At 34.1% G+C, this 72,089-nt stretch overlaps 3 protein-coding genes and 1 non-coding gene across 6 annotated transcripts; 2 read left to right on the forward strand and 2 right to left on the reverse strand.

Moving 5' to 3' along the window:
- Positions 1 to 6,946: 6,946 nt before the first annotated feature.
- Positions 6,947 to 10,943, forward strand: LOC107620438 (pentatricopeptide repeat-containing protein At5g14820, mitochondrial). Of its 3 annotated transcripts, XM_088506857.1 has the most exons (4): positions 6,950 to 7,602; positions 8,390 to 8,566; positions 8,693 to 9,020; positions 9,250 to 10,943. In XM_088506857.1, exons 3-4 carry the CDS (start codon positions 8,986 to 8,988, stop codon positions 10,757 to 10,759), a joined length of 1,545 nt encoding a protein of 514 aa, XP_088362983.1. In that variant the 5' UTR covers positions 6,950 to 7,602; positions 8,390 to 8,566; positions 8,693 to 8,985; the 3' UTR covers positions 10,760 to 10,943. The 3 variants fall into 3 exon arrangements, with proteins under 3 accessions (XP_088362977.1, XP_088362980.1, XP_088362983.1); XM_088506851.1 differs by having other exon boundaries at positions 6,947 to 7,602; positions 8,693 to 10,943; XM_088506854.1 differs by having other exon boundaries at positions 6,947 to 7,602; positions 8,465 to 8,566; positions 8,693 to 10,943.
- Positions 10,944 to 11,208: 265 nt separating this feature from the next.
- Positions 11,209 to 12,690, reverse strand: LOC107621831 (uncharacterized). Its single transcript, XM_016323820.3, has one exon. It carries the CDS (start codon positions 12,407 to 12,409, stop codon positions 11,636 to 11,638), a length of 774 nt encoding a protein of 257 aa, XP_016179306.1. The 5' UTR covers positions 12,410 to 12,690; the 3' UTR covers positions 11,209 to 11,635.
- A 13,209-nt stretch (positions 12,691 to 25,899) lies between these two features.
- On the forward strand, positions 25,900 to 37,107 carry LOC107620437 (early nodulin-70-like). Its single transcript, XM_088508946.1, has 12 exons — positions 25,900 to 26,253; positions 28,629 to 28,677; positions 29,074 to 29,281; positions 31,998 to 32,175; positions 32,285 to 32,356; positions 32,758 to 33,006; positions 33,462 to 33,588; positions 33,678 to 33,964; positions 35,243 to 35,436; positions 35,958 to 36,040; positions 36,205 to 36,281; positions 36,955 to 37,107. Exons 1-12 carry the CDS (start codon positions 25,900 to 25,902, stop codon positions 37,105 to 37,107), a joined length of 2,031 nt encoding a protein of 676 aa, XP_088365072.1.
- A 28,673-nt stretch (positions 37,108 to 65,780) lies between these two features.
- LOC148579400 (small nucleolar RNA R71) lies at positions 65,781 to 65,887 on the reverse strand. Its single transcript, XR_015896095.1, has one exon. It is a non-coding gene; the product is annotated as a small nucleolar RNA R71 (small nucleolar RNA).
- Between the last annotated feature and the right edge of the window lie 6,202 nt (positions 65,888 to 72,089).

The following is a 72,089-nucleotide window of genomic DNA, read 5'->3' on the forward strand; positions in this document are numbered from 1 at the left end:
GTTTCTGAAGAGGATGATTCGGATGCTTGAAACGATCTCATGATGCTGTAGTCTTCTGTTTACTTTTGTCTCATAAAAACTCTTGTTTTACTTTTGGACTTTCTTGTATTATGTCTCAGATGACTGTAAACCGTTTAACAACTGTTGCTTTTAATTTCAGTTATTTAAATATTTGAACTTTGCATTAATAATTTGTTGCAGGTTTTAAGTTGTAGATTTGCATTTGATTAGATTTCCTCCCTTGATGACAAAAGGAGGATGAGGAGTAGTAGTAGTAATAGTAGCAGATTGCATGTGTTGTGTATATGGTGTGTATCTGTTGCATAAATCTCTATTTTGCTCTACTTTGCTTTTGATCTTCTTGATAATGCTGCTCTGTTTTGTTCAGCTTCTGCCATGTTTTGTTTGGTATTGGGCTAGATTTTAGTTGCTGTATGTGTACAATCCCTCAGTTAAGTTGAGATGTTAAATTGTTTGAAAATCTTGAGGATTGCATCATCCATGGACAACATATAGTATGTAGTATATTATTGTGTTCTCTATAAGAATATGTAAACAGGAAAGAAGAAAAGAGCACAAATCTAGGGGAGCAACTCTTGAAAAGAAAAAGAGGTGAAACTCAAAAGCAAGTGACATCACTTAGAGGGAAGTACCTTAACTTTATTAAAATTCAACTCCTTTGATCAATGTCACAATTATATTTGTCATCAAGGGGGAGATTGTTGAGTTATGTTTAACTAATTTAATTTGATGATGACAAACATTATTTCATTGGGTTAAACACCTAATTAGTTTTGATTGTGTTTGGTTAAGTGATGCAGGCCAAAAATCAAAGAAGCAGCAGCCCATTTAGAAGAAAACAAAAATGAGATTATTGGTGAATCTCTAGCCAACAAAGCCCAAAGTAATTGAGCAAAGAAATCAAACGGGCTGAGAGGTAAAGAAAGCAAATCCAAGCCCAAGTTGATCCCACCAAGCTGATACACTCCAAAGCCAACGTTCACTTGTTGCTTCGGTCATACTCGAGAAAGAGAGAGAGAGAAAGCTTCGCTCTTCTTCTTGTTCATTTCACCAGAGAAGAAAGAAAGAGAAAGCTAAATAAAAAAGGACAAATGTCTAATCACCCAAATCAAACCATTTTAAGCTAAGTCGGAAGTTAAAGGTGATTTATTTCCATTTATATGCAATTTACTTTCTTCACTCCTTCTCCAAATTTCTGCTACTCTAATTTGGGATAAATGAAAAAGTGTTCTCTGATAATCACTGTTGTGAATCAAAGGCTAAAACTGTTTCTTGGGGACAAAGCTCTTAATCAAGGGTTTAGATTTAAGTTTACCTTTGAAACTTTTATTTTTGCAGATCTGAGGCATTCGGTCAAGCAAAAGGGGTCTGTCCCCAAATTTCTAATTTGGGAATTAAGGGAAGAAAGTGAAATGTCACTTCTGGGAAGCACACAGCTCGAAGAGTTGACTTGGAAGAAAGCAACTCAGCAACTGGAAAAGAGATACAAAAAGAAAAAATTTTCATCTTTCGAAGGACAAGGAGAAAGAACCAGTTTTTGGGTATTGTTCTAAAGAGCTTCTCTGTGAAGAGTTCATCAACTTTGGACAGTGTTTTCTAAGTTAAAGAAGTATTCTACCAAGATGAGGAACTCAATCAGAGTCAGCTGAATCCGGTTCAACTTATAGCATCAGAGGGTATTGAAGCATTAATCGCCTTCATGTTTTACAATTTGTAATTTATTTTCAATGTATATCTTTCTATAATTTCTTAAGAGGTAAAAGGAAGAAAGAGAGAAATCAAGAAAAAGCCTATGAGTGATAAAAGGCTGAGTGAAACACATGAGAGAAAAGCCTAGAGTGATTTCAGATTTCTTTAGGTTGTTTCAGATGTCTTATGTCTTGTACCTGTGAGGTACTCCTTTCTAAGTTGGGTTAGCACTTAGAGTGAGGGTTAGATATTAGTATAACCAAGTCAAGTTAGGTTAAAGCTTGAGAGAGAAAGGATTGAGTGAATCCTATGAATTAGTGTATGTAATACTTTAACTATAGTGGAAATTCCACCACAATTGTGGTGGAGACTAGATATAGGTTGCATTGCACAAGGCAACTGAACCATGATACATGCCTGTGTTATTCTTCTTCTCTTTCTATGAGATCTGTTTTCTGTTATTTATGAGATAAAATGAAATTGTCTCATAAAATTTCTGTAGCACAGTACAAACAGATTCCAAGAAAAAGTCTGCAAGTAAAGGCTTAATTCATTAAAGCAAAGAAGGTCATAGATTCGACCCCCTTCTCTAAGCCTTTTACAACCTTCGCAAACAACTAAAAGAAAAGCTCAAAATTAAGACATAGAATACTATTTTCTAAAATGTATAAGTAAATAAATAGATAATTCAATTTATAAATAATACAACACTTTTAAATTTATACCATATTAGTATAATTAATTTAGTTCTCTGCATATCACATTGATCTTAATCTAGTTACACTATAAGAAAAATGTTGAATGCTGTCAGATTTAGCGTCACACATTAGTGTCGGCTTTACCCACATATTTAGCGATGGTTTTGTTGTGGGATTCATCATGCCAAATAATTACCGACGAATAGCCTCTTCCGACGGTAAAGTCGCTGATAATCTTTGGCGGGAAAATAAGCCAGATAGGCACCAAACTTAGCGTCAAAGTTACCGTCAGAAAAATCCGATGGTAGACACTTTTAATGGAATGCTGTGTTTTGGTGATCCGCATCGCCTTATCATCGGAAATATCCGCCGGTAAATCCGACAGTAACTGTTCCCTAAAAGTGAACCATGAATCCCCTCCTTTCATTTTGAATTTGCTTTCTCTCTCTAACTTCTCACCTTCCTCTCTCTCTCTCTCTCTCTCTCTCTCTCTCTCTCTCTCTCTCTCTCTCTCTCTCTCTCTCTCTCTCTCTCTCTCTAACCACTCACCCTCCCACTCTCTCTTTAACTTTCTCATCTCTCATCTCCATCAACCTCTTCCGCTGCTGCTGCTGTAAATCCCTTGCCACTTTCGCTTCTGCCGCCACTGCAGCTCCACCTCTGTTCTCCGTTTTCACTTGTTCTGCATTCAAGGTTTTTTGTTTAAATTTTGTTTCTTTCAAATTTTATTACTTCAAGTTAATTAATTAGTTAGTAGAGTTTAGTTAGTTTAATTTTCTGATTTAGTGGATTTAGGTAGTTAGGATATGTTAGAATAAGTTAGATTAGGCTCTGAGATTGCTGGAAAGTGTTACTTATTGAGCTGTTTGCTTATTCACCATGCTGAATTGTTTGAAAAATGCTTGACTGTATTGATGAGTCGCTATTTTACTGTTGATTTTGATGAATTTTGATACTGGAATTGTTTAGATAATTTTAATTGCATTCATTCACTACGCTAAGGTTGTTTTTGCTAAAAATTTGCTGCTGGACCTTTCTGCATTATATTTCATTGTTGCTTGTTGTGACTGGCCATAACTTGATTAATCCTTGTTTTGAAATTGTCGCTTGTCAATTTCTAATTGAGTGCATCAATTTTGCATTAATTTTGCATAGAATTTTCCATCTTCATCACATTCGTGAGTGATTTTTGCTTCCGATGTTTGTTGAAATGTGGAAGATTAAATAATGATGTGATTTATAAGATAGAGTTATAGATGATTAAGGTCTTTGATTTTTGAAGAAAGTTAATAATAAGTTTGATTTAATTTCATATATTTGGTGCCTTAAACGATGGTTGAGATATCCGAACGACTCTCAATAGAAAATTAACTACAATATTTTATTTTTATCCTTTTATTAACTTTTATCAAAACGCAAGGTAGAATAGTATTGAAAATAATCAAACTAATTAAGGTCATTTATATGTACATCTTCGAATTTTATGGGAGACTAAGTCAAATTTTTTATACGATTTTGAGTGAAATTTGAATTATTTGTTTAATTGTGTGTTGATTGATGCTGTGGATTGAGATAAGTTTGATTTGTTTTAATAATAATATATGCTGATTACTGTTAGTAATATATTCACTGTGCAGATATGACGACAGGTAGAGGAGGTAGGTTGAGTAAGTCACGTGGTCGTGGTAGAGGACAGGCTTCCACCGAATCCCCAATGACTGCTTAGTCATCGCCCTCTACCCTGACTACCATGTCGATCCCTGTGATGTCACAGGAGGATCAAGCGGACTAGCAATTCATCATAGTCCCAAACCCGAACTACGTGCCTCCTTCTGCTACACCTCCCCTGTAGATCCAACGACGACAGAGCCCGCAGTGGATGATACCTTCAGTGCCCTCCAGCAGGATTCTCCTCCGCCACTGCCCGTTATTCGGCTAAAGATTTGACCCAATGGCATGTAATTGTGAGTATATACAATTTTTTTTAAGTTTATTATGCGTTTCTATGTGTTTATTATGCGTTTCTATGTGTTTGTTAATCTTAAGTTTAGTATGCATTTCTATGTGTTTGTTAATCTTAAATTTAGTATGCGTTTCTATATGTTTTACTGTTTCTGAATGTTATGTTTTTTTCTCTACCAAGTTTGCACCAAACCCCAACACTTGCACACAGGAGATCACCGACATCATTAAGTCGATGTAAGACCACTCGTGGCCGACCTACACGTAGATCCCAACTGAGACTAGAGATCGATGGTTTCAGAAGTGGGTGGTAATAGCCCAATAATGTTGAATTAATTAACTGTATTTAATTGTATCTTATTCCGACTAACTTTTGTAATGGTGAATCACTTTGTGCAATTAAAATTCGTATGGGATGCAGAGCATAATCTCATGATCCAGAAGATATACGACTACTGGACAGTCAAACGACTTCAGCAGATGATGAGCGACGTTCGTTGGAGGCGTGACCACCTAACATCGTGGATCCGTCTAGCCATCAAGAAGGAACTAGAGGCCTATTTTGCTAATGATGAAGGGTTCAAGCATTGCCATTTGACGAGCATCGCTAACAGGGCTTCGCCCAGGTTGTCGAAGTATACGAATAGATTGGCGACCTTCAAGAGCAGACTAGTAGGTTTTTTGTCATCATTTATTTTATTAGTTACTTGAATTAGTTGTTTAATTTGTTCATTTATTTTATTGGTTGATATATTAATTCGTAGTCTAAGTCATTGGACCGTGAGGTGATACTGGCGAAAACCTTCAAGTATACCCATACTTTGAAGGCCAACAAGGAGAGATTTGCTGACGAGCGGTCAGCAACCTATTATGTGAGTTTAAATTAATTCTAATTTTCAAATTTATTTGGTTTTAAGTCATTTATTTAACTTTTATCCTAAGCATGACGTGTGTGACACATGAGAAGTACACGCAGAGGTTAGAGGCTGCGACCCAGCAATCTCAGCCGCCTAGTGGGGATGACGATGCCGACTCTGAGACCTCAGTGTTAGATCCTAATAGAGTTTGGCGCCAGACTGCCTTTGAACCCCACAAGAATTGCCTCTTCGGGTTGGAGTCGTTCTTCGCTAGTGGCCTCCGCTTCTCCACATTGGCGGCTTCCTCTGTCTCTACCTCTGCCACCAGCCCTGCCGATCCCCAGGAAGTTGTCACTTGAGGGAAGAGGTGCAAAAGTTGATGCAGGAGCCTCACCAGCAAGCGAAGAAGTCTGAACAAAGGTACAACGACATTCTTGCATGCGTGGGAGGAGCCGTTGCCATCAGTTCAGACCGGACGAAAAAGATGGGGCAGTTCGATCAGTTGCGAGAGCAAATGGAGTAGTACAACCAGTAGATGCGCGTTGGAGCCAGTGGCAATGCTGCTGGTGGGGCTCCGACCTTAGCACCTACACCGCCGCCTCAGTAGGGGAACCACGACGACGACAACGACGATTATCGAGATCTGTAAAGGTTAAGGTTTTTTTTTGTCTACTTCGTTGTATTCTACTTCTGTGATATTTTATTATATTCAGACAATTTATTTTTAATAAAATAATTTATTAATTTCTATTAATTTTAGATTTTTGCTAACAATTTTGTTAACAATAGTTCTAATTCGAACTTAACTGTGCCAAAAAAAATATAAAAATACTATCGTCGGATTTACTGTCTGATTAATCCGACGGTAACTTGGTGCCTAAACACATGAAATAGCGCCAAATTTACCGTTGGATTAATCTGATGGTAGTCATCAGCTCGGTCTCGACAAATTCATTAAAAATACCGACAGAAAATTCGCCGCTAATTAGTGTCGGACAAAAAAAATTAGCCAGTAAACAGTTTCTGACACCATTTATACCGTCAACTCTAGAACAACAGTAAATTCGACGATAAACTAATTACCAGCAAATTTATTTGATGAATCCAAGATAAATCTGACAGTATTCAAAATATTTTTTTTGTAATGTTAATTATAAATTGTAGCCATTTAAAATAATGCTACTTTTAAATGATTAATGGTTTAAACACAACACAATTATTCTTTCAAAATAATAATTATTTAAAAAAATTGACCTAAATGTTTTGTGTGTGCACTTATAAATGAAAAATGTTCTATTGTATAAAATTTTATTATGGTTGAGTTAAATTTAAAAAAATAAATTTAAAACTTAATAATATATTTGACTCTTCCAAAAAAAAATAGATAGAGAGTGACAAAAATGAAACATGGAGAAGAGACATTTTACTCAACGGAGAGAAAGAATGAGAAAAAATTCTGTTCCATGGAAATCAATTGCCATCTCCATTGAAAATATTAGAATACGTTTAGTTTGCGTTTTTATTTTGTGTTTTTTTAAATTTTATGAAGAAAAAACTAAAAAAAAGTGAAATAATAAAATCTTGTTTTTTTTTTTAATTTTCACATCTTATTTTCACTTTTTTTTATAAAATTAAAAAAATAAAAAACACTAAAAATAAAATAAAAACAAACACACCTTTATATATCACAATTTTTTGGATTCGGGTCGGACCAGATGCCTCACCCGCCGAATAATCAGACCTGCCTAGTGCCTAGACACTCCAATTACCCAAATTCATCCAAGACTCGAGCTACCCTGAGACCCGCCCCACCAAGACAGATCCACGAACTCAACCCTCGCCTATGCTAATTGCTAACCCATCTCCCTTTCCTCTTCTTCGTCGAGATCGCTGATGCAGGCGCCGTCGTCGTCGGAAACCATCCCTGAAGCACGTTGAGAAGGGCCAAGCCCTGGCCTGAATCCCACACACAAGGCCGGTTTTTTAAGATTTCCGGTAAGCTACCTTCCCTTAAAACGGCGCCATTTTGATCTATTTAAAAAAAATCCAAACAGAAAACACAACCTCTCACAAACGAAACCCTACCCTAAACCCTATCAGAGCTGCTGAGCTGCAGCCACCTTCAAACTTCAGAACGCGTGCCAGCCCCCACCGCTATCGCCGCCGGCGGTGACAGCCCACGGTGGCCGTCCTCGCCTCTCGAAGGTCAGCTCGGAGCTGTTGGCGTCGCCGTCCCTGTCCTCGTCTTCAGGCCAGTCTCCTCCGTCGTCGTTGTCAGCCCTGAACTCGTCGTCTTTGTCGTCGTCGTCGTCAAGGCTCTACCTTCGATCCCCCTCTCTCTGTCCGAGCTCACTTCCCTTCCTCCCTCACCGCCGGTAAGCAAAGCTGCTTCAATTTATGTTTGCTTATTTTGTTAATTTTACTGATTCTGAGTTGCTGATTTTTCTGTTTTTGTTAATTTTTGCTTTTTTTTTTTAAAAATTTTGATGGACGATGGTTGATGGTGTTTTGTTAAATTTTCTGAAATAATTTTGTTATTCTGAGTTGCTGATATTCTGAAACAATGTTGTTGCTGATTTTCTGTAATAATGGTTGTTGATGATTTTCTGAAATTATGTTGTTGCTGTTAGTGTTAAAATTTGTTAAATTTTCTAAAATAATGTTGCTGATTCTCTGAAATAACGGTTAATGGTTGATTGGAATGATTCTGTTGAATTTTTTTTGCTGAGTTAATTTGTTTGGAGTTAATTTTGTCAATGGATAATTTTTTTTTGGCTGTATGTTGAAGATGGAACAACCATAAAGTGATCAAAGATGGATAATTAGTTTATAAATTTTGATATTTGAAGTTGTTTGTGAACTTTTAATGATAGATTATGAACAATTTATTATGTGAAATTGTAAAATTTTAAATTTTGTTAGTTTAAACATCATTGAATTTAAATATTTGAAATTTTATATTAAATTTTTAATAATTTTATTTTATATTTAATTAAACCTTTTGAACTCCAATTGAACCATTGAACCGGTCACTTCACTGGTTCATTAATCGGTTTGGTTTTTGCAATCTTGGTTGAAACTGAAACCAAGTTGATGTGTGTCTGCATGTTGTGTGCTTGCTAAATTGTTCTCATGACTTGAATTGGTGGATTGAGAATCCAGTGCCTCTGAAGACCATTCCCCGCAGCCATTGCTGCCAATTGGTGAGCTAACATATTGGCATCTCTTGGAGTCCAGGTAGCTCCCACTTCCGGAGCTTCATCCAGCACTTGGGAATATCTCTGATGATTGCATCTGCTTCTGCCAATGGTGGTTTTGCTTTAATTGCTTGAACCAGTGGTAAGCAATCTGTTTCAATTATGCATTTCCTTAACTGAAGATTTGTAATAAGAATGAGCGCCTCTCTGTATGCTTGTGCTTCTGCTACTAATGCTGATGTTGTCTTGAACTTTGTTGTTATCCCAGTGATAATCCTCCCCTGCCAGTCCCTTACTTGAGCTACCTCACCTGCCGCTTGCTTCATTGCCACACTACACTTTACTAGTTACCACCTTTTACTTCCACACCCAACTCCTCTTCCTTCATTTTGCTTTCTTCACTGTAAATGGCACTTCAATGACTACCTCCCTTTGCAATAAAACATCCACCAGCTCAAAGTTTCGATTTTTAAATTCATTCTTTCGTGGGCACCCCAATGGCCCCTTCCGTGCCATCTCTGCCACCAAGCTACTCTCTTTCCATCAGGGACGACCAATTGGATGCCAAAGAAGAGAGCAAGTGCGCTTTCCTTGTGGTAGCTCTCTGCCCTTTTCTCGTTTGCTTCATTATCCTCTTAATTGCACTCTCTATCATTCTTGTTCTCAAATTCCACTTCTTTTGCCACACCCCTCTTCACTTCTTGCTCCACAAAAAGAACTGCTGAATTTCCATCTTAGTTTCTTATTAAAGCTTCCGTATTTCAATAATTCTATCGGTTTTGCTACTGTTGGTAATGGTGATGCTTTTTCTGGTGTTGAATCTAGCACTGAGAATGATGATGATAATGATGAAGATGATGATGATGGTAGAGGTGTTAATGCTGAGTCATGTGCTCACTCAGATGAGGTTGATAGGGTATGCAAGGTGATTGATGAATTGTTTGCATTGGATAGGAATATGGAGGCTGTTCTTGATGAATGTGGGGTTCAGTTGTCACATGATTTGGTTATGGATGTGCTGCAGCGGTTCAAGCATGCAAGGAAGCCGGCATTTCGGTTCTTTTGTTGGGCCGGGGGAAGGCCTGGATTTGCCCATGATTCCAGAACTTATAACTCCATGATGCATATTCTTGGGAAGACGAGACAATTTGAGACGATGGTGGCAATGCTTGAGGAAATGGGGGAGAAGGGTCTTTTGACAATGGAGACTTTCTCCATTGCTATCAAATCCTTTGCTGCCTCAAAGGAGAGGAAAAAAGCTGTTGGGGTCTTTGATCTGATGAAGAAGTACAAGTTTAGAGTGGATGCTGATGCAATTAATTTCTTGCTTGATAGCCTTGGCAGGGCGAAGCTTGGTAAAGAAGCTCAAGCAGTTTTTGAAAAACTGAAGGGTAGATTTACGCATGATTTGCAAACTTACACCGTACTTCTTAATGGTTGGTGCAGGGTAAAAAACTTGCTGGAAGCAGGGAGGGTGTGGAATGAGATGATTGATAAGGGATTTAAGCCAGATGTTGTTGCACATAATATTATGCTTGAAGGATTGCTAAGGTGTAAGAAGAAATCAGATGCCATCAAGTTATTTGAAATCCTGAAAGCCAAAGGTCCATATCCCAATGTTAGGAGCTATACGATTATGATACAGGACTTTTGCAAGCAAAAAATGATGAGAGATGCTGAAGAGTATTTCGATGAAATGATAGATCGTGGGTGTCAACCGGACGCTGCACTTTACACGTGTTTGATCACTGGGTTTGGGAGGCAGAGGAGAATGGATTTGATATCTGATCTACTGAAGACAATGAGGGAAAGAGGTTGTCCACCTGACGGGAAGACCTACAATGCTTTGATAAAAGTGATGACAAGCCAGCATATGCCGGATGATGCAATGCGAATATACAAGATGATGATTCAAAGTAGCATCATGCCTACACTTCACACTTACAACATGATAATGAAATCTTATTTTGTGACAAAGAACTATGAAATGGGACATGCCATATGGGATGAGATGCATCATATGGGGTGTTGTCCTGATGATAATTCCTACACTCTATTCATCGGAGGCCTTATAAGACAGGGAAGATCAGGCGAGGCATGTAGATATATAGAGGAAATGATAGCGAATGGGATGAAAGCTCCTCAACTTGATTATAACAAGTTTGCTGCTGATTTTTCTAAAGCTGGGAATCCTGGCATACTTGAGGAGTTAGCTAAAAAGTTGAAAATTGCCGGCAAATTTGAGGTCTCCAATGTTATTGACAGTTGGGCTGAGATGATGAGGAAAAGTGCCAAGAGAAGAGAGCCTACATATTCAGGTGGGTGGTTCACATAAACACTCGGCACATCAATGGTGTAACTAACTCAATTTTATTGACTACCAATCATCTAGTTTGGCTTTAGTTTATGTCTTCTGGTTTTTTGTACTTTGTATTTGACTATTTGTATATTGATATTAATGTTGATTGAAAATTATAAGCTAATGTTGTATGATGTCGTGTACCATCTTGAATGGAAAACAGTTATTCATATATTAATAGATTGTATATAAAATAAAAAGACCAATTGAACATGGGTGATTCTGGAATTTTAGTAGTCATGGAGTAGCATGAGCAGGTAAAATATTTACATTCCTTCATGTTACTCCATTCAAATAAAACATCAATAAAGCCGGAAGAAAATTTAGAGATGCTAAACAGGGATATATTGGGCAATGAAAATGAAAGGTATCTTTTCCTTTATTGGTAGTTTTCTCGATAAGACGATAATAATGGACAAAACGTATAGTTATAATCTGAAACAGTTTGTATACTGTCCGAGTACGAATCAAATGCTTTGCATAATAATTGTCCTTGTCCATATTTCTTTGGTTACAGAGAAACTACTACTTACAAGCATTTAACTTCTGATATAAGATTAGGAAGCAAAAAGTAAACAGAGCTTTAGCCTGAAGTCCTTTTAAGTTATCCTAATTTCAAACAGTACAAATATTCAGGTCTGCCATTGGTTCTATTCCTACAGAAATGGCCCCATGACCATGATCTGTCCTTTTGTCTATATTTCCAAGTTTATGAAGTGTGGAAAGTAGGAAGTGAATGAAATAGAAAGGGAAGCTTTATTAGCCAAAATATTGGACAAAATTTTCGAAGTTATAATCTGAAATATGTGAGACAGAAAATACTTGAAGTTGAACCATGAAGTTTATTCATCATCATCTGACAGTGGAAGCAACAGTGTGAGCCCATAACTTGATGCTATCTTTAATGTCATTTTCATTGTTCAAAGCAGGAACCTTCCAATTCTTCAAAGGGTTCTCTTTCTTTTTCTTATGTACCTTCCATGCTTCTGAAAGGTAAGGTCTTGGAACTGCAGCCTTATCAAAATTCTCCTCATCTTCTTCATCATCATCATCATCACCATCTTCCTCATCTTCCTCATTCTTGACACTCTTCTTCCCTAACCTTTGCAAACCAGGAAGGATTGAAGCCAAGCTTGAATCTTTGTCTTCCTCTGAGAAAACAAAGCCAAGATCCATAAACCCTTTAAGCTCCTCAAATTCAAGGTCTGATAAACTCTTGCTTCCCCTTCTCTTCTTCTTCCTTCCTCTGCTTTTGTTGTTGTTGTTGTTTTTCTTAGGCAACCCTTCAAGTTGCACTTGCACCTGTGCTTGCCTTTCACCTTGCTCTGTGTCTGTGATATCTTTTCCTGAAAGAATGGTTTGAAGCTTTGATGGCAACATGTCAAACTCGGGTGAACTAGAATCATCATGCATGGAGCATGTCCTATTGTCCAATTGGTCGCTCATAGACCTTGTATGAATGGTTTGGCTGCGCAAAAGCATCGGTTCTTCTGATTCTGATATTCCTTCTTTGGTTTGATGATTTGTATTTTCATGAGAACTTGCTGAACAAGGTTCTTGTTCCTTCATGTCTTGAATCCCAAACCAGCAAGAATCAAAGAGCTTCAACACTGTCTCTGCTTCCATTAATACAAAGAAATGCTTTGGGAAAATAAGCTTAGGCTCTTAAAGTCGTTTTGGAACTGTATTATCATAAGAAGATTTGCCAAAGCATGGTAGATAATACAAGATATATTATATTATTCTTTATGACTATATTGCCCTTCTTGCACCTTGAAATTACAAGAGTAGTTCAAACAAATTTTGGATTGGAGACATTTTCTTTGTTAATTATCATTATATAAGGTGTACTGTTTCTGTTCTCCCAGAAAATACAAATATTTTGAGTCAAAACCAAAGGGGGTGTCTACTAATAAACACAGATCTATGAACTGAAAAATGTAAAGGGATTTAAATTATAGGAACCTGATTGATTACCAATGCTTAAATAGCTTAAGCAGCATACAGTTCATCATTATGTATAGGTTGGAGAATAGTTTGTATCAAAGCACTATTGGGAATCCATTTTGTGTTCTCTTAGATGTTGACATTATATGGTCACATCTCTTTCTGGTTGGTTTGGTGATTGCATCAAAGCTTTCATGTGGGAACCAAATCAACCAATTGCCAGGGCAGTTATTGCTTCCAAAATACATTAAATAAATTGAAAGCATATATGTTTAGTGTGGTAGGCAATAGCTGCAACTTCTAATTATACTTCATTGCAGTGCTGCAAATTTTCCCCAGATTAATAGGTACAAAACTTTCCTAATGAAAGCTACATTTTTACTATTTTATTAGTCTTTATAGGCAATAATAGGCTACATGTTTTGGACTTTTTGTATTTTAGTTCTCCACAAACAAGGCTGAGTTTCACTTCTTTTTCTGCAAGTTTGAGATATTAAATATATGAGAGTTCTGATATTGTTATTTCTTCAAATAATAGAAAAGCGTGAAAAATAGAATAGTATTGATTTTATTTTCATTAAGGCCCAATCTGGTATAAAATATAAAATAGTTAAAATGATTATACACTTATTTATATATATGTATCTAGTCCACAAAATAGACTATGCAAATGAAATTTCCTAACAATAATAACTGAATTAGTTGGAGTTTAGTGAATTATAGAATAAATGATGAGGTTGAAAGAGTTGGCAAACTGAATTTGGTCCTCCCCCAGCGTCGCAAACCACAATTTCGGATTGCCTTAATTGTGTAATAACACATTGATGTTAGAGAGAGAAAAGACATGGAAACATCATTGCCGTTGAATTAAGCTATACGTGATTAATAATGATTATTTATGAATGAATAATGAAAGCACAAGTTTCTAATAATGCAATATGTTTACACCATTCAAACAAGAGTAACACACTTTTCTAATGATGAAATCCAAGTAACTCAGAAACAGAATGCTCTGTTAAATTAGCTAATTTGCTTGGACTGGCAGGTTCATTCATTCTGCACATGCATCTCACATGCGTTTGTTTCATTCATTTTGTTTTAAACCCACACAAATGTTTTATCAACTTTGTTCTTACGTGAAGATCGATCATTTGCTTATGTATGCTTAACATAAATTGACATTTAACGAACTATAACTGCACATCTCTCCTATTTTGGTGTAGTTTTCAAAATGAGTAATTTATATAACATTTTTGAAAGGAGCTGAGGTAGAGTGGGACCTAGCTAGCGGAAACAAGTGGTTGAGAGCAACTGCACATTATGGTTCACGTTGTGACATTGCACTACCTTTATTATGACAAGTCCTCCATTTCTATGACTTTAATTTACCCTTTTATTTACCTGACACATTTTCAAATATATGCCATGCTTGTGAAGCACAGATGTATATTTCTTTGAAAATTATCTTCATTTTGCATATCTTCCCTCTCTCTATATTAAGTTGACATACTGCTTTTTTCTTGTTAGATTTGGAATATGATACGTAACTTATATCTCGGTCACCAAAAAGCTTGGCGTAGAAACTATAAGATCGGACCCAACAACTTAACAAACGAGATGTGGTCAGCAAAATCTGCTCGCCTCAAACTGAACTCGATAACCAACCCAAAATCTTGGAACTATCCACACAACGGGCAAAATCTCATCTACAAAGCCGAGCACATAATCTCGGCTAAGGATCAGGTTCTACTTTTAGTTTTATATTAGCTTAGCATATTCATTAAGACTTCTTGTTGACTTGAGTGTCGAGTATCTTTTGCAGGAATTCTCGTCGCGGTGTTCAGTCCAGGCCGATGTATAGCTCTCTCTCTTCAACGATACATTGCTCGGAATCGCTATAGTTTGGCCACCTCCACACGGACGAATTATTTGGCGCCCACCGTGGGGCCCGGAATTTATCTAACCCCACTATTTTCTTTGCCTAGCTTCTTACTCTTTTTTGCAGGATTTCCGATCCTCAAGCATGGCCGATAATGGAATTCCGCAACCCACGCAAGCGGAGCTCCTAGCTCAAATCGTTGAGCTTCAGGCAGAGGTGCGGAGGATAGCCGAACTGTCCGCACATAACAATGGAAAACATGAGGATGGAAGCTCCAAAAGCTCAGCCTAGGGCAATACAGATCCCCTGAACATCAGCCCGCTGAAGGAAAAGCCGACCTTAGACAACCCTTTCTCCGAGGAGATCACCAACTTTCAGATGCCGAAAAATTTCGTGCTACCCACTGCCCTTGAGCCATACAAGGGGTTCAGCGATCTCCGCGCTCACATTAAGAAATTCCAATCTATGATGTTTTTTAACGGCGCTAACAATGAACATGTGCTTTGTCGAGCTTTTCCTACTTATCTTGATGGTGCTGCATTACTCTAGTTTTCCAAGTTGTCTGCAGGTTCAATTTCATCTTTTGAGGAGCTGGCGAGATCTTTCATCGATTACTTTGCCGCATCAAGAATATATGTGCACAGATCAGACTATCTAACTACTATCAAGCAATGACAACACGAGAGCCTAAAGGACTACATGACTCGGTTTGCTGAGGCAACCATGGAGATCCAAGACTTAGATCCGGCAGTCCACTTGCACGCCCTTAAAGCCGGCCTCAGACCTGGCAAGTTCCGAGAGACGATTGCGGTAACCAAACCAAAGACACTAGAAGAACTCCGAAAAAGGGCTGCAAGCCAGATGGTGATTGAAGAGCTTCGTGAAGCCCAGAAAAGCAGTTTCTAACTGATTCCATGTCGTTATTAAATTTGGTCTAAGATTCGAAAACCAAGTAAATGCATTCTTCATTAACGAAGAAGGAAAAAACTTCATTTTCAAATTTTCATCATTAGCTAAGTTTCCAATCTCAACCAAATATCGAGCAACATGTTCAGTAGTTAACTCTCCAACTTCCCCAACAAACTTTGTGATTATCTTTGGATTTTTCACCCCTCTTAACACTTCAGCCATTTGAACAACTTGGGGAAAAGCAGACACAAAGTGGGGTCGATTCATAAAACTAACATTCAGACCAACTCGATGAAGAACTTCTTCCACAATTCTGGTGACTTGATAACGTTCACCGCCATGATTAGCACGTAACCTGGCTAGAAGGTCATCAGCATTTTGATCCCGAGGAACTACATGAGGATTTTCTTGATTAAAAACATTATTTTTATTTTGAAATATATTTTCGAATCCTTCATTATTTCCCCTGGCATTATGCCTTTCACCTTTTTCATAATCTACGATTCGAGCAATCCGTTCGACTTGTCTAGCAAGACGTTCGAATTTTGATTCGTGATCAGCCATCGTTGGATTCAGAATTGTGGTCATCTGTTGAGTCAATAAATTGACTAAGTCATGATGACTTTCCTCTACTTGTTGTCGATATACTGCCATCGAATTTGCAGCATTCGAAGTAGAGCCCATATTATAATCACAAGAATACTCGGAATGTTGTTGTGGGTTTTGAGAGTTATTCCCTCCATTTACACTCACGAATCGGACCGGAGGAACAAAATTACCCACTGGTGAGGTGTAACCAGGAGGAAGACCATAAGGAGGCCAACCAGCGGTTAATGGAGGCTGGAATGGTGACAAGGTACCACGTGGATGAATATTACGTCCAACACTTCCAGTTTGCGCGGTAGTAACCGCTATGCTTTCACTTCCAGTTACACCTTCCGAACGTGAAGTCACGTCCGCTTGTTGCACAATTACTGGTAAACTATCATTGGTGGAGGAACCACCATTCACATTTGACACTTCATCAGCCATGTAAATGATTTTTCCACTCCTTAATCGCATACACCAAATGATACAAAAACTTTTGACACACTTCAATTTTAAAACTGTCCCACCGGTGCCAATTTGTTTTGTCGATTTTTAGCAAATCGATGGTGGTTCGATATCTAATGGTCTAAGAGCGAAACCTACTCCTCTTTGCAGGTACCCGTTTTCTAAAAGTGTATCAAAGTATCTTCGATTAGACAGATATTGGGGATAAAGATAAAATAAAATTCATAAATCAGTAAAAGAAACGGAAAAGTAAAGTTTTCGAAAAGAAACGGAAAAGTATTGTTTTCGAAAAGAAAATGTGCAGGAAACGGAAAGGTTTGCGTTGAAATTGAAAGAAAGCAGTAAAGTGCCTTCGACTGGGTCAAAGGGCTTTGACATGAAAATATAAAATGCAGAAATGTAAGTTTGACAATGAAGATAAAGGATACTTGAAAGATAAACTTGGTTGAAAACTAAAGTTTACAAGAAGATAAATTGCAAGAATGAAAACATGGAAGGAACCCTACAGAAAAGTTACTCGATTGCAGACTCAGGAATTATCCGAGATGTGAGTGTGCTTGAGTGTTTTTCTGAATTAAAGTTCCAACCTTTATTCCCTAAAACTTCTTAGTATTTATAATCTACTTTTGGTAACTGACAATTAATTACAAAATTACAGTCTTGAATGCATACCCCTTGATAACCGTTCCTGCCTTTTGGCTGTACACATTTCCCATGATTTCCTCGCGTGATGAAAGCCTCTAACTTCTCCACTGCCATAAGCGCTCGATCTTCTTATTCGAACATCTTGTTCGATTACTTATCTCGAAAACCTTGTTCGATTTGATTATTCGGAATAAAGTAAGTACAATCGAATCCGCGTCGATTACCTCCAGCCTACGCTTGCGCGTGTATCTTTTTGAAAACCACTTGAACTCTCCGATTTCTTCATCACTTCGAACTACTTGACCTTAATCGAAAAATATTTTTTCGATTAACAATTAGAATAACCATCCGCACACCTAGTAAATTGAACATCCGATATATCCATTGTTTATATTATTTAATATTTTTATTGTTTATCTATACTTTTCTATATTATTATGTTATATTTTAGGATTACATATTAAATATAGTAATGTCTTTACTTATTGCCTGCTATGATTGCAACATAACTAATTCACTAGATAGGTGTTAACTTATTCATTACAAGTGGCCAAATAATTATGTTGTGGTATATATGCGGTATTAACTGACCACATTAACATGCAACATCAGATTGTTCTTATTGGAAAACATTCGAAGATTAACGTGATTCATTGAGTAAAAATTTGAGGATTATTTTTTAACAAATTAAAAATTTAGAGATCTTTTCAAATCTCAAATGAAAATTTTCATTTTGAGTATGTATTGTGAATTTTATATAATTTAAGATTCGAAAGAGTTCTCATTTTAAAAACTTTATAATAATAATAATCTAGAGTGTCAAAATAAAAGTCGGTAAAATTAGAAGTTGAACCGAAGTTGATAAATTAAAAGTGAATCTAATGTAATAACATAATATTGTTTGATTTCCTAACTTATTTGTGAGCAATATATATATTAATTATAATCACAAATTATGCTATTTCAAATTAAATGACTTATATAATGATGATCTCATTTATTGTTATAAATGCTAATTGAATAAGTCATTGTTACTTTTGATTTGGAATTAAATGAGAATAAAACCGAATATTATCTTTTGTTCCTTAGATAATTATCTTTTTGGATTTTAGATATATTATTTTTTAGGTTTTAGATACTGTTTTCTTTGGGCTTTAGGGTTTAATGGGTGCCATACTCAAATATAAATAGACCTTCAGGGTTTCGGTCTCCTATATACCAAAGCCACCTTTGTTGCTTTTTCTCCATCAAAAGAGTTACAGTTCAGCCACCTAGAAATACAGAAGGCTTTGGTTGAGGAAGATCGAAAGAACCACAAGATCCAAACTCTTCCGATGGTATGATTCATGTTTATGAATTCAGGTACGCTTCTACATTATGATATGATATATTTTGATGATTCAATATGGATAATCTGGATTAATAAAATAATTTATTCCAACAAGTAATATCAAAGCCATCCATAATTCAATCATCGAAAATATTCGATTTTATTTTATTAGATCAATATAGATATACATATGCATGTTTACATTATATATGAAATTGATGCACGCATAATGAAATTGTTCTTGATTATGTGCGTGCATCGATACGTATATATTCACGTTATATATGTAAAAGAATCCCCTCCATGCCGTTTTAATTGCTTTTATTTATATATATATATTGCATTATGTTTACCGTCGGCCATTTATTATATATGTATATATTTGGACTATATATAATTTTCACGATATATAATATATATAATTACTGAGAGGTTAATGTTGTCTTGGTTGCATTTTTTTTTATACGGTTAATTAAATAGATATTTTTTTATCATGTATTTTTCCGTATATTATTATAACCCTATACAATTGGTATTTAATTGTATGTGCCATTAATTTAGTGTAAAGATAATTGATTATCCGTATGAGATATAAGGATTATTATGTATATGTCACTTATGTAAATATTGATCTACCCAAAAGAAGATCTATATTTGGCCAAGTTATGTGTACATATTAATAATATTTGAATAATAAAAAATATTATTTAATTGTTACATAAAGAAACTAGTAATAATTTGGATTAGTATACTCATCTATTTTATAAAGATTTAGTTTTGGAATAAATTGATTGAACATTATGCTGCCAAAGTAGTCTTTTTTGTGAAAATTGATTTATTTAAAATATTAGAAATATGGTGACATGTAATTCATGCGAATATTGGTCGGTCCAAAGGAAGACCTATATTTGGCCGAATTACATACACATATTAATGGTAAATAAATATTTGGGTAACTGATTAAGAATAAAGTAATACTTATTATTTATGCGAACAATAATCGGCCCAAAGGAAGTTTATTGTTTGGCCAAATAATAAGCATTGCACACTTCTATTTATTTTCTATTAATTATGCGGTCAATAATTGGTCCAAAGGAAGGTTATTGTTTGGCCAATTAATAGAAAATATATGCGGTAATAAATAGGTTGCGAAGTTTAAGTTTCCATGTCCGCATTAAGTTGGTCCAAAGAAAGGCTTAATGTGTGACAAGAATTTTGACAATATTTGATTACTGCAATGAGAGTATCACTTACAGTTAATTTTTTAATCCAAAGATTGAAAATTAATGTTGTGCTGGATATCTCAATATGGATTTTTACCCATTAATTAACTAATATTTACTGCATGTTCTTTTTGTTCTAATCCAGAAACTATGGCTTTAGCTACCAATGTTTCTACGCAAACTAGCAGTATTCCTATGCTGAATGGTTCAAACTTTAAAGTTTGGAAGGATACCGTGGAGATTGTCCTCGGTTGTATGGATCTAGATATAGCTCTTCGAGAGGAGAAACATACTTCCACTCCAGAAAATCTCAATGAGGTTAAAATAGAAAAGTGGGAGAGATCTAATCGAATGAGCATTATGATCATGAAACGCTCAATTCCTGAGGCGTTTCAGGGCTCAATTACTGAGGATAAAGATGCCAAAAAGTTCTTAAAGGACGTTGAAAAGTTCTTTACTAAGAATGAAAAGGCAGAGGCAAGTAGTCTTTTGAGCAAACTTGTCTCCACGAGGTATAAAGGTAAAGGGAACATAAGGGAGTACATTATGGAAATGTCTCATCTTGTTTCAAAATTGAAAGCACTAAAGTTAAAGTTGTCTGAAGACTTCTCGTGCATTTCATTTTGATTTCCCTTCCTGCACACTTTGGGCAATTCAAAGTGAGTTATAACACTCTGAAGGACACTTAGTCCTTAAACGAGCTTATATCTCACTGTGTGCAAGAAGAAGAGAGGCTGCAGCAAGATAAGACTGAAAGTGCTCACATGGCTTCATCTTCTCAGTATAAAAGAAAGCGTGATACTACTGCGGATGTACCTTCTCAGCAGAAAAAAGGCTAAGAAACAGGATCAAGTCTCAACTTGTTTCTTCTGTAAGAAAGTGGGACACATGAAGAATGATTGTACCAAATATGCCACTTGGCGTGTAAAGAATGGTATAATTCTTACTTTCATTTGTTCTGAGACTAGTTTAAGTTATGCACATGTTGATACTTGGTGGGTAAATTCTGCTGCTACTACTCATGTAAGTGTTACTATGCAGGATTGCCTGTGGAGCTGACCCCCAAGTGATGCTGAAAGAAACATCTATGTGGCGAACGGTAATATAGTTGCAGTCGAAACTATAGGAACCTTTAGATTATGTTCCACGAGTGGATTTTATTTGGATTTATTAGAGACATTTTATGTACCGTCATTTAGACGAAATTTAGTTTCTGTTTCTCGTTTGGACAAATTAGGTTATTTTTGTTCGTTCGGAGACAATAAAGTCAGTCTCTTCTATAATTCGAATAATATTTACTCTGGTCATTTGGTGGATAATCTATATAGGCTTGACTTAAATTTCTATAATAATGAAATACTGCAAACGGGTACAAAACGAAAACTAAATGAGAATTCGGCATCATTATGGCACAAACGCCTAGGTCACATCTCTAAACAGAGAATTCAGAGGCTCGTGTCGGATAAAATTCTTGGACTCCTAAATTTGGCAGACTTTGAAGTCTGCATTGAGTGCATAAAGGAGAAAAGGACAAAACGAAAGGAAATTAGGTGCCGAGAGAGCTAAAGATGTCTTAGAACTGATACATACCGATATATGTGGCCCATTCCCTACTGTCTCTTGGAATGGACAACGGTACTTTATTACGTTTATAGATGATTACTCTCGTTACGGGTATCTATATTTAATTCATGAAAAGTCCCAAGCCTTGGATGTTTTCAAGTCTTTCAAAGCTGAAATTGAACTTCAACTTGGAAAGAAAATTAAAGCTGTCAAATCTGATCGTGGTGGTGAATACTACGGAAGATATGACGGTTCAAGTGAGCAACGTCCCGGGCCTTTTGCTCTTTTCCTAGAGGAGTGTGGTATTGTTTCGCAATACACCATGTCAGGCAAACCTAGCATGAATGGTGTTGCAGAGCAAAGGAACATAACTCTTAAGGACATGGTGAGAAGTATGATTAGTCATTCTTCCTTGCCTGAATCACTCTGGGGAGAAGCCTTAAAGACCGTAGTGTACATTCTTAATAGGGTGCCAAGCAAAGCAGTTAACAAAACTCCATATGAAATTTGGACTGGAAAAATGCCCAGTATAAAGCATTTGCATATTTGGGGATGTCTAGTTGAGGCGCAACCTTATAGGCCGCATGAAAGAAAATTGGACTTAAGGACAATTAGTTGCTACTTTGTTGGTTACGCTGAGCGCTCACGGGGTACAAGTTTTACAATCATGCATCAAGGTCTATTTTGAAACGGGAAATGCGAGATTTCTTGAGGATGTTGAGTTTGGGGGGAAGAAAATATTAGGAATGTTGTTTTTGATGAGGATTCTGTAATTGACAATGATCAAGTCTTTGTGCCTATTGTTGTTCAAGATACAGTTATAGTACAAGAGCAAAATGAGAATCCTACTGTAGATCCAGTTACAGTACAAGAGAACAATGAGAATATTGTTGTTGCTCGAGATGCTACTACAGTACAAGAAAATGATGAGAATCCTCATCAACCCCAACCCATACAGCAAGCTCAACAACCTCAAGAAGTGTCATTAAGGAGATCCAATAGAAAAAGGAGAAAATCCATCTATGGTCTCAAACAAGCTTCCCGTTAATGGTATCACAAGTTTAATTAAGTCATTACCTCATGATTTTGAGGTAAATATTATAGATGAATATGTATACCGTAAGTTCAATGGGAGTAAATACTTTTTTTTGTCTTATATGTTGATGACATTCTACTTGCCAGCAACGATATAGGCTTGTTGCATGAAACTAAGAAATTTCTATTGAACAAATTCGAAATGAAAGATCTTGATGATGCCTCTTTTGTATTAGGAATCGAGATACTAAGAGATTACTCTCAATGTATTCTTGGATTGTCACAAAAGAACTATATCGAAAGATTTTAAGTAGATATGTCATAGAAAGTTATAGACCAATGGACACACCCGTAGTTAAAGGAGACAAGTTTAGTCTCAAGCAATGCCCAAAATGATCTTAAGAAGACAACAATGCATGATAAACCTTATGCATCAACATTAGGGAATTTAATGTATGCTCAAGTCTACATACATCCCGATATATCATTTATAGTGGGAGTGTTGGGTAGATACTTGAGCAATCCAGATATGGATCATTGGATAGCTGTTAAACGCGTAATGCGTTGTTTAAAGAGAACAAATGATTACATGCTTATTTATCGGAGATCAGAAAATTTGGAGATCATTAGGTACTCTGATTCCGATTTCATGGCATATGGTTGCGAAACTTTGTCACTAAACTTCATATAGTAGATGACATTGAAAGGCCATTAAAGATATTTTGAGACAATAAGTCAGCAGTATTATACTCCAATAACAATAAAAGCTTGACAAAATCGAAGCATACAGACATCAAGTTTTTAGTTGTCAAGGAGAAAGTTTAAGAAAAAATAGATTTCCATAGGACATATAGGAACAGAGTATATGCTAGCAGACCCATTACTAAGGGATTGACCCCTAAAGTTTTTCATGAGCACACTGCTCGGATAGGTGTCAATATTTGTGATGCCTTGGTTTAGTGGGAGTTTATGCTGTATGTCCTATGACAGATATTAAGTTATTTTTTCTGCAGAATTAAGTTGATGGTTTATTTCATGTTATGTGAAATGTTCATTTTGCAATATTTATATTGTGTTTGATCTCAATAAAGTTGGACCAGCTGGAAATAGACATACATGAGATCACTTGGCATGTAATTTCCATATTACTCATCCAAATTTGATCTATGTCGTTAAGTATATTAGGATGGTGATTGGCATGGTTTAGTCACGGCATTTAATGTGATAAAAGCTGAGGTAGTTCCATATCTAATATGAGACGGACCAGATTGTCAAAGTAATGAGAGAAATGGCATTCCGATGCGCGCATAAAGTTTATAAAAATGTGATTATGTCAAGAAATAATATATGTATAGCCCAAGTGGGAGATTGTTAGGAAATTATTTGATTTCCGAACTTATTTGTGGGCAATACATATATTAATTATAATCACAAATTATGTTATTTCAAATTAAATGACTTATATAATGATGATCTCATTTATTGTTATAAATGCTAATTGAATAAGTCATTGTTACTTTTGATTTGGAATTAAATGAGAATAAAATCGGATATTATCTTTTGTTCCTTAGATAATTATCTTTTTGGATTTTAGATATATTATCTTTTGGGCTTTAGATACTATTTTATTTGGGTTTTAGGGTTTAATGGGTGCCATGCTCAAATATAAATAGACCTTCAGGGTTTCGGTCCCCTATATACCAAAGCCGCCTTTGTTGCTCTTTCCCTATCAAAAGAGTTACAGTTCAGCCACATAGGAATACAGAAGGCTTTGGTTGAGAAAGATCGAAAGAACCACAAGATCCAAACTCTTCCGATCGTATGATTCATGTTTATGAATTCAGGTACGCTTCCGCATTATGATATGATATATTTTGATGATTCAATATGGCTGATCTGGGTTAATAAAATAATTTATTCCAACAAATATATGTTTCATAAAATATGCATTTAAAGAAAATAATAATTTTTGAATGATTCTTAAACTGAACTCGACCGATTACTGCCTATTATACTGTTAATTGAACCCCCTTTTTATTGGTGTTATACATTTTTAATATTGAAAAAATATACTTGCACCATTTTATAATACACTTCCTTAAAATGTACACCTTCTTCTTTAGAAATGGTACATATTTATGGATATTGAGTTTTTTCAGAAAGGAGTATCATCAAAAGAATGGTATAAATGTCACAACCCCTTAATATTTATTATCACACCTCCGCCTGCTGTGACCATATATACTCATAATTAAACAGAAATGTTTGGTAACGTAACGTACCAAGATTAAAAGGGTTTGTTTGTTTATTTTTTAAAATGAAGGTGATGAGAAAAGAACTGTTTTGGAAATCAATACAAAGTAGTGTCTCCTTAATTGCTTAAGCAGGCATACGGCCACAGGGTTCCTCTTTCAGTTGACTCAAACAGAAGCAGGTTCACCCGCCCCTGCTAGCTAGCTAGCTTTTCTTCGCTACCAATAGTGATATTAAAGATCTTAACTAGTATATTTAATATCATATATCATGTAATGCCAGAAGAATAGAAAGGGATATTTCACCCCCACCTCTAACTCCTACTCTCTCATATTATGAAGCGTCAACAACTCTATATATATAGTATTTATGTTATATTATATTAGGAGAATATCTTCTCTAATATATATAATATATATTAAGGTGAAAAGAGCGACACACTATGCATTAGTGAGAGTGATGTACATTGTCTATTATTATTAAATTATTTTTTTAATACATGTACACTAAAATTAGTCTTTAAAATATATATACATTAAAAATAAATTAAACTACACAAATATATTGATGATTAATTTTAGTAGCTAATTTTGGTATAAAAATAATATTTATTTATTATTTTTATATCTAATAATCAGATTAAATTTTTTAAAAAATAAGTACCGAACTAATTATATTAAATAATTTTTTTATACGAGAATAAATATTATTCATATAAATATTATTATATATTTTTTCTTGTCTATGTGTTCTTTAGTTAAATATCTTCCTATTTTATTCTCATAACTCAGAATTTTTGAGACTAGTTAAAATAAAATAAAAAAAGTGTTAGGTAAACAATAACCATCTTGAACAATATGAACAACCACTAATCAAATAAAAACACATTACACTTTTAAATTATCCATCTAAATCTTAATATTAAAATAACCATCCGTACACCTAGTAAAATGAACATCTGATATATATATTATTTACATTGTTTAGTATTTTTATTGTCTAACTATACTTTTCTATAAAATAAAATAAAAGAATATCCGTTACAATAATAATGCAAATATAATACGTGAAGTGTTTTTCTAGCTATATGAAGCTATATATGTATATATACTTGCTAATAAACTTTTATTTATATAAGCGAATACATTGAAAAATAAAGCACCATAGAATTATCGATCCTCTCTGATCTCGTCCGATATCTCATTCCAATATGCATATAGTGTCCTAATTTAACAAGGTAACAGACTTATTAGGACATTATCTATCTTCATTATTGATAATGGTAGCTTCATCAGTAAGCAGTGCCGCAGTGAGTTGCACGTTGGAAGAGATGTTGGAATCTAAAGAGAAAGAAATGTACCAGCAGCAGTGGGTGCAAAATGCACCACACCCGCCTTGTTTTTTTCGAGAGGTATTCGAAAACGTTAGGGACACAATTTTGCCGCCTAGTAACAGCAAGAATGTGTGGTCAACTCTCGTTGTCAACGACAACCAACAACCTTTGTACAAAAGAGCGTTGGTGTTGTTGACGGAGATTTTTCCCATCCTTGCTTCTCTAAGAGGATACAATGCTCACAAGTTCAAATTCGATCTCATGGCGGGTATAACCGTTGCAAGTCTCGCCATTCCTCAGGTTCAATTTATATGCTAATTTGATTTCGTGCCTGTTAAGTCATTTTTATTTTAAGAAAAAATTCACATTCATATAACACTTTCAAATATAAATTTGGTCATAAATTGTATTTTGTGAAATGAGACAATTTAAAATATAGATATCATCAATGTGTGAGAACTAGAGAGAAGAGAATATGCACATTAAATGGGATGGCAAATAGAAAACTTTTTTTTTTTGGGTGATAAGTAGGGTTAGAAAAAGACCAAACAACGTGTGCTACGACTTAATCTAGTCTGATAGAAAATAAGTTTACATTCAATTATTTTAAAAGTTTAAATTTTTTAATAGACAAGATTTAAGTTTATAAAATAATTTTATTTACTAGACTATTTATTTATTTAATTACATATATATTTAATATTTTTTATTTTAATTGATTATTTATTTTGTTTTTTATATTTTTAAATTATCAAGCCTTTTACAAATTTAATGCTAGGTCAGACTTGTTAATAGACTAGACTTAATACTTAATAGATAGCTTATAACAGGTTATAGATCAAGTATAGGTCAAGTAAACTTTATTGTAGATATATTAAGAATAAAGTTTGGTCTGTCTTACTCTATTTTTATTCCTAGTAATAAGATTATAATTGGAACAGTAAAATTTAATAAAAAGAATTATTTTGTCTTAATTTCTTTACTAATAGTGAAGATTTTTGTTTGGTACAATCACAAGTCTACAAACTACAATGCAGATAGCAGTGTAAACTTAACAGTAATACCTTCTTCATAGTTGCTCAAAGTCTCAAACTCATCTATGCTTAACACCATTGTTTCTTTTTTCTTTTTTTTTTCTTTTTTTTGTCTACAAACAGAGACAATGGTGGGTTTTGACTCTTTTTTATTGTACAAGAATGTTTCTTTTTTTTTTTAATTTCTTTGTGGGTTGTGAATGAATCGGGTTTAGGCATGGACCTAATATGATATGTCAAATTCAAAGATGCTATTAGGCCATTTGGGCTTTATCTCGGTATTTCAGGCTTAAAATATGCATGTTTTGACTTTTGATGGACATTACGAACCGAAAGCTAGCTTATGAAAGTTGGAACAATATATTATTAATTATTAGAGCTAAAAGTGGCCCCAAAAAAAATTGTCTAAGAGTTACTTTTCATTTATATTTTATTTTGATAAAAAAAATTATATTATTATAGTTAGGTTATTCAAAATTAATTTGAGCTGTACAAAGACCCTACATGCTAGGATGGAGCCATAAATAGTTTTAAGCATTGAATATTGAATATATGATTATATAAGGTAACATAATTTTTTTGAGTAAAGGATTGGGTAAGTCCTAATTTAGTTCATAATATTTTAAGTATTTTATTTTAATGTTAAAAAATTTTAAATGAATTTAATGTTGTCTCACTATTAAATTTGACATAAATAATTAGTATATTGAATAGTTAATAATGTTCGATTTCAGTATATAAATAAAATCGATTCACTAACAATTGGTATGTAAAAGCCTTTTTTTTATTCGATTCTAAAGTGTTAATTATTGATTTCTAAGATTTTGGAAATCGATGCAAGAAAGAGAACAAAAAAAAAGTGTTATAAGAAGGTTTTGGCTTTGTTTTTCTAATACACAAAAAATAAAATGATATAATTTAACTAATAACATTGGTTGCTTTTGTTTATAAACAGGGAACACTGAGACATGTACACAGAGATACAAGATCATATTTGATAAATGAGATATTGATAGAAATATTATGTCTTGGGATATTGAATTAGTACATTTTATGTTCTTCTTATAAAAAACGACACAAAAAACACTGGATTGGAACACAACTTATTTTTTATTTCTTTTATTGTCAATATTAATTTTTTATAATTATATTTTTTATCATTCTATTTTCTTTTTTAATTTTTTGTGAAGAAAAAATTAAAAGTAAATTTGACTTTTATTATTCATTTTATCTTATATTCAGTTTATCATCAAACAAAATATACAAATATTAATTTTTATATCTCTATTCTTTTTTTTATTATCCTATCTTATCCTATTCTCAAAACTAAACACATTCATTGTTAACGTTTATGCGACTTATTTTTTTAACTATTGTATTAAATTTAACGGTGAAATAATATTAAATTTGTTTAAAATTTTTTACAACAAAAATAAAACATTTAAAACATTAAAAATCAAATTAAAATTTAATCTAATATTAAAAACTAAAGTAATACTTTTTTTTTCTTATTCTAAGAACACCAATTCGAATAAATACAAGTGAGAGGCCTATCGTACTTATTGTGTATTATGTTCACTACAATGATGTTTCATTATTCACTGAATTATTGAATTGAAATGGTTGCTTTGGGTCATGCAGTGTGTAGGATTCGCTACTTTGGCTCAGCTAAGTCCCGAATATGGTTTATGTAAGTTGCATATAACTAGTTATAGAATTTTCTATAAATGTTATAAAAGGATATGAAAACACATTCAAGTCACGATATTATTGAACATTTTTGTATTCTTCGTTTTAAATTGATTATTATAGTTAAGATAAAACCAAAGTAGAAGTCCTATTTAACGATCTATTTTATTTTAAAAATATTATTTGTATACCAAAAACAGCTACTATATATTTTTGTAAAAAAATATATATTAATTTATTTTTAATGTATATTCTATATTAATAACTAATTTAATAGCTAAAGTTAGTATACACCTAATATATTTAATTTTATTTTTATACTAAAAGACTAAGTGAATTGTATAATTGATAATCCTAAAGAGCGCATAATTTGCAATTTGTTTGAGTTTTGAGACAGATACATGTTTTGGGCCACCTCTTATGTACGCAATGCTTACGAGTTCAAGGGAGATAGTGATTGGGAATGTAGCAGTGGATTCACTTCTTCTTTCTTCAATGATTTCCAAATTGAAAGATCCCATTCAAGATTCTGTTGCATACACTCAGCTACTTCTAACTGCAACTTTCATTGCTGGTATCTTCCAACTTGCATTTGGAATCTTCAGGTCAATGCTCATCTCTTATTACTTCATTCTTACTTATATGCCACTTCGTTAATTTTATTTATGTATTTATTTATTTGTTTAATACAAACATGAACTCAATGTATGAAGCATGGTTATTCATTCCGACTAGCTGACTACTTAGTGGGTATAGTAACAATTGTGAGATGTTTTGGAAATTTTAAATTTGACAAATTATAAATTTTCAAATCAGATGTTTTGGCCTTTATAAATTTTTATTATTTTAAAAGTTTTTAAAAATTATCTTTATTAGATAAATTATTTCTTTGTCACTTTTAATCAAATTTTAGTTTATATATATATATTAAATAGGGCAATTTACATAAATAAATTGTTTGCCCCTCAAATTTACGTAATTACATTGTTTCAAATATGAAGACGCAAATACATTGTTTCATACATCTATAGAAACCGCTACTACCAGTAGTGGTTTACCAAAACACATAATCCGCTATAGCTAGCAGCGGATTACATGCGAATGAGAAACACAGAAACCGCTAGAGGCTGTCGCGGTTTCTGTTTGTTGATGCTTGGCCATAAACCGCTACTGGCAGTAGCGGTTTATGTGTATTAGAACACATACGTAAACTGTTGGAGGCAGCAGCCATTTACGATGAGTATGAAAGCAAATAGTAAAACTAATATTTATCTAAAAAAATAATTACAAAACAAATAATTAATGGTATATACTATTTAAATAAAATCATAAATAAAAAAATTTAATTTATCATTTCACAATATAATTTAAAAAATATAAATATGCATGTAATAAATTTTTTATTTGTATTTATTATTAAAAATGAGACCAAATTATAAATAAAAAAATACAGTACTCAAAGTATTAAATTATATAAACTAAGACTAATTTTTTTTATTCTCATCTCTTTTAAAATAATAAAATAATTTATTTTTAACCAAAAGTTCATTAAAGCATATATTTTTCTTTTTCAAAATCATTTTATTCTTTTTTATTTATATCAACCATACAAAGGAGATTCGGAGAGTTTGAAACATGGGTTGTATTCTTTGCTGCTGATTTACATTTGAGGTTCTAACTAAATGAATTTTTTTTATTTGTGCAACTTTGTTGTCTTATACCAAAAAATAAAAACTATTTATATTTTATAATTGATTGATTGGATAAATAACAGTGGTAGCATCATAATTTTGATGAATAAAATAAAAAATATAAATATGCATGTAATAATTTTTTATTTGTATATATTATTAAAATGAGACTAAATAGCAAATCAAAGAGTGAGTACCCACAGAATACTAAAATATATAAACTAAGACTAATTTTTTTTTTTTTATCTTCATCCCTTCTAAAATTCATGAATGATAAAATAATTTATTTTTAGTAAAAAATTCACTAAAGTGTACATTTTTTCTTTAAAAATTACTTCATTTTTTATCTATCCATATATATCATATGAGTGCAAAAAATATATACTCCGTTTCTTTCTCTCAATCTTCTTGTAACTTAATTTAGCATAAATAAACATTTTTCATAATTTCCATAAAATAACATTTTTTATCATAATTTATAATTTTTTGGCATGTTCAATCATGAATAGTTTCATTTGGAATCATTTTAATTGTTTAAGAGATTTGTTGTTCTAATCTCTCTCTAGAATTTCCTCTCTATAACCAACCTCAAAATCACTCCAAATGAATAATTTGATAAGCAGTCACTCTCCACGTAAACCGTTATAGCCTCTAACGGTTTACACACGAACCCCTATGCACATAAACCGCTACTGTCAGTAGCGGTTTATGACCAACTCCAATCAAACAGTAGCAGGTTATAGCGGTTTCCATGTTACTACATTTTAACGTAATCCGCGGCTGGCAGCAGCGGATTTTGTGTTTGTGTAACCCGTTACTACCAGTAGCGGTTTCTATAGATACATGAAACAATGTATTTGCGTCTTCGTTTTGAAAACAATGCATTTACGTAATTTTAAAGGTGTAACAATTTATTTAAATAAATTGTCCTATTAAATAAATAAGTCCTTAATAAATTTTATTATAAAATAATTAAATAAAAATATTAAAAAATAAATTAGTTTCCATCAAAATGATGAAAGAACCAATTTATATAATAATTATCAAAGTTTCTAAAGAATAAGATTTTATTGAAAAACAAAATGTCAGATCTAATATTTCTTAAAAACTAATTTAAATATTTCTTCTTCTAAAAAATTAATTTTGATATATTTCTAGTATAAAAAATATATTTATATAATTATTTATGGTCATATTAATAAAAATAAATAAACTTTAAATTTATTTAAAAAATATCTGAATTTATGTCTTCAATTAAATAATTAAGTAAAATATTTTATAATATCAATAAACTAAAAATTAAACTCTTATTATTATGATTATTATTATTACACGTATTTAAAATAAAATAATAAACTAATAATTATATTAATATCTATTAATTCCCTCGTTTAATATATAAGAAATGTTAGAAGGGTATTATAATTGAATATTTTTTGTTATCAGTTAACCATTAATGTTTAAAAATATCGAATAAAGTATGTTGTTAGATTTTTAGATTAATAGAGTTAGACTAAAGGAATTGAGTTAATGATTAAATGATAGCCAAAAATAATAAATTTTGATGGCTCTAGTATTTTTTTTTTAATATATTATTAATTCGGACAATAATACACATTTTAATTAGCAGGTTTGGATTTCTGGTGGATTATCTTTCCCATGCAACAATAGTGGGGTTCTTGGCAGCAGCTGCCGTAGGCATTGGAGCATATCAGTTTATAGTGTTGTTAGGAATCAATAAATTCACTAACAAATCTGACTTGATTTCTGTGATCAAAATATTTTGGACATCTTTATTCAAGGATCGAGTAAGAACACGCCACAGAAATTTGATCTTAGAACTCTAGTGTTTTTTAATCGTTACAATATTATTATTGCTAACAGTTTCTTTAATTTAATTTCACTGGCCTTTTTCAGTCACAGTGGCATCCTTACAGCTTTACTCTTGGATTCTCATTTCTTTGTTTCATCCTATTTGCCAGATTCATGGTAATAACTAATGTCATTTTTTTGGAGGGAAAAAAAAAATCAACACAACAAGATGGAATATTTAATCAAAACTAGCAAAAAATCCTCAAATAGGATACTATTCTTGGCATTACCATCAACAATTATAAAAAAAAAACTATTAGTATTCTACTCTTTATATTCGTTAAATAACCTGTCAATAATGTTACAAAATATGTTATTATTTCTGCTCAACCAAATATTACAAATATTTATTTTCTTAATTATTCTCAATATTTTTACAATTTCATCAAATTTTTTTAATTAAGTTCTTATTGTTTGAAACTACAACGACTTTAAGAGTTTTGATATCTATTATGTCCCTAATTAATTTTATTGAAAACTACTATACATTTTAATTATTTCTTGCAATATGAAAACAGGGGAGAAGGAACAAGAAACTGTTCTGGTTGCCAACAATTGCTCCTCTGCTTTCAGTTATTGTATCTTCTATTGTTGCATATACAGTGAATTCTCATCAAATAAATGTGAAGGACTACAAAGTTGATGTGTTAGGAGAAATCAAAGGAGGTAGCTTGAACCCAATCTCATTATTGCATCTCAACCTTAGTGACAATTTTTTGGCTCCATTGATCAAAACAGGGTTAACCGTTGCTGTTATTTCACTCACGGTATGCTTCCCCCATATTTTTCAGAAACGTGTAATCATTTTTGTTTTGGTTTATTTTTCAAAATCAATAATGTTAATAAAAAATCAGTCCAAAGTATTTTATTTAATATTTATTAATCATTACGAATTGTATAATTTTAAATATAATAAATATATAATTATAAATATAAATATAAAATATTATATGTATAAAATTATAGACATTAAATTAAATAAAATAACTTTAGCTATTGTTTTTATGATATTACCATTTTAAAATCTTCTCTAGATAAAGTATCATTAATAAGTGGAGATATTGCATAATAATAAAATTGAAAATGATAATGACAATTTAACCTTTTCTTTTGGGAGTAAATTATGAGTGATTCAAATGGTTTAAGTAGCAATTTACTCATGCTTAATTGACTAATGATTTTATAATATTGGGAGTGTTTCTAACTATGTATACAAAATTAGGAAACTATTGCCGTTGGTAGGTCATTTGCATCCATAAGAGGATACAATCTTGATCCCAATAAAGAAATGATATCCCTGGGTTTAACCAACATTGTTGGATCTTTCACGTCTTGTTACGTTGCATCTGGTAATAGATTTCTACCCACTCTTTTTCTTCTCCCATCAAATATTTCTGTTATGGAATTTGAAGAAAAAGAAGTAAATATAACAATGCAGGTTCACTTTCACGCACTGCTCTAAATTATAGTTCAGGGGCTGAAACAACGGTGTCAAGCATAGTGATGGCATTGACGGTTCTAATATCACTGAAATTCTTGACGAGGCTATTGTATTACACTCCAAAAGCAATCTTAGCAGCAATAATTATATCGATAGTGCCTGGTCTTATTGACATTCAAAAAGCATATCAGATTTGGAAGGTTGATAAACTAGACTTTCTTGCTTGCGCTGCAGCCTTTTTTGGGGTCCTCTTTGCCTCTGTAGAGATGGGCCTTGCAATTGCGGTATCTTTCACAACACTCCTTTGTCTGCTTCTTTTTTAACCAAAAATAAAAAATTGTTCCAACTCATTCAACGGTATCTTGATTTTTAGATAAAATTTTAAAATTTAAATAAGAGTATTTAAAAGAGGAGTGCTAGCTGCAGATTTGGTGAATTATAGTCATTAATTAATTATTATTAATATTTTTAATGGTGTGAGATTACATCTAATAATATAAAATTACTAACTTTTTTTTTGCTTGTTAAGTTCTGGCGAAATTTTAATAAAAATGATGATTTTCTGGATTTTTTCATTTAATAAAATGAAAGAAAAATGTTAGAGGATCATTAAAATTTAATATTTGATAATTATTTTTAGTTATTAACCTAATTCTTTTAGTTTAGTTATCCAATAATATACTTTAGTCTAAACTTTAAAATATTAATAGCTAATTATTAATAAATTTTGATGATTCTCTAATATTTTTCAAAATGAAATGACAAATTCTCCTAAATAGATATCTGATTATTTATAAAAGATAATCTTCATTGGTTTTATCATTTTTTTTCCACCATAGCATGTACTCTATTCTTTAACCTATATTTTTAGGAAAATGGATTCTCTCCAGTTTTTTTAACACTTGAGAGAATAAAGTGTGATCTCTTACCTTTAATTCTATAAGTGGAACCAAAAATAAAGAAGAGAGAGAATAATGAAGAGTGAGATTAAACACTGCACACTATCCAATTTTTTTTCACTGGAGAGGATCCACTCCCATATTTCTAGAATAAATTTAGAAACATTAATGACAGAGAGGCAATAACTTAAAATTATCTTATTTAATATAATATTCATAATTTTATGTATTTAACATTTATAATTATATTTCTATTAATATAATAATAATTAATGAATACAAAATAAGTAATTATAAACTGCTTTGAGTTGACTTTCTATTTTTTTATTTTTATTTAAAAATAATATGCATGAAGTATAGATTTTTGACGCAATAAATCATGTAAAATGTTATTTAGAGATAAAAGATATTGAAAAATCTTAATTTTTTTTATTTGACATTAACAATATCAACATGTATATTTTTATATGTAACAAATTTTTAGAATTAATGGTTTATATATCTCATATCATATTGTATCATGCATCTTGCGGCTTTGTAGATTAAAACCAGCCCCTGCACTATATGTGGTCACCCATTATTCTTATTCTTAATGGTAATAATTACTTGTGCGAAGCTAAGAATTCATGAATTGTAATAAATGTTAAATAATGAATAATATAGGTGACAATATCATTTGCAAAGTTAATTCTGGTGTCAATTCAACCTGGAATAACGGTTCTTGGAAGGCTTCCTGGAACAGATGGATTTGGTGACATTGAGCAATATCCAATGGGCCTCTCCATTCCTGGCCTTCTTATTCTTTCTCCAAAATCCTCCTTCCTTTCTTTTGCAAATGCAACTCTTGTCAGAGAAAGGTACTTTCTAATTCGGTTAAAACTAAGACACAGTTAATTTTATATGAAGTTGATAGTTAAAAGTCGTTAGATGATTATTTAATTAGTCAAATTTATCAAATTATTTAACGACTCTCAACTATCAACTTCATATGAAATTAACTGCACCTGTATTTCTATCTTCCAGTATAACATACTTTAAATAACGTAATTAACCATGTTTCAGTACAAATTATTATTAGTTTCACATTTTTCAAAAATAAGATTTTTATATAGTTTATAAATATAAAATGTCTTTTACTTTTATAAATTAATTTTCAAATAGCTCTTATAATAAACATGAGTCAAATTATTTAATAATTTGATTTAACTGCTATTACAGAATTAACTTGATTTACATTTTTTATTTACAGAAATTACTTTATCTCATTTAATTTATATGAACTAAATTGACTCACATTAGCATTCACAAAATCAAAGTGCACGTTTATCTGTTATTTACTATATTGATTTCTCGAGAATTACCTGAATTGTTTTGAAAGGATTGAGAGATGGGTGAATGATGGACACGTTGAGGAGGGCGAGGGAGGAAGCAATTTAAAATTCATCATTCTTGATTCCTCAGGTTAGTGAATTTTCACAATTTATATATATCAATTTAGATTTTTCCGTAGTTATATCTAAAGATATAAATTTATCATAAAAGGTATTACAATTGCTAATATCAACCAGAAGTTAGCATGCATCTAAATTTGACATTGTTCATAACTTCATATGATGATTTGATAGGTCTTACGAATATTGACACAGCGGGAATTGCTTCTTTGGAGGAACTGAACAAGAATTTGACTTCACATGGAGTAAAGGTAAGCTTTTGCTTTTAAGACAGAAAAATTATTATGATGGTCATGTAATTATTTTTTAAGTTTTATAGTTTTATACAAGTAGAAATGAGGATGAATGAGTTAATTATTTAAAATTAAATTTAATCACAATACTCCAAATTCAAATAAAATATATATGATTTCATGTCAAATGAATGATAGAATATAAATTATTTTCCAATTTTTATAAAGTATGAATGCAACTGTCTCAAAGTTTTCAAAAATTAAAGAATAATTATTTTAGTTTATAATATTTTCATCAGTTAAGTTTTAGTTTTGTCCTCAATATTTGAAATATTTTATTTATTTATTTGGTCTTTTGATTAAAATTTTAAAATTTTTTCATTCAAAAATATTTTTTTTATTATTATCTTCTTCTTTCTCTTATTCTTTTATTACTTTTACTCTCAAATTATTGCGATTATCGCTGTGATGACCATTACAATTATAGTTTTTACTATTATCAAAAAAATCATAATAAAAAAAGAATATTTAAAAAAAAAATTTAATTTTAAACAGAAAATTAAAACAGAAAAAAATAAGTCATTTAGAATAAGAATATAACGAATAAAAAAGGGGTGAATTATCCAAAATTTTGATATTGAATCATTTAATGTATATTTATTTATTTGTGTTGATATATGTGAATTTTCAGTTGGTGATAGCTAACCCAAGGTGGCAAGTAATCCACAAGCTAAGAGTAGGTGACTTTGTGAGCAAAATTGGAGGAAGAGTTTTCGTTTCTGTGGGTGAAGCTGTAGATGCATGTCTTGGTCTTGGTGCTGCCAAAATGGCTAATACTGTATAACCCAACCACTATATATCAATATCATCATCATCATCTTCTAGCTACCTACCTTTTTTTGCCCTTTCTTTTCAATTTTCATCATCAATGGATAATGAGCCAGGTGTTCCAAGAATCATGACAAGACAATTTCTTTTTCTAGGGGGGAAAATAGAAGAAAAACGTGGAAATTATTTCAAAGAAAATGTTTAATGAATTATATTTTTGGTGGTAATTAATTGTCAAGAAAAAGCTTGCCCTTTAGAATTTTTTATGGCTAATAATTATAAAAAATATATTTAAATGTATTTTTGATAATTAATTACCAATAAAAAAAATTGTCAACAATACTTTTATTGATGTTTTTTCGCTATTAATGATAAAACATAAGTGTGAAATATAAAAGTATTATCAATACAGGTTTAATTTATTAGCAATAAAGTGATCATCGAAATTAAATTTTTTTTAACTTTTTTTTAACAATTATTGACTGAATTAAAAAATACTAAATGTTTTTTATGATAATTAAGTGACCATTAAAAGTACATTTGAACATTTTTTACATGCAAAGCTATTTATTGGCAAAGTTACAAAGTGCATTTCTTTTATATAATTAGTAACCCTAAAAATTAAAGAACTCTATCAAAATTAAATAGTAGTTAATTTCAATAGCATCAAAATTATAAGTTTAGAACACAAATTAAATTAATGAGAAATGTTAATAGACTAATATTTTTTAATCAATATTAACTAATATTTTGTGTTAATACTTTATTTTTATACTATTAATATTTAACGTTTAAAATTTAAAATTTAGTATAAAAATAATTTTGTTAATCAAGTATTAACAAAAAGTAATAAATTTTGTAAGTGATGGAACATTGCTCAAAATTAATTACTATTTCTACTCTCTTTGCTACTTCACATAAAACACACATTCTCTGTTAAAAGGAGGTAAGCGTACATAATTGAAAAGAATATCTAATGTTTAGATTAGGAGATATGTCAAGAGACATACATAGTAAATTTGAAAATGATCAAGACTAGATATAGCATACCTAAATCATATAATTGGTTTTCATAAGTTAAATAAAAAAGAAATTAGGTCGTTACATACAAGTAGATTTGAGCCTTAGCTTGATGAAACCTATCTATGTACGTGTTGGGTCTCAGATTATTCCTGTTAGAGGTTAACAGAAGTTGCAAGAGAAGGAAATTAGAGATGATGTTAGAGGTTGAGTAAATAGCTTGCTCTGCCGCGTGCTCTGCTGTTTATTCTGCTTTTGTTCCATTCAGTTAGTTTGTTAGTCTAATAAGCTGTGATTCAATTTTTTTGTTAGAGTTAGTGGGCCAGTATTCAATTATTCAGTCAGTTACAAATAGCTACTAGCTGTCATAGATGCTGTGTCTATAAATGCTAATACTCATGTGTACAGTTTTCAGTTTTTCGCTTCAGTTTAATACACACATGCTTTCAGTCCCATTTGTTTTTCTCTCCTCTCTCTGAATTCTCTCTGAGGCCTGGTACCTTTCATGGTATCAGAGCCTTCAGCTTCACACACCACACATGATCCAAGAACAGTCATGGCTCAAGGATTCACAGCAACTCCAATTTCAATAAAACTGGATGAGGATAACTTCTTGCAATGGAAGGATTAAGCAATTTTGACAATAGAAGGAAACGATATGATGAGCCACATTACAGGATAAGGAGTTCCTCTACAATTTGTGTCTTCAGAAGATGGAACGAGTACAACTGCAAATCCAGAATATCAAAAGTGGAAACGACAAGATACACTTCTAAAGTCATGGTTGCTAGCCTCTATGAGCAAGCCTTTCACCACTAGGATGGTAGGTTGCACGTATACACAGCAGGTATGGAAAAGGTTGGAAGATCACTTCTCCTCACAAATCAAAGCTAAGGTGATGCAGTTGCAGAACAAACTCAGCACTCTCTAAATTGGAAGATCTGTAACTGAGTATATACTAATGATTAAAGGCACAATTGATGCACTGGCCTCTGTAGGAGAGATGATGAAAGAAAGTGATCATGTGAGCGTTATCTTGAATGGCTTAACAGAAGAGTATTTTTCATTTTACACTTCAGTACTTTCCAGGTCAGAAAGTATAACCGTTGCTGAGTTGGAAGCGTTGCTACTAGCTCATGAAAGCATGCTTGCAAAATTCAGGAAGCCTGAAGCGTTTATGCAAGCAAATATGGCACAATTTAGGAATTATAACCAGAATCTACAAGCAAGAAGAGGAGGCTTCAGAGGTGGATTTCAAAGGAAGAGGAGGCGGAATTTTTAGAGGAGGCAAAAGTTTTTCTGGTGAAGGAAGGCCAGCACAAGATTTAGCAAATGATGCACAGTTCACAAGTGGAAGAGGTCAGCTTAGCAGAGGAGGCAGAATGTACAGTAATAGGTGATATGAAAATGATAGGCCACAATGTCAATTGTGCAACAGGTATGGACACACTGTAAGAACCTGTTGGTACAGGTATAGTGAGGACCAGTTTAAAGAAGAAAGTTATGGAAGAGAAGGATACAATCACAGCAACTCAGATCAGCTAGCTTAGCCTGAAGCTAACTTCTATAACATGCTATCAACACCAGTAACAGTCCAGTATCCAAATTGGTATCCAGATTCGGGTGCTACACACCACATGACTCATGAAGAACAAAATCTTATGGAGAAAGAAGAATAATGTGGCAAAGAGCAAGTTGTAATCGGCAATGGAACAGGTTTGCAAATCTCATTTGTTGGAAGTTCATGTTTTAAAACAAATATGAGCTCTAGGTTGTTGCATATGAGGAAATTACTTTGTGTTCCTGAAATTATTAAGAATTTGATGAGTGTTCACCAATTATGCTGTGACAACAAGATTTTCTTTGAATTCCATGATGATAGGTGCTGCCTAAAGACCAAAGACACAAAGGAGGTTGTGCTTTAAGGCACAGTAAAGAGAGGCCTCTATAAGTTTGTTAATCTTCACAACACACAAATACCAACTGCTTATGTCTCAGCGATAAGAAATAAGGATGAGTCTTTACTTTGACATGCTAGATTAGGCCATCCAAATTATAATGTACTCTTAACAGTATTAAAAACCTACAAAATCACTGCCTCACCCGAAAAGATTAGTTGCTCAGCTTGTTGTATAAGAAAATCACATCAATTACCCTTCTCCTCTTCACAAATAATGTACACACACCCCTTGCAGCTTGTATATTCAGACATTTGAGGCCTGCTCCCCTTGCAGATAGAAATGGAAACTGGTATTTTATAAATTTTATTGATGCATTTTCGAAGTTTACCTGGCTGTACCTAATCAAGTCTAGAGCTCAGTTAAAAACAGTTTTTGATAACTTCCAACAAATGGTTGAATTACAACTTAACACTAAACTAAAGTCACTGCAAAGTGACAATGCTGCTGAGTATATTAGCTTATCAAAAAGTTTGCAGAATAAAGGAGTGGTGCATGGTTCTCTTGTCCTCATGCTCATCAACAAAACGGCTTAGCTGAAAGGAAGTACGGACATGTGGTAGAAATGGGACTCACTCTGCTGGCAGCAGCATCATTGCCTACAAAGTTCTGGGGAGAAGCTTTCACCACTGGTATCAAGCTCATCAATATACTGCCAACACCTGTTCTAAATGGTTTATCGCCAGCTGAGAAGCTATTTGGAAAGCCACCATTGTATGAAAACCTTAAAGTGTTTGGCTGTTTGTGTTTTTCACATCAAAGGCCTTACAACAAGCACAAACTAGAGTTCAGGTCCTCTCCTTGTACATTCATTGGCTATGGAACTGCACACAAAGGGTACAAGTGTCTCACCCAACAAGGAAAGGTTATCATCTCACTAAATGTAGTGTATTTTGAAGACCAGTTTCCTTACAAACAATCTTACAATAGCAATCAACCAGCAGCCCCAGAAGTTCAAAACTCAATTCCAACAATTCCAAAACTCCCAAACCTTACCCCTGTTAACAATCATCCTCAAACCAACTTCAATCACTCAAATAGGCAACAAGAGCCTGCAACAAGCAACAATATCAGTCCCTTGCAGTCAAGTAACCCTCAAGTCAGCCGGCAATTCCCTATAGCACCTTCTTCAGCTCCAATTCCTATCCCAATCAATGACATTGAGACTATCCTACCTACTACTGACCCTCAACCTTTACGCCCAGTACCTACACAGAATCTTCACCCAATGATAACCAGAGGCAAGGCTGGAATAGTCAAGCCTAAAATTTTCTTGGCAAGTGTAGAACCAAGAAGTGTTAAGCAAGCCCTCAAGGTTCCTGAATGGAAGGAAGAAATGGAAACAGAATATGAGGCCTTAATCAAGAACAATACATGAAAGTTGGTAAAACTTCCCCCAAATAAAGATGCAGTTGGAAGCAAGTGGGTTTTTAGAATCAAGTATAATGCAGACGGCTCTCTACAAAAGTACAAGGCTAGGTTGGTTGCTCAAGACTTTGCTCAAAAGCCAGGCTCTGACTTCACAGAAACCTACAGCCCGGTAGTCAAGCCTACCTCAATAAGACTGTTGCTCTCAGTTGCATTGTCAAGGTCCTAGACAATTAGGCAGTTGGATATAAATAATGCCTTCTTGCATGGGGACCTCACTGAGGAAGTATACATGAGGCAGTCCCAAGGGTATGAATAAGAGGATCCCTCATTAGTGTGCAAAATAACTAAAGCTCTCTACGGGCTAAAGCAGGCTCCTAGGGAGTGATATCATAAGCTGGCAAGTGGGTTAAAAGACCTTAGTTTTGCAGCAATCAAGTCAGACATAGCAGTGTTTGTTCGTGACAGCAACAACCTAAAAACCTATGTTCTTGTGTATGTAGATGACATAATTGTAACAGGTGAGTCAGCCAGTTTGGTCAAGAAAGTCATCCAGCAGCTAAACTCAAAGTTTGCTCTAAAAGACTTGGGTGATTTGCATTAATTTCTTGGAATTCAAGTCACCAAAACTAAAGATGCATGTTTGGTCTTCACACAGCAAAAATACATTGAAGAGTTGGTGAAGAAGGCTGGCATGGTAGGGTGCAAAGGCTGCCACATGCCTCTTCCCTCTACAATAAAAATCACAACCCTAGGAGGTTCAAGCTTCAACGACCCAAGTCTCTACCGATCTTTCATAGGCACTTTGCAGTACTTGACTATTACCAGGCCTGAGATCTACTATGCTGTCAATAAACGTGCTCAATTTGTTCAATCTCCTCTAGATTCACACTAGAAAATGGTGAAACGTGTGTTGAGATATCTAAATGGAACAGCAAGTCATGGTCTGCATATAAAGAAGGACACTGCTATGAGGATCATTGCATACAGTGACTCTGACTGGGCTAGAGACCCAAAAGATCGAAAATAAACTAGTGGATACTGTGTATTCCTTGGCTCCAACCTGGTTTTCTGGGCATCAAAGAAATAGACAGCTGTGGCCAGATCTAGTACTGAAGCTGAATATAGAAGTATGGCAGATCCAGTAGTAGAATTAGTTTGGATAAGAAACTTGATGGTTGAGTTAAAACTCCCTATTCCTGAGCCACCAATATTGTACTGTGACAATTTAAGTGCTGTATTGTTAGCAGCAAATTCCATCCTGCATTCCAAATCTAAACATTTTGAAATCGATCTCCATTTTGTTAGAGATCATGTTAATGGTAAAGAAATTAAAGTGAGACATATCCCAGGAGCTATGCAAATAGCTGATGTCTTCACAAAGACTGTTTTATCTGAAGCCTTCTTATACATCAGAAGCAAGCTCAATGTTAGTGACCAACAACAAGTTGCAAGTGTTCGGTAGAAAGTGGAAGTTAGAGATGATGTTGCCAGACAAAAGGAAGCTGCAGGAGAAAGAAATTAGAGATGATGTTAGAGGTTAACAGAAGTTGCAAGAGAAGGAAATTAGAGATGATGTTAGAGGTTGAAGAAATAGCTTGCTCTGCCGCTTAATCTGCTTTTGTTTTGTCCCGTTCAGTTAGTTTGTTAGTCTAGTAAGCTGTGATTCAGTTTTTCTGTTAGAGTTAGTGGGCCCTGCTGACTCAGCAGAAGCTTCTAGGCCAGTATTCAGTTATTCAATCAGTTACAATTAGCTGCTAGCTGTCATAAATGCTGTGTCTATAAATGCTAATACTCATGTGTATAGTTTTCAATTTTTTGCTTCAGTTTAATACACACATGCTTTCAGCCCTATTCGTCTTTCTCTCCTCTCTCTGAATTCTCTCTGAGGCCTAGTACCTTTCAATTCCATCTTATTTCCCTTGTTTAATTTTATGATCCATGCATGTTTGGAACAATTTAGATATACAAGGATTCGAATGTTTGAAATGTTTTATCATCGATGATATATATATGAATTCTATCTAACTCTTCTTTAAACAATATATAAATTATTCTTTACAATGTGGTACATTTTAATTAAATATTTATTTTTAATTTAAATTAATTTAATTTAATGAGTGTTAACATTTTAATTAAAATAGAGTTATTTTATAATTAAATAATTTTTAATTAAAATTTAATTTTTAATATTTTATCAAATTATACATTCACCTCTTTTAAATAATTTTTTAATTATAAAATAGTCTAACTATAATTAAGATAGTATTTAATTATAAAGTGACACATAATAAAAAATAATTTACATATTACTTTAAAAAGAATATAAAAAAATTTAATAATTTACATATCACTTTAGAAAGAATATAGGAGAATTGATCAAATATATATATATATATATGTTTCTTTCTCAATAATCAAATAGTACTTAATTTATTACTTACATATTGTTAGAATGAGGGGTTAGTATTATATTGTTAATGATTTTTAGATAACTAGTGACTTCTATTTCTTCTTAATTTGTTTAATTTTAATTCATTGTTATTCCAATAGAAACATCAGGTAGTAGTCAATTTTGTGTGCAACACATGTGATGTGATAAACTAAACCACGCATGCAAAAAGCAGAAAAAAAAATATATATATGTAAGTATGTAACAATTCCTTTAATTTTCTGATGACAATATCTTAGTAAAAAGGAATATGTGAAGCCTAATTGAAGGGATATCTCTTGCTACCTTTTTCCAATAAAAAAAAATTAAAAAAATCTCAAATATATAGAGAGACAAAAAAAAAAAAAAAATCTTGACAGCTAATATTGCACGGATAACATTATTAATTTATTACTAACATTAACACACACAAAAAAAATTCGAAACTCTTAAAATAAAAATATTCAAAATTTGATTAAAATAAATATCTGAAATCCAAACTCAATAAAAACCTATCGTTAGTAAATTTCATACCGAATGTATTTGATAAGTTATTATAACATTAAAAAAATTGACTACTATAATATTAATTTCTCAACATTATTCTAGAGAGCATTACTATATTATGCTGTGTCAATATTTTAACCACAACCACATGACAACAGATCATTGATCATGATCACTTTGCTTATAGGAGAAATTAAAGTATACAAATTAAAATCCAGATTCCACTTATTACTAATTATTGTAATCCTTGGGCACCATTACAAATCTGACTTCCATGTCATTTCACTTGTCCTCGTTCTCTTTAATTTCGTGTGGGGAGTCTGTCTTAATTAACCTAACTATTCTTGAAAATGCGTCTACATTCAATGTATCTGATGAAACCTTTGGTCTCGGTGGAGTGGTGCGTATACTACTGGAGTATGGAGGAGTATTTTAGTGGGGCCCAAAAAACAAGCTACTCTATAAAGTGCTTCTGTTAGACCATTATTAATGACAAGAGAATGTCGTTGACTGTGCATAAAGCTCAAATAGGATTATATATGGATATTAACGATGTTAAATGTTATAAATGTTATAGTGTCTATCACATTATATTTAAGTTATTAAAATAAATAAATAAATAATATTTTATAAATTTTAAATGATTTATCTTTTATTTTTTATTTTAAAAAATAAATTAAACAATTTAAATATAATAACAAAAAGACATCATAGAATTTATCATTAACAATTTCAGCTTCCCGTTGAGAAGGATTTAGTTGAAGATTGCTCTATAAAGTTATGGATTAAGAAAATAAAAATGAAAAGCACTTTTGTTGGAGAACTATTTTATTTTTAATCAGCAATCAGCTTACAAAGTAAAGATTGAAGAAAGATTAATTAAGGGGGAAAGGAAAATTCAAAGGGAAGTGAAAAATATTAGCTTATTGTTAGGTTTTCAATCTTTTTCCTTTCACTCAAATATTTTTTATTTTTTTTACCAAAATAGGAGACTCGAACCCGCAACCCACAACCTCTTAATTGAGTATGAGGAGTCTATGCCGTTTGAGCTATTACTCATTGGCTAAAAATTTGGAAAGATAGGAGACTCAAACCCGCAACCTCTTAATTGAGTATGGGGAGTCTATGCCATTTGAGCTATTATTCATTGGTTTCACTCAAATATTTTACTTTTACTATATTTAAAAATATTATTTTAAGACACTTGTTAATAAAATTTATATAAAAAAAGGTAAAAATAAAATCTTTTACTCTATATTACTTTATTTACATTCACTTATTTATTATATTTTCTATCTTTTTATTTCTTCTTAATTGTTTATGGTGATAATATAATATATGTGGATAGGATAAATTAATTATCTTCTATATGTCGTATATAAAATTCAATAATGTTATATGGGTCAAAAAAATCAATTACACATATAGATACACATAAAGAAATATTGATCATATATTCACTTTTATAATAACTTTTTATAAGTGGTATAATTAAACTTAGCTTGACCCACGATTATAATTAAATTTCATAAATAATATAATCAAATTAGATTTATATTTATAGCCAAATGAAAATAAGAGTATAAAAGTACAATAATAATTAATTATTCTAATATAAAAAATTTGATTATTTTTCTATAAATATTTGATTATGTTAATAATGAATTATTTTTCTAAATAAATGTATAAAATAATATGTATAATATATATAAATACATAGTAATATCTAATTTGATAATTTATTTTTAATATTTATAACCCATTTTTGTATGAAATTTATCGATTTATTTACGTTACCATTTTTTCATATTGGAAAAAGGGTGCTAGTATGCTAGATTGCCTCTAGTATGTGTTTATTTAGGTGCCATTAAATTGATAAAAAAATAATTTTTTTTATATTTTAATGTGTTTGATAAATTTTAATAGTAAAAATAAAAATACTAAAAAAATAAAAAATATATCTTTTTTGAAAAGTTATAATTTATATGTTTTTAAAAAAATATTTTTTACATAATAAATAAATAAAAGTACTTTTATCTTATTTTACTCAAATATAATTGATAGATAAAAAGATCTTTTTAGATGAGATATCCAAACATAAAATTACTTTTACTTTTGTAAAAAATCTTTTTAGAGAATGGCGCCTAAACAAGCCCTATGTAGATTTGATAACTGTTGTAAAATAAATAAATAAAAAAAATAAATATAAAATAAAAACATATAAATAAAAAACTCTAAAATTAATATTCACTAATATTATTATCTCAATATAACTGAGATGATTCATATATATTCACTACTATTATATGTTGCAGCTTACATTTATAATAGAGTCAGAAAAATGTGTTTTATATATATTAGTATTGTGTATGTATTTTTTGTCTCAACCTATGCTTATTTATATATATATACAAAAAGTTATATTTTTAACCTTCATTAATTTTAGACTTCTTTTATAAACTGAATTCTTACTATTGAAAAATTAAATTGGAAAGATGAGCCGCCCATTAAATAGGCATCCATCCTTATCACAACACTTTCTTTTAGATGTTTATTTAGAATTATACCTCATTAAAACTTTACTAAAGAAAAATCCAATAGAAAAAATTTTAGTGAAAGAAAAATAGTACAATATCCTTTGAGGACTGCCTCATTAAAAACCTTGTCAAGAAAAATCCAATAGGGATAAAAATATGACCAAGGGAAAAAAGTACAATCTCCCCCTCTTGTCGATATTATTTAATATCTCAAAATCAACGCATCCCAATATGATGTACCAATCTTTCAAATGAGGATTTTGGAAGTGACTTTGTAAATAAATCTGCCAAATTATTGATTGAGCGGATCTGTTGGATATCAATTGTTCTTTGATTTTGAAGATAATGAGTGAAGAAGAATTTAAAAGAAATATGCTTTGTTCTATCACCTTTGATATATCCACCCTTAAGTTGAGCAATGCATACTGCATTATCTTCAAACAAAATATTAGAGCTATTTTATGATCAATCAATCCACATGATGACAGAATATATTGGATTATACTCCTGAGTCAAAAACACTCGTGACTTGCTTTATGTATCGCTAGTATTTCAGCATGATTAGATGATGTTGCTACTATAGTCTATTTTGTGGACCTCCATGATATAGCTGTACCATCATATGTGAATAAGTATCCTGTTTGAGATCTTCCTTTATGTGGATCAGACAGGTATCCTGCATCTGCATAGCCAACTAATTATGACTTGGATTCATATGTATAAAACAAATCCATATCAACTGTTCCATAAAGATATCAAAAAATTTGTTTGATTCCATTCCAATGTCTTCTGGTTGGAAATGAACTATACCTTGCTAGTAAATTCACAGCAAATGATATATTTGGTCGTGTATTATTAGCAAGATACATTAGTGCTCCAATAACACTGAGATATGGTACTCACGACCAAGGATATCTTTATTTTCTTCTTTAGGGCGGAATTGATCCTTTTCTGCATCCAAAGATCTTATGATCATTGGGGTATTTAATGGATGTGACTTATCCATATAAAATCTCTTTAAGATCTTGATCTTTTTTGTGTATATTATGTAATGAATAAAGATCCCTTTTTTGTATGCTCGATCTGTAGGCCGAGACAAAATTTAGTCTTTCTAAAATCTTTCATCTCAAACTTTTCTTTAGAGCTTTTATAATTGTTGGAATCTCTTCAGGGGTTCCAATGATATTTAAATCATCAATGTATACAGCAACTATAATGAATCCAGTGCAGATTTCTTTATAAAAATACATAGATAGATATCATCATTCTTGAATTCGTTTTTGGCTAGGTACTTAGTAAGACGATTATAATATATTCGTCCAGATTGCTCTAGACCATATAAAGATTTTTGCAATTTGACTGAGTATAACCCCTACGAATATTCATTAGATGGTTTAGATATCTTTAGTCCTTCTAGAATTTTCATATAGATATCACGATCTAATGATCCGTATAAATAAGTTGTCACTACATCCATTAGATGCATATGTAATTTATGATATGCGGATAAATTGACCAACTAATGTAAAATTATTGCATCTACTACAGGAAAATATGTTTTTTCATAATCTATAACGGGTTTTTGTGAAAAACTTTGTGCCACAAGTCGAGCTTTATAGCGTACAACTTCATTTTTCTCATTTCGTTTTCTCACAAATACTCATCTGTATCCAACAGAATTTACATCTTTTGGTGTATGGACTACATGTCCAAAGACTTCACGTTTTGCAAGTGAGTCTAACTCAGCCTTTATAGCTTCTTTCCATCTTGGCCAATCATTCCTTTGTCAACATTTTTTGACTGTTCTTGGTTTAAAATCCATACTTTTATGCATGATGTGTAATAACACATTATATGCAAATATTTTATTGATAATTATTTTATTTTGGTTCTATTTTTCTCATGTAGAGACATAATTTATTGAGACCTTATTATTTTCACAATTTTCAGAATTTTCAGGTACCTGAACGTCTTCTGACGTCAACACTATATCAGAATTTTAGACACTTAATGGTGTCTCTTCTATGTCTTTATCTTTTTCAACAAAAGTATTATTTGTCTTGATAATATCAAATGCCTCTCTTCTTTTTCGAGAATTTTTATTTTTAGAACCAATTGGTCTACTATACTTCTGGCATGTACTCGTTTCAGTAGCTATTTGTCCAACCGAAATATCAATTCGAATTGAGGTATTTTCAGCTAGTATGTAGAATTTGGTTATCCTCTTTGTATCATAAAATACATCAGACAATTCATTTGCTATTCTTTGTAAATGTATAATCTTTTGAACTTTTAGATCACATTGTTCTGATCATGAGCCTAGATGCATTAACAAATAGCATTTTAATTAAGTTCTTTCTCAAGTGGTTTATTCTCTCCCCCCAATGTTGGAAACATTAATTCATTAAAATGACCATCTGCAAATTGATCTTTAAACACATCTCCTATTTGTAACTCAAAATACTTCACTATAGAGGAAGAATCATATCCCACATAAATTCCTAATTTTTTTGGGGTCTCATTTTAGTACGAGAAAGTGGGACAACTAGAACATATATCGCACACCCAAATATTCTCAAATGAGAAATATTTGGCTGCTGGCCAAAAGTTAATTGTAGAAGAGAGAATTAAGGGTAACTTATTGGTCTCAAACGAATAAGTGCTGCAGCATGTAAAATCGCATGCCCCCAAACAGAAATAGGGAGATTTGTTTTCATAAGTAATGGTCTAGCAATTAATTGGAGGCATTTAATAAGTGATTTTGCTAACCCATTTTGTGTGTGAACATGAGTTACTGGATGTTTAACACTTATTCCGTTAGCCATACAATAAGCATCAAAGGATTGGGAAGTGAATTCACCAGCATTATCAAAGCAAATTGCTTTGATTGGATTTTATGGAAAATGTGCTTTTAATCGAATAATTTTAGCAAGTAATCTCACAAACGCCAAGTTGCAAGATGACAATAAGCACACATGTGACTATTTCGAGGATGCGTTTATTAGGACCATAAAGTATTTAAAAGATCCACATGGTGGATAAATTGATCCACATATATTTCCTTGAATTTTTTCTAGAAATTCAGGGGACTCAAACTTAATTTTTATTGGTGATGGTCTTACAATTAACTTTCTCTGAGAACTTGCAATACAATAGAATTCACTAGATTGAAGAACTTTCTGACTCTTTAGTAAATATTCATGGGAGTTTTCAATAATTCTTCATATCACAGTTGTTCCAGGATGTCCCAATCGATTATGCCAAATTATGAATTCATTTGGGCTTGTAAACTTCTAGTTTACAATGACATGTGATTCAATTGCACTGATTTTAGTATAATATAACTGGTTCATGAAATTGTGATCACACTTTTCACAACACCGAACAACTAACCAGCAAGTGCACTGGGTCGTCCAAGTAATACCTTACGTGAGTAAGGGTCGATCGCATGGAGATTGTCGGCTTGAAGCAAGCTATGGTCATCCTATAAATCTTAGTCAGGTGGATTCAATTGGTTATGAGTTTTGATAATTGAAAGATAAATAAAACATAAAATAAAATAAAGATACTTATGTAATTCATTGGTGGGAATTTCATATAAGCGTTTGGAGATGCTTTGTTGCTCCTGAACCTCTGCTTTCCTACTGTCTTCATCCAATGATGCATGCTCCCTTCCATAGCAAGCTGTATGATCCTCTTGGATGAAAAATACCAGGTACGGTTTCTGCACGGCTAATCAACTATCGGATTTCTCATCTCGGATGAAAAATACCAGGTACAGCTACCGCACGGCTAATCATCTGTCGGTTCTCATTAGCGTCGGAATAGGATCTCTCTATCCTTTTGCCCACTGTCACTGCGTCCAACATTCGCGAGTTTGAAACTCGTCACAGTGATCCCTTCCCAGATCCTACTCGGAATACCACAGACAAGGTTTAGACTTTTCAGATCTCAGGAATGCTGCCAATTGGTTCTAGCCTATACCACGAAGGTTCTAATCTCACGGACTCGGTCTGTGGATTAGAGACCCAAGAGACTATACTCCGGCTGTCGTCCAATGACTACGTTGAACATCATGTAGACCGCTTTGTGGTTGTTAGGCACGCGGATCTTGGTTAAGCGAGTAACGAAGATAGTGGGTGATTGTCACGGGTCACCCCTTCATTCTGACTTAACTGAATTAAGTACGAGAGTATATCTTGGAGAAGAAGTAGGCGTGAATTGAAAGAGAAACAATAGTACTTGCATTAATTCATGAAGAACAGCAGAGCTCCGCACCTTAATCTATGAGGTGTAGAAACTCCACCGTAGAAAATACACGAGAAAAAGGTCTAGGCATGACCATGTGGCCAGTCTCCTTAAAATGATCCAAGTCTCAAAGTCTAAGGACTAAACGTCCAGAGATATCTGAATACAATAGTAAAAAGTGCTATTTATACTAAACTAGTTACTAGGGATTACAGAAAATAAGTAACTAAGTGCAGATAGTGCAGAAATCCACTTCCGGGGCCCACTTGGTGAGTGTTTGGGATGAACTTTGAAGCTTTCTCGTGCATAGGCCATTCTTGGAGTTAAACTCCAACTTGGGTGCCAGTTTGGGCTTTTAACTCCAGTTCTGGCGTTTTACGCCAGAAAAGGGTCTCTGGTGGGCATTTAGACGTCAGTTTGGGCCATCAAATCTCAGGTAAAGTATGGACTATTATACATTTATGGAAAGCCCAAGATGTCTAATTTCTAACGCAATTGAGAGAGTGCCAATTGGGCTTTTGTAGCTACAGAAAATCTACTTCGAGTGCAGGAGGGTCAGAATCCAACAGCATCTGCAATCCTTTCTCAGCCTCTGAATCAGACTTATGCTCAGATCCTTCAATTTCAGCCAGAAAATACCTGAAATCACAGAGAAACACACAAACTCATAGTAAAGTCTAGAAATATGATTTTTGCATAAAAACTAATAAAAATATAATAAAAAATAACTAAAACATACTAAAAACTATGTAAAAATAATGCCAAAAAGGGTATAAATTATCCGCTCATCACAACACCAAAGTTAAATTGTTGCTTGTCCCCAAGCAACTAAAAATAAAATAGGATAAAAAGAAGATAAAATACAATAAATTCCAAAAATATCAATGAAGATTAGTTTCAATTAGATGAGCGGGACTAGTAGCTTTTTGCTTTTGAACTATTTTGGCATCTCACTTTATCCTTTGAAGTTCAGAATGATTGGCATCCATAGGAACTCAGAATTCAGAGTGTTATTGATTTTCCTAGTTCCGTATGTTGATTCTTGAACACAGCTACTTTATAAGTCTTGGCCGTGACCCTAAGCATTTTGTTTTCCAGTATTACCACCGGATACATAAATGCCACAGACACATAACTGGGTGAACCTTTTCAAATTGTGACTCAGCTTTGCTAGAGTCCCTAGTTAGAGGTGCCCAGAGCTCTTAAGCACACTCTTTTTGCTTTGGACCATGACTTTAACCACTCAGTCTCAAGCTTTTCACTTGGACCTTCATGACACAAGCACATGGTTAGGGACAGCTTGATTTAGCCGCTTAGGCCAGAATTTTATTCCTTTGGGCCCTCCTATCCATTAATGCTCAAAGCCTTGGATCCTTTTCACCCTTGCCTTTTAGTTTAAAGGGTTACTGGCTTTTTCTACTTGTTTTTTCTTTTTCTTTCTTTTTTTCCTTTATTTTTTGCATTTTTTTGCAAGTTTTTGCTTTTCACTGCTTTTTCTTGCTTCAAGAATCAATTTTATGATTTTTCAGATTATCAATAACATTTCTCCTTTTTCAATATTCTTTCAAGAGACAACAATTTTAACATTCATAAACTTCACTATAAAAAATATGCACTGTTCAAACATTCATTTAGAACACAAAAAGTATTGCCACCACATCAAAATAATTAAACTATTTTCAAGATAGAATTCGAAATTCATGTACTTCTTTTTCTTTTTCAGAAAATATTTTTCATTTAAGAAAGGTGAAATATTTATGGGACATTTATAGCTTTAAGACATAGACATTAAACACTAATGATCATGTAATAAAGACACAGATATAGACAAAACATAAAGCATAGAAACTGAAAAACAGAAAAATAAGAACAAGGAAATTAAAGAACGGGTCCACCTTAGTGACGGTGGCTAGTTCTTCCTCTTGAAGATTCAGTGGAGTTCTTGAGCTCCTCTATGTCTCTTCCTTGCCTTTGTTGCTCCTCTCTCATGGCCTTTTAGTCCTCTCTAATTTCATGGAGGATGATGGAGTGCTCTTGGTGCTCCACTCTTAGTTGCTCCATGTTGGAACTCAATTCTCCTAAAGAGGTGTTGAGTTGTTCCCAATAGTTGTGTAGAGGGAAATTGATGAAGGACTTTCTCATGCTCTTGTTGAGGTCCATGAGTGGGCTCTCTTGTTTGCTCTATCCTCTTTCTAGTGATGGGCTTTTGAGATGAATCTCTCCATCTCCCATGACACGGAGTTGGAAGCAACTGCCTTTCTTTTTCTCTTTCTAGAGGTTTCTCCGGCCTTAGGTGCCATTAATGGTTATGGAAAAACAAAAAACAAAGCTTTTTCCTACACCAAACTTAAAAGGTTTGCTCGTCCTCGAGCAAAAGAAAAAAGAAAGGAGTAGAAGAAGAAAAAATGGAGGAGATAGGGGGTGTGTTGATTTCGGCCAGTGGGGGGGGGTTTAAGTGTTTATGAAGTGTAAAATTGAAGGTGGTAAGGAGGGGTATTTATAGGGTAAGAGAGAGAGGAAAGTCGTGTATGAAGGGGTTGGGTTTGGGAGGGAAATTTTTTGAATTTGAATGGTGAGGTAGGTGGGGTTTTATGATGGGTTTTTGGAGAAGAGTGGATGGATGTGAGTGGTGAAGAGATTATGGGGAAGTATTGATGTGATTGGTCAAGGATATTTGGGGAAGAGTGTTATGGAAAGGTGTGAAGAGGAGAGAGAGTGAGTTGGGGTAGGTGGGGATCCTGTGGGGTCCACAGATCCTGAGGTGTCAAGGAATTCTGGTCCCTGCACCTTTCTGGCGTTTAAACGCCCTTTGTGTGCTATTTCTGGCGATTAACGCCAACTTTGCTACCTTTTCTGGCGTTAAACGCTAGGCTGATGCCCTTTTCTGGCGTTTAACGCCAACCAGACACCCTTTTCTGGCGTTAAACGCCAGTCTGTCTGCCAATTATGGCGTTTAACGCCAGCCAGACAGCCAGACACCCTTTTCTGGCGTTAAACGCCAGTCTGTCTGTTAATTCTGGCGTTTAACGCCTAGAATGCTGCCAGACTGGGCGTTAAACGCCCATTCTGCTATCCTTACTGGCGTTTAAATGCCAGTAAGCTTGTTGACGAACTGATTTCTATCGGTAAAGAAATTCACAAATATATGATCGTGTTGTAAGTATAGTTTCTGAACCAACAAAAAATCCTTTCGTGCAAACGTTTTGGTTGTCATAAGTAACAAACCCCTTTAAAATTGATAACCGAAGTATTTAAACCTCGGGTCGTCTTCTCAAGGAATTGCAGGGAGGTATGTTCTTATTATTGGTTATGAGTCTTGTAAATTGGGGGTTTTGAAAGTAAGAAACAGATAATTTAAATGACAAGAAAGATAAATAAATGATTATAAAATAAACTCTTGGCAAGGTATGAAAATTCGGAAGTCCTATCCTAGTTATCCTTATCGATGATGATGAGAATTGAGTTTGATCCCACTTAGTTAACCTTTACTAAAGCAAAGGAAAGTCAAGTGGACTAATTAGTGTGATCCCCAAGTCCTAGCCAATTTCTAAGAAAGGACTAGAGTTAGTAGAATTCAAGTCAATTAGTGAAGATAACAATTATCAATCACGATGAGTTTGATAACTCAAGAATCTCCAGTTAATCAATTAAAGCCAAGAATATAAAAAGCTAAATAAGAATGATATATCTGAAATACCTCAAATAGCATTAATAAAAGGAATCAAATCTAACATGGAAAAGTTCATAAGTTAAATTGGGAAAATAAAAGGAACATTGAACCTGGAAATTGAGAAGAAGAAATCCTAAATCCTTTAAGAGGAATCCTAATCCTAAATCCTAAGAGAGAGGAGAGAGCCTCTCTCTCTAAAAAAACTACATCTAAATTATGAAAAGTGAATAATTGAATGTCTCCTCATGAATGGATGCATTCCCCCACTTTATAACCTCTAATCTGTGTTTTCCGAGCCAAAAACTGGGTCAAAAATAGCCTAGAAATCGCCCCCAGCGATTTCTGGTACGTACAGGTCGCGGGAAAGTGACGTGGAAGCTTCATCCACGTGTTCGCGTCACCTGGCTTCAGGTCATCTATGGCAAATTATATATCTTTGTGAAGCCCCGGACATTATCTTTCCAACGCAACTGGAACCATCTCATTTGAACCTCTGTAGCTCAAGTTATGACTGTTTTAGTGCGAAGAGGTCAGGCTAGACAACTTAGCAATTTCTTCAACCTCTTGTATTCCTTCCACTTTTGCATGCTTCCTTTCCATCCTCCAAGCCATTCCTGCCCTGGAGTCTCTGAAATCACTTAACACACATATCAAGGCATCGAATGGTAATAAGAGAGGATTAATATTAGCAAATATAAGGCCCAAAGAAGCATGTTTTCAATCATATCACAAAATCAGGAAGGAAAACGTAAAACATGCGAATTGTATGAATAAGTATAAGAATAATGGATGAAATCCACTCAATTAAGCACAAGATAAACCATAAAATAGTGGTTTATCACCTATCCTCCAGGATGTGCTGTTTTTGATGCTGCTTTTGATTCCGCTTTAATTCTGCAGCTGTTTTTGTGACTCCACATGATCATCTACCTAAAGGAAACATAACATGACAATGGAAAACAAATTTCTATAAATAAATATAATTAAAGAACATTGGGTTGCCTCCGAATAAGCACTTCTTTAATGTCAATAGCTTGACAGTGAGCTCTTAGAGAGCTTCACAGAGACTCAGAGCTTAATGGTGGCCTCCCAACACCAAACTTAGAAGATGAGTGTGGGGGCTCTATTTGACTCTATATTGAGAGAAGCTTTTCATGCTTTCTCTCCATGGTTACAGAAGAAAATCCTTGAGCCTTTAAACACAAGGTAGTCCTCATTCAATTGAAGGACTAACTCTCCTCTGTCCACATCAATCACAGCTCTTACTGTGGCTAGGAAGGGTCTTCCAAGGATGATGGAATCATCCTCATCCTTCTCAGTGTCTAGGATTATGAAATCAGCAGGGATGTACAGGCCTTCAACCTTCACTAAGACATCCTCTACAAGTCCATAAGCCTATTTTATTGATTTGTCTGCCATCTCTAGTGAGACTCTTGCAGCTTGTACCTCAAAGATCCCTAGTTTCTCCATTACAGAGAGTGGCATGAGGTTTATTCCTGACCCCAGGTCACATAGAGCCTTCTCAAAGGTCATGGTGCCTATGGTACAAGGTATTAAGAACTTTCCGGGATCTGGTTTTTTCTGAGGTAATTTCAGTTGAACCAAGGCATTCAGCTCATTGATGAGTAATGGAGGTTCATCCTCCCAAGTCTCATTACCAAATAACTTGGTATTCAGCTTCATGATTGCTCCTAGATACTGAGCAACTTGCTCTTCAACAATATCTTCATCCTCTTCAGAGGAGAAATACTTATCATAGCTCATGAATGGCAACAGTAAGTTCAGTGGAATCTCTATGGTCTCTATATGAGCCTCAGATTCCTTTGGTTCTTCATTAGGGAACTCCTTAGTGGTCAGTGGATGTCCATTGAGGTCTTCCTCACTGGAAATCACTACCTCTTCCTCCTCTATAGGTTCGGCCACTTTGGGTATATTGATGGCCTTGCACTCTCTCTTTGGATTCTCTTCTATATTGCTTGGGAGAGCACTAGGAAGAGTTTCAGTAACTCTTTTACTCATCTGACCCACTTGTGCCTCGAAATTTCTGATGGAGGACCTTGTTTTAGTCATGAAACTAAGAGTGGTCTTAGATAGATCAGAGACTATGGTTGCTAAGTCAGAGAGGCTCTGCTTAGAATTCTCTGTTTGTTGCTCAGAAGATGATGGAAAAGGCTTGCTATTGCCAAACCTATTTCTCCTACCATCATTATTATTGAAGCCTTATTGAGGCTTCTGTTGATCCTTCCATGAGAAATTAGGATGATTCCTCCATGAAGGATTGTAAGTGTTTCCATAGGATTCCCCCATGTAATTCACCTCTTCCATTGCAGGATTCTCAGGGTCATAAGCTTCTCATTCAGAGGAAGCTTCTTTAGTACTGCCGGATGCAGCTTGCATTCCAGTAAGATTCTGAGAAATAATATTGACTTGCTGAGTCAATATTTTATTCTGAGCCAATATGGCATTCAGAGTATCAATCTCAAGAACTCCTTTCTTCTGAGTCATCCCATTATTCACAGAATTTCTTTCAGAAATGTACATGAACTGGTTGTTTGCAACCATTTCAATAAGTTCCTAGGCTTCTGCAGGTATTTTCTTCAGATGAAGAGATCCACTAGCAGAGTGGTCCAATGACATCTTGGACAATTTAGACAGACCATCATAGAATATACATAAGATGCTCCATTCTGAAAGCATGTCAGAAGGACACCTTCTGATCAATTGCTTGTATCTTTTCCTAGCTTCATGGAGGGATTCACCTTTCTTCTGTCTGAAGGTTTGGACTTCCACTCTAAGATTGCTCATTGATAAACTCCATTTTTAGGGTTTATACTGTGCTTAATCTAGTGGATTTTATCCATTATTCTCACACTTATTCATACAATTCGCATATCTTACATTTTCCTTCCTGATTTTGAGCTATGGTTGAAAACATGCTTCTTTGGTCTTAATTTAGCTAATCTTAATCCTCTTTTATTACCATTCGATGCCTTGATATGTGTGTTGAGTGATTTCAGGGTTTACAGGATAGGAATGACTTAGAGGATGGAAAGGAAGCATGAAAAAGTGGAAGGAATACAAGAAACTGAAGGAACTGCTAAAGTTGTCCAGCCTGACCTCTTCGCACTCAAACGGTCATAACTTGAGTTACAAAGGTCCAAATGAGGCGATTCTAGTTGCAATGGAAAGATAACATCCGGGGCTTCGTAAAGATATATAATTTGTTATAGCTTCCTGATGAGCGGATAATTTATACGCTTTTTGGCATTATTTTTACATAGTTTTTAGTATGATTTAGTTAGTTTTTAGTATACTTTTATTAGTTTTTAATTAAAAATCACATTTCTGGACTTTACTATGAGTTTGTATATTTCTCTATGATTTCAGGTAATTTCTGGCTGAAATTGAGGGACCTGAGCAAAAATATGATTCAGAGGCTGAAAAAGGACTGCAGATGCTGTTGGATTCTGACCTCCCTGCACTCAAAGTGGATTTTCTGGAGCTACAGAAGTCCAAATGGCGCGCTCTCAATTGCGTTGAAAAGTAGAAATTCATGTTTTTCCAGTAATATATAATAGTTCATACTTTGCCCGAGTTTAGATGACGCAAACTGGCGTTCAACGCCAGTCCTCTGCCCTATTCTGGCGTTAAACGCCAGAAACAGGTTACAAGTTAGAGTTAAACGCCCAAAACAGGTTACAACCTAGCGTTTAACTCCAGAAACAGCCTAGGCACGTGTAAAGCTCAAGTCTCAACCCTAGCACACACCAAGTGGGCCCCGGAAGTGGATTTATGCACTATCTATCATAGTTTACTCATTTTCTGTAAACCTAGGTTACTAGTTTAGTATTTAAACAACTTTTAGAGATTTATTTTGGACCTCATGACATTTTCACGTTGGACATTGTATCTCTACGGCATGAGTCTCTAAACTCCATTGTTGGGGGTGAGGAGCTCTGCTGTGTCTCGATGAATTAATGCAATTATTTCTGTTTTCTATTCAAACACGCTTGTTTCTATCTAAGATGTTCATTCGCACTTCAATATGATGAATGTGATGATCCGTGACACTCATCACCATTCTCAACCTATGAACGCGTGTCTGACAACCACTTCCGTTCTACCTTCAATTGAATGAGTATCTCTTGGATTCCTTAATCAGAATCTTCGTGGTATAAAGCATCTCCAAAACTCCAACATATTCTCCATTACTGCATAACAAGTATTTAATTCATGCTCTTTTATTTTTCACAATCCAAACTGATAATTATAATTGATATCCTGACTAAGAATTACAAGATAACCATAGATTGCTTCAAGCTAACAATCTCCATGGGATTCGACCCTTACTCACGTAAGGTATTACTTGGACGACCCAGTGCACTTGCTGGTTAGTGGTACGAGTTGTGAAAAGTGTGATTTACAATTCGTGCACCAAGTTTTTGGTGCCGTTGCCAGGGATTGTTCGAGTTTGGACAACTGACGGTTTATTTTGTTGCTTAGATTAGGAAAAATTTTTCTTTTTGGTTTAGAGTCTTCTATTATTGTTTTTGGTTGAAAATTTTTTTTAAATCCTTATTTTCTTTTTAAATTTTTCGAAAACTTTATAAACTAATAATTGAGTTTTTCTGTTTGAGTTTAGTTTCATATTTTAAGTTTAGTGTCAATTGCATGTTTTTATTTTCTTTTAAATTTTCGAATTTGTGTTCATTGTTCCCTCTTAATCTTCAAGTTGTTCTTGTTTATTTTCCTTGTTTGATCTTTAGTTTTTCTTGTTTTGTGATTTTTCTTGTTTTTCTTGTGCATTTTCGAATTATTAGTATTCAAAAAAAAAGAAGAAAAATAATAATAGTTTTTCTCTGTTTAATCCTTGCATTTGTTGAATGTATCTATGTCCTTGTGAATAGTTGCTCCTGTGAGTCTTTCTTTCTAAAATCTTTTCAAAAATAATATTTCTTTGATTAAATCTTGTGTCAAGCTTTAAGTTTGGTGTTTTCTTGTTAGTTCTTATTTAATTTTCGAAAATTTATTTTTGGTTTTCTAAAAATTTTAAGTTTGGTATTTTTTTTAAGTTCTTGAGTCCTTTGAGTCTTTGAATTTTTGTTCTTCGTGTTCTTGTGAATCTTCAAGGTGTTCTTGAGTCTTGCTTGTGTTTTGATCTTAAAATTTTTATGTTTGGTGCTCCTTGGTGTTTCTCCTCCAAATTTTCAAAAATAAGGAGCATTAGATCTAAAAATTTTAAGTTCTGTGTCTTTTTATTGTTTTTCTCTTTCCTCATTGAATTCAAAAATATATTTTTCCTTTATTTTAATTGATTTTTCGAAAATTACCTTTAAAAATTCAAATTTTTATTTTAAAAATCAAATCTTTTCAAAATTCAAAATCTTTTCCAAAAATCATATCCAAAGTTTTCCCAATCTTCTTAATTAAGCAATTACTTTCATTTTCAAATTTAGTTTTCTCTTGGATTTTGAAATTTACATTCTAATTTCTAATTATTTTATTTTATCTTATTATTTTTAATTATCTTAATAATTTGGTTTATTCTACTTAAATAAAATAAAAAATAAAAATATATTTTCTTTGCAAGTCATATCAATTTCATTTTATCCATCATGGATCTAAGTGGAAACGAACAGTCCAGAAGGACTCTGGGGTCATATGGTAATCCCACTGCTGCTGTATATGGGAGTAGTATCTGTATACCTCCCATCAAAGCAGGCAGTTTTGAGCTAAATCCTCAACTCATTGTCATGGTGCAGCAAAACTGCCAGTATTCCGGTCTTCCACAGGAAGAACCTACTGAGTTTCTGGCATAATTCTTGTAAATTGCTGACACAGTACGTGACAAGGAGGTGGATCAGGATGTATACAGACTGTTACTATTTCTGTTTGCTGTAAAAGATCAAGCTAAAAGGTGGTTAAATAACCAACCCACAGCAAGCATAAGGACATGGAAACAGTTATCAGACAAATTCCTGAATCAATATTTCCCTCCAAAAAGGATGACACAGCTAAGGCTGGACATCCAAGGCTTTAAACAAGAAGATGATGAATCCCTTTATAATGCCTGGGAAAGGTATAGAGGGATGCTAAGGAAATGCCCCTCTGAAATGTTTTCAGAGTGGGTGCAATTAGACATCTTCTACTATGGGCTTACAGAAGGAGCTCAGATGTCCCTAGACCACTCAGCTGGTGGATCTATACACATGAGGAAAACTATTGAAGAGGCTCAAGAGCTTATTGATATAGTTGCTAGAAACCAGCATCTGTACATAAGTAATGGGTCCTCCATAAAAGAAGAAGCCAAAGCAGTGCCCACTGAACTTGGTCCTCCAGAACAAGTTGCTGAACTCAATCAACAATTGTGCTTTCTAACAAAATAGCTAGCGGAATTTAAGGAGATGCTACAAGACACTAAAAATGCTATAAAATATGGAGGCACAATTGAATCAGACAAAACAGCAATTATCAAAGCAGATAACAGATGAGTGCCAGGCAGTTCAATTAAGAAGTGGAAAAACATTAAATACCTCACTTCAGAGCAGCAGAAATCCAAGAAAAGAACAACTGACAGAGGATGAGCAAAATATTATACAAAATCTCTCTGAGGATAGTAAGAGCCCAGAGAGGAACAATTTTGGCGTTCAAACGCCAGAGACAAGCAAGGAGCTGGCGTCAAACGCCCAATGGAAGCCCAGTTCTGGCATTCAAATACCAGAAACAGGTAAGAAGCTGGCGTCCAACGCCAATCAAGCTTCTAACCCTGGCATCCAAACGCCAGTGAGGGATCAGACACACATAAGTGCTGATAGCAACCCCTCTAAAAAGGCTTCTCCAACCACCTCTGTAGGAAATAAACCTGCAGCAACTAAGGTTGAGGAATACAAAGCCAAAATGCCTTATCCTCAAAAACTCCGCCAAGAGGAGCAGGATAAGCAATTTGCCCGCTTTGCAAACTATCTCAAGACTCTTGAAATAAAGATTCCGTTTGCAGAGGCACTTGAGTAAATACCCTCTTATGCCAAGTTCATGAAAGAGATCTTGATTCATAAGAAGGATTGGAGAGAAACTGAAAGAGTTCTCCTCACTGAAGAATGCAGTGCAGTCATTCTGAAAAGATTTCCAGAAAAGCTTAAAGATCCCAGGAGCTTTATGATACCATGCGTATTATAGGGTAATTGCACCAAGACAGCTTTATGTGATCTTGGGGTAAGCATCAACCTAATACCTGCATCCACTATCAGAAAACTTGGTTTAACTGAAGAAGTCAAACCAACCCGAATATGTCTCCAACTTGCTGATGGATCCATTAAATACCCATCAGGCGTGATTGAAGACATGATTGTCAGAGTTGGGCCATTCGCCTTCCCCACTGACTTTGTAGTGCTGGAAATAGAGGAGCACAAGAGTGCTACTCTCATTCTAGAAAGACCTTTCCTAGCAACTAGACGAACTCTCATTGATGTCCAAAAGGGGGAAGTAACCCTGAGAGTCAATGAGGATGAGTTTAAGTTGAATGCTGTCAAAGCCATGCAGCATCCAGACACACCAAGAGACTGCATGAAAGTTGATCTTATTGACTCTTTGGTAGAGGAGATCAACATGGCTGAGAGTCTCGAATCAGAGCTGGAAGACATCTTTAAAGATGTTCAGCCTGATCTAGAGGATTCAGAGAAATTGAAAGAGCCTCTGAAACTTCCTCAGGAAGAGGAAAAACCTCCTAAACCCGAGCTTAAACCATTACCACCATCCCTGAAATATGCATTTCTGGGAGAAGGTGACACTTTTTCGGTGATAATAAGCTCTGCTTTAAATCCCCTGGAAGAGGAAGCGCTGCTTCAAGTGCTAAGGACACACAAGACAGCTCTTGGGTGGTCCATAAGTGATCTTAAGGGCATCAGCCCAGTAAGATGCATGCACAAGATCTTATTAGAGGACGATGCTAAGCCAGTGGTTCAACCACAGAGGCGGCTAAATCCAGCCATGAAGGAAGTGGTGCAGAAAGAGGTCACCAAATTACTGGAGGCTGGGATTATTTATCCTATTTCTGATAGCCCCTGGGTGAGCCCTATCCAAGTTGTCCCAAAAATGGGAGGCATGACAGTGGTTCATAATGAAAAAAATGAACTAGTTCCTACAAGAACAGTTACAGGGTGGCGCATGTGTATTGACTACAGAAGGCTCAATACAGCCACCAGAAATGATCATTTTCCTTTACCATTCATAGACCAGATGCTAGAAAGACTAGCAGGTCATAATTATTACTGCTTTTTGGATGGCTATTCAGGTTACAACCAAATTGCAGTAGATCAACAAGATCAAGAGAAAATAGCATTTACATGCCCATCTGGAGTATTTGTCTACAGAAGGATGCCAATTGGGCTATGTAATGTACCTGTAACCTTTCAGAGATGCATGCTTTCTATTTTCTCTGATATGGTGGAAAAATTTCTGGAAGTCTTCATGGATGACTTCTCAGTATATGGAGACTCATTCAGCTCCTGTCTTGATCACTGATGCGTGAGCATCTTGTCTATCTTTTCCTAGTGAATTTGCATCTAATTTGTTGAATTTAATTAAGAATTAATTATATTTTAGCCACTATGGATGCTATTTTGAGTTTTGTGCAATTTTATTTATTTTAGGTAGCATTCGGATGGATTTGATGAAGTTTCTGCAGAGAAAAAGAAGAAACCAAGGAGATGACCAGCGAATACCGACGCGGACGCATGGCTCACGCGACCGCGCGGAATAGAGGAAATCGCAATGACGCGATCGCATGCCTGACGCGAACCCATGGACGACGCGGACGCGTCACATGAGCGATCTACAGAATTAATAGAAAACGCTGGGGGCGATTTCTGGGCTGTTTTGACCCAGTTTCTAGCCCATAAAACACAGATTAGAAGCTGCAGAATGGACAAATCAAATGGTCCCCATCTATTCATTGAAGATTTGATTATTTAAATTAATTCAAATTTAGATTCAAATTTGAATTCTAGGAAAAGATATTATTTTAATTTTTAGTTTTAGATGTTAGATTTTAAATTTATTAGGATTAGTTATAAAAAGGGATCTGATGCCATCAGATTGTAACTCGGTACATTTGGACTTGAATCCTTATTTTCTCTTTTCCATGAGCAACTAAACTTCCACTGTTAAGGTTAGGAGCTCTGTCTATTTCTATGGATTAATTTTATTGCTTTTACTATTTTAATTTATGTTTTGATTTATATTTCAATAATTGTTTTCGTTCTTTATTTTATGAATTTGGGTGGAATGGAAGTATGACCCATGTTCTATTTGAGTTCTTGTAAAACTTGGAAAAGTTCTTTACTTGAACAATAGCTTGAAAACATATTATCCTGAATTTCTAATTGTTTGTATTTAACGGGATACGTGACATATAATCCCTTTATCTTTGAATAATTAGGATTCTTGTGGCATATAAACTAGGATTCGATCATCACCCTCTAATTGGAATTAATTGACCAAGGAATTGACAGTTGATGAATTTTAGAGGAAACTAGGAAGGTCTAAGGAATTAGGGTCTAGTCATAAATAGTTTGCCATGAATTAAATCTTACATGATTAAAATAGTTAGTAAGAAAAATAAATCAGGAAAATAGTTAACTCTAAAACCTTAACTGTCTTCTCCATATATTATTCCCAACTTAATTACTTGCCCTTCTTCAATATTTTTGATATTGTTTAATGTCTTTTATATTGCATCTCAAACACTATTTTCTGCTTGTCTAAATAATCCTATCAAACGCTATTGTTGCTTAATCCATCAATCCTCGTGGGATCGACCCTTACTCACGTAAGGTATTACTTGGTACGATCCGGTGCACTTGCCGGTTAGTAAGTGTGGTTGTAAAATACCGCACCAAGTTTTTGGCGCCGTTGCCGAGGATTGATTACGATTAACAACTATTAGTTATTTGATTGCTTAGATTAGGCATTTTAATTTTTATTTTAATTAAATTTTTCTTTTAAATTTTCGAAAAAAAAATTTTCTTTTTTACGTTTATATTTTTTTCTTTTACGTTACACTTTCCTTTTTCTTTCTTTCGTTCCCCCTCCCCTGTTACGTTTTCCTTTCTTTTTTTTTTCTTTTATTATTTAAAAAAAATAATAATAATAAAAAAATAAATAAAAAAATTATATATATATATATATATATATAAAATTATTTACAAATATTTTTAATTTTTGAATTTAAGTTTGGTGTTATCCAGTTAATTTTATTTTAAACTTTCCTGTTTATTTTTTCTTTAAAAAATTTTCGAAATTTTTTATCTATTTATTTAGTAATTTTTATTTTATTATTTTACACAGGTTACCTCACAGGGACTTCTCTGCACTCTGACGTAGAGAGTCCCATTTTTTCTTGTTTTCTGCTTGTGTATGCGCAGGAATAGAGACAAAGAACATCTTTTAGACTTTGATCCTGAACCTGAAAGAACTTTCAGGCAACGTTTACAACAAGCAAGACTTGGCAAGGCTGCAGAATCCACTATGGCAAATAATAATGCTAATGCCAATGTGGTAAATCCGAATGGGGATGATCAACAGAGGAGAGTGCTTGGCTCTTATTCTGCCCCTACTGCAGATCTTTATGGAAAAAGTATTGTGGTGCCTCCTATAAATGCAAACAACTTTGAGTTGAAGCCACAATTGGTCACCTTGGTGCAACAGAATTGCCAATATCATGGACTTCCTCATGAAGATCCAAATCAGTTCATATCTGATTTTCTGCAGATATGTGATACTGTGAAGACAAATGGAGTGAATCCAGAGGTGTACAGACTCATGCTTTTCCCGTTTGCTCTGAGGGATAAAGCAAAGCTATGGCTAGATTCCCAACCAAAGGAGAGTCTGAATACTTGGGAAAAGGTCGTTACTGAATTTCTTACTAAATTTTTCCCACCAAAGAAGCTGACTAAGCTTAGGTTGGAGGTTTAGACTTTCAGACAGAAGGAGGGTGAAACTCTTTATGAAGCTTGGGAGAGATACAAGCTACTGACTAGGCAATGCCCTCCAGACATGTTCTCCAAATGGACCCAACTAGATATCTTTTATGAAGGCTTGGGTGAGATGTCCAAGATGAGCTTAGATACTTCTGCAGGCGGTTCATTGCACAAGAAGAAATCACCCAAACTTTGGGTGGAGGGACCAACCTCAGAGACCTCAGAACTTCAACAATAGTTCTCAGGGTGGTTTTCAGTAGAACAATGATTTGGAAGCAATATTGACAGGTTTTAGACAGGAAACCAAAGCATCCATCAAGAACTTGGAGATTCAAATGGGTCAATTAACCACAAAGGTTAATGAAATTGATCAGAGGACCACTAATAGCCTTCCTGGTAACACAATTCCAAATCCAAGAGAGGAATGCAAGGCTATCACCGTAATAAGTGAACAAGTGGCAAGTACGGAAGCACAAGTTATACAAGAAACCAGAGCCTCTATTAGAAACTTAGAGGTGCTAGTGGGCCAACTGAGCAAGCAAATACTTGAGAGGTCTGCAAGTACAGTTCAAGGTGATACAGTGGTGAACCCAGGAGAAGATTGCAAGGGTATTCAATTAAGAAGTGGTAAAATAGCTGGCTCTGAGACCAAGGCCAATGAAGAGCTAGTTGAAAAGGAAGCTCCAGAGGAGAAGAAGGAAGAAGTAGAACATGCCCCTCCAAAGCGTGCGGACAACCCATTTCCAGACTCTCTTGACACTTATCCTACTTTGCCAAAGGCTCCTGAATACAAGCCTAAAATGCCATATCCTCAGAGACTTTAAAAGAAGACCAAGGACAAACAGTTCTCAAAGTTCTTGGAAATCTTCAGAAAGTTACAAATCAATATTCCTTTTGCTGAGGTTTTGGAGCAAATGCCTATCTATGTCAAGTTCATGAAGGAGCTGTTGTCAAAGAAAAAGTGTTTAAAGGGAGATGAAATAGTAGTCCTGACTAAAGAATGCAGTGCCATCATTCAGAATAACTTACCAAAGAAGATGCCAGATCCAGGGAGCTTTCAAATTCCATGCACCATTGGGAGCACAACCTTTGAGAAAGCGTTATGTGATCTGGGAGCAAGCATCAATTTAATGCCCTTGTCTGTGATGAAGAAGCTGCAGATCCAAGAGGCACAACCCACAAAGATAGCATTACAGATGGTAGACAAATCCATGAAGCTAGCATACGGATTAGTGGAGAATATCTTGGTCAAAGTGGGTAAGTTCTTCCTCCCAGCTGATTTTGTGATTCTTGATACAGGGGAGGATGAGAATGCCTCTATAATTCTAGGAAGACCATTCCTAGCCACTGGAAGAGCTCTGATTGATGTAGAAGTGGGTGAATTAGTGCTTAGAGTGCATAATGAGCAACTGGTCTTTCATGTCTTCAAAGATGTACATTCAACAGGTGAAGAAGAGAGGTGCATGCAAGCTGAGCTCATTGGTCCAAACCTTCAAGAACCCCCTGATGATGCACAGCATAATTTGCAACTCAAACCTCCTGTGGTGACAACCGATAAAATTCCGCCTGACATCAAACCTAAGTTTGGTGTTGGAACTGCATCATCCACCAAGGAGGAGATCCCAAAAAAGAAAAAATACCCAGAGGATGGAGAAACAAAAAGATCCCCACTGAAGGTTTCTCCCCAGGAATGAAGGTGGTGTGGACCAGCAATCCAGCATGGGTTTATACAGTAATCAGAATCCTCTCTCTGGAGCATATTGAGCTACGTTATGGAGACACAGGAAAGAAGTTCAAAGTAAGGGGTGAAGAGCTGATCCCCTATGATCCTCCTCCTTAGAGGAGCTGACCGTCAAGCTAGTGACGATAAAGAAGCGCTTGTCGAGAGGCAACCCGATAAATTCGTATCCTTAGCTATTTTTCGTAGTAGTAGTTTTCTTAGTTATTTTATTTTATTTTGAGTTCTTACTAATTTTCTGATCATGCAGCTATGTTCTTCCAGGAACCGAACACCTCAAGCTATATTTCAAAAAAAAAAAAAAGTGCTACGCGACGCGACCGCATCAGCGACGCGTCCGCGTCGCAAGGGGAGAAGAGAAAAAAAAAATGAACAGAGAGTCACGCTGGAGCGTGGCTGGAGGCGTGCCAATGGCACAATTCGTCCCACGCGACCGCGTCGCCGACGCGTCCGCGTGACCTGCAAATTCGACGTAAAAGAGCGTTTGAACAGAGAGTTGTGCTGGCGCGAGGCTGCACTCGTGCCAGAAGCACAAACTGGGTCACGCGACCGCGTGACTGACGCGATCGCGTCAATCCGTAAAAGAGCAATGTGCGCGACCGCGTGCCCCACGCGGCCGCGTCGCTTGCGCCGCCCAGTTTTCTTTCTCTCTCTCTCTCCCAATCCTACTTCTCTCTTATTCTCTCATCCTTTTATTTTTTCTTTCATTTTAATATTTGTCTTTTCTATTTTCAGTTCTTCTTTGCTTGAGGACAAGCAACAATTTAAGTTTGGTGTTGTGATGCGTGAGCATCTTGTCTATCTTTTCCTAGTGAATTTGCATCTAATTTGTTGAATTTAATTAAGAATTAATTATATTTTAGCCACTATGGATGCTATTTTTAGTTTTGTGCAATTTTATTTATTTTAGGTAGCATTCGGATGGATTTGATGAAGTTTCTGTAGAGAAAGAGAAGAAACCAAGGAGATGACCAGCGAATACCGACGCGGACGCATGGCTCACGCGACCGCGCGGAATAGAGGAAATCGCAATGACGCGATCGCGTGCCTGACGCGAACGCGTGGACTGGAATCTGCACAAATGACGCGAACGCATAGACGACGCGGACGCGTCACATGAGCGATCTACAGAATTAATAGAAAACGCTGGGGTGATTTCTGGGCTGTTTTGACCCAGTTTCCAGCCCATAAAATACAGATTAGAAGCTGCAGAATGGACAAATCAAATGGTCCCCATCTATTCATTGAAGATTTGATTATTGAAATTAATTCAAATTTAAATTCAAATTTGAATTCTAGGAAAAGATATTATTTTAATTTTTAGTTTTAGATATTAGATTTTAAATTTATTAGGATTAGTTATAAAAAGGGATCTGATGCCATCAGATTGTAACTCGGTACATTTGGACTTGAATCCTTATTTTCTCTTTTCCATGAGCAACTAAACCTCCACTGTTAAGTTTAGGAGCTCTGTCTATTTCTATGGATTAATTTTATTGCTTTTACTATTTTAATTTATGTTTTGATTTATATTTCAATAATTGTTTTCGTTCTTTATTTTATGAATTTGGGTGGAACGGAAGTATGACCCATGTTCTATTTGAGTTCTTGTAAAACTTGGAAAAGCTCTTTACTTGAACAATAGCTTGAAAACATATTATCATGAATTTCTAATTGTTTGTATTTAACGGGATACGTGACATATAATCCCTTTATCTTTGAATAATTAGGATTCTTGTGGCATATAAACTAGGATTCGATCATCACCCTCTAATTGGAATTAATTGACCAAGGAATTGGCAGTTGATGAATTTTAGAGGAGACTAGGAAGGTCTAAGGAATTAGGGTCTAGTCATAAATAGTTTGCCATGAATTAAATCTTACATGATTAAAATAGTTAGTAAGAAAAATAAATCAGGAAAATAGATAACTCTAAAACCTTAACTGTCTTCTCCATATATTATTCCCAACTTAATTACTTACCCTTCTTCAATATTTTTGATATTGTTTAATGTCTTTTATACTGCATCTCAAACACTATTTTCTGCTTGTCTAACTAATCCTATCAAACGCTATTGTTGCTTAATCCATCAATCCTCGTGGGATCGACCCTTACTCACGTAAGGTATTACTTGGTACGATCCGGTGCACTTGCCGGCTAGTAAGTGTGGTTGTAAAATACCGCACCAATCACCTGACACTGGTTCTGAAAAAATGCCAAGAGACTAACCTGGTTTTAAACTGGGAAAAATGTTACTTTATGGTGACTGAAGGGATTGTCCTTGGGCACAAGATTTCGAACAAGGGAATAGAGGTGGATAAAGCTAAGGTAGAGGTAATTGAAAAATTACCACCACCTGCCAATGTTAAGGCAATCAGAAGCTTTCTGGGGCATGTAGGATTCTATAGGAGGTTTATAAAGGATTTTTCAAAAATTAAAAAACCTCTAAGCAACCTACTAGCTGCTGACACGCCATTTGTATTTGACACAGAGTGTCTGCAGGCGTTTGAAACTCTAAAAGCTAAGCTGGTCACAGCACCAGTTATTTCTGCACCAGACTGGACACTACCATTTGAACTAATGTGTGATGCCAGTGACCATGCCATTGGTGCAGTATTGGGGCAGAGGCATGACAAGCTTCTGCATGTCATTTATTATGCTAGCCGTGTTTTAAATGATGCCCAGAAAAATTACACAACCACAGAAAAAGAATTGCTTGCAGTGGTTTATGCCATTGACAAGTTTAGATCATACTTAGTAGGATCAAAAGTGATTATGTACACCGACCATGCTGCTCTTAAATATCTACTTACAAAGCAGGATTCAAAACCCAGGCTCATAAGGTGGGTGTTGCTTCTGCAAGAGTTTGACATAGAAATAAGAGACAGAAAAGGGACAGAAAACCAAGTGGCTGATCATCTGTCTCGGATAGAACCAGTAGAAGGGGCGTTCTTTCTCTCTATTGAGATCTCTGAAACCTTTCCGGATGAGCATTTGTTCGCCATTCAGGAAACACCATGGTTTGCAGACATTGCAAACTATAAAGCTGCAAGGTTCATACCCAAGGAGTACAGCAGGCAACAAAAGAAAAAATTAATTACTGATGCAAAGTAATACTTGTGGGATGAACCCTATCTCTTTAAGAGATGTGTAGACAGAATAATCCGTAGGTGTGTGCTTAGAGAAGAAGCACAGAAGATCTTATGGCATTGCCATGGGTCACAATATGGAGGTCATTTCGGAGATTAGCTGGAGAAAAAAGATTGCTCCAGCTAAATGAGCTAGAGGAATTCAGACTCACTGCTTTCGAAAATGCCAAGCTTTACAAAGAGAAAGCAAAAAGGTGGCATGACAGAAAGCTGTCATCTAGAGTCTTTGAACCAGAACAGAAGGTTCTGCTGTTTAACTCTAGGCTCCGGCTATTCCCCGGGAAACTGAAATCCCGGTGGAGAGGACCATATGTGATTACAAGTGTGTCACCATATGGCTATATGGAGCTTCAAGACATTGATTCTAATAAGAAGTTCATTGTTAATGGACAGCGAATCAAGCATTATCTTGAAGACAATGTTGAGCAAGAATGCTCAAGGCTGAAGCTAGACTAAAAGCTCAGCAAGGTTCAGCTAAAGACAATAAAGAAGCGCTTGCTGGGAGGCAACCAAGCCATTAGCAAAACATTTTCTGTTATTTTATTTTATTCTATTTTTCATTTTATTATTTTTAAATTATACAAGTTCAATATTAATAAACTTCAAGGTAAAGAATCAATTGCATAAGTTCACAGGGTTACAGAAGGATTCAGAGCACAAAACAGGGAAAAAGAGCACACTGGCAAGAAAACGCCAGTAAGAGGCACAATTGGGCGTTAAACGCCCAAAAGAAGCATCTACTGGGCATTTAAAGCCAGTAATGATACATTTCTAGGCGTTAAACGCCAGAATGGGTACCATTCTGGGCGTTTAATGCCATACTTGTAGCGTCCTGGGCGTTCAGGAAAAACGCCCAGTGACAAAGGAATTCTGGCGTTTAACACCAGCCAGAAGCAACAGCTGGGCGTTAAACGCCCAAAAAAAGCTACAGAGGGGCGTTAAACGCCCAAAACATGCAGCAGTTGGGCGTTTAATGCCAGGATTGTGGAGGGGAGGAAGTTTTTTGTTCCCAACTTAATTTTTTTTTAATTTTCATATTTCAATCCATTTTTCTTGCATAAACATGTTCCCATGAAAAAATTTAAAAAAAAATACCTTAATCCTAAAATTAAATCTTTCTCAATTATTATTTAACCTCTTCTCAATTCTTTTTCAAAACAAATCTATCTTTTTCAAAATTCTTTTTCTTTTCAAACTCATCAATATCTTTTTCAAATCTTCAAAATATTTTTAGAACAAATCTATCTTTTTCAAATATCTTTCATATCTTTTCAATTTTAAATTACATCTTTTCCTATCTTACTTATCTTTTCCAAATCACATTTTCTATCATATCTTTTTAAAAGATTTTCGAAAACCCACCCCCTTTCCTTTAAATCCTCGTTTGGCCTTCCC

The sequence above is a fragment of the Arachis ipaensis genome, chromosome B10 (assembly GCF_059453495.1).
Source record: "Arachis ipaensis isolate K30076 ecotype BB chromosome B10, ASM5945349v1, whole genome shotgun sequence".
In the NCBI taxonomy this organism is placed as follows: domain Eukaryota; kingdom Viridiplantae; phylum Streptophyta; class Magnoliopsida; order Fabales; family Fabaceae; genus Arachis; species Arachis ipaensis.

Excerpts from the sequence above, each read along its gene's own strand:
- LOC107620438 (XM_088506851.1), top strand. The coding sequence starts at position 8,843 with ATGACTACCTCCCTTTGCAATAAAACATCCACCAGCTCAAAGTTTCGA.
- LOC107621831 (XM_016323820.3), bottom strand. The coding sequence starts at position 12,409 with ATGGAAGCAGAGACAGTGTTGAAGCTCTTTGATTCTTGCTGGTTTGGG.
- LOC107620437 (XM_088508946.1), top strand. The coding sequence starts at position 25,900 with ATGGTAGCTTCATCAGTAAGCAGTGCCGCAGTGAGTTGCACGTTGGAA. Across the intron at positions 28,678-29,073 it reads AAGTCCCGAATATGGTTTAT|ATACATGTTTTGGGCCACCT; the intron begins GTAAGTTGCATA and ends GTTTTGAGACAG. Across the intron at positions 29,282-31,997 it reads CTTGCATTTGGAATCTTCAG|GTTTGGATTTCTGGTGGATT; the intron begins GTCAATGCTCAT and ends TTTAATTAGCAG.